We start from the raw sequence: 72089 nt of genomic DNA, 5'->3' as shown, positions 1-72089 counted from the left end.
AGGTATCTTCTAACTTTGATTTTAAAATTTTTTGATCAACTAAATCAAACAAAGATCTATACAAAAATAGATCTACGAGGAGCATATAATTTGGTCTATATCAAGAAGAGAGATGAATGAACGACTTCTTTTTGAACTAAGTATGGACATTTGAATATAATGTCATGCTCTGAAAGACATATGGTATAAGCCAATAATTACATGTATAAATAGGTAGAAGTAAGTAAAAGTAGATAAAAGTAAGTTAATTCTATAATATTTGCTATGAAAGCTTCCTAGAAGCTTCATAGATGTTGCTTTGACTTTATAGGTACCTTTAATTGATTTTTTGGATTAGAAACGTGGTCAATAAGTTGGCCATGTACCACACATGTTGTTAGCTTCAAGACCAAGTAAATTATGTGCCCACACGTAGAAAAACTTTCCTCGCAAAGTCAAGGCATATGTCTTACAAAGTCAACACATATTCAAGGTCCTATAGAACATCGCCACGTAGCCCCTAGTTAGATAGTATATATAGAGACAAGAGTGAAGCATTCTTGCTTTCTTGCTTTCAGTCTAGTTTCAAAGATCTCTAGTTTTCTTGGCTTTTAGCAATAGCCATTCTAGTTTCTTTTTTAATATACATATCAAGTTATTTCTATTTTGTCATCTTTCTTTAACAGAAGTCTCACTTGTTCATTTATTTTTATCATGTTCTTGTCCTTAATAGATTGACAAGAGTATACTTATAATATCAGAGTTTTGTCTAATCTTGATTAAGAGTGGATTACTCCTTTCTCTTGATAAAACATAAGCATATTAGAAGTTGCAGATTACCCTCTTCTAAATTGATATTATCCTTAGTATTTTTTTTGTTCTCAAGTCTTCAATTCTATTTTTCTTAAGCAATATTAGACATCTTCTCTTTTCTAAGTATTATCATGGCAGAACTTGCTGAAATGAAGAGTGCAATGGCACAAATACAAGAGTAATTGCGAAAATTAATGCTTGCGATGTATCAACTCAATTAACGACCACAAGGAGCAATAAGATTGGCAGGAAGTGAAGATATAGAAATAATTAGAACTGCTTCAATATCTGCTCCAAATCATATCTCTTTTCCTATAGAAGAATACCTTTTCAGAGTTAGAGAACCTAGAATTACCCTACCCGAGAAGTTTGATGGCATTAGATGAAAGTTTAGATGATTTATCAATTAAGTAAAACTTGTGATTGAACTTCAATTCCAAAGCTATCTAATTCTAAGATTGCAAGTTAGATTCATTGATACGCTTCTTTCAAGTTCAGCATTATCATGGTTTTTATCTTTTCTTGAACAAGGAGTTCCAATATTAGATAATATAGAGGCTTTCTTGATGGAGTTTCGATCCATTTATAGAGAACATGATGCAATTCATGTTGCAATCAATAAGATCCATACTTTGCGACAAGGTAATCGATCAATAACATTGTATGCTTCACAATTTTGACAACTTGCAACTAATATCGAGTGGGATGATGCTGCACTTATTAGCCAATTTTTCTACAGATTACAATATGAGGTAAAAAAATTAATATACAACTTACTTGATCCTCAAACATTGAGTCAAGTAATTGACTTTGTTGTGAAGTGCGACAATCGTCTTCTTGAATTTTGATCTGAGAACTGTACAAATGGACCTCAACGTTACTATAACTCAATGGCAACACCAACATCTCTTCAACACATACATTCAAAACTAGAGGATATGCAAATTGATGTGGTATGTTTCAGACATCTTATTGAGCAAGAAAAAACTTGTCGTCGTCGAGAAGAATTGTGCTTATACTATGGAGAACTTAAGCACATTCCTCAACATTACCCAAAGAAGCGATATAACCATAAAATGAAGAGTACGGCGATCAAAGAAGATAGCATGTCGAAAAACAAATTTGTCTAGCTACAATATGAACCGTGCGGCTGGAGCCTTGTACAATGCCTAGTGAAGGTCCTATCCTCTCCTTAGAACTCTCTCCATGTTTTATGATAAATATTATTCTAGGACCTAAACATCACAAAGCCTCTGCGTTACTAGATTCAGGAGCCTCAGCATGTTTTTTAGATGAAGAATTTGCTAAAAGATATAGCATATTTTTAGTGAAGAAACTAAACCTGTTCATGTAGAAGTCATAGATGGTCGTCCATTGTCTTCAGGAGATGTCACTCATGAAATCCTTCTTATAGAAATAGCAACTAATGGTCATAGTAGCTTTGTAATATTTAATATCATTAGATCTCTTTCAAATCTAGTCATTTTTGGTTTATCATGGCTAGAAAAATATAACCCTAAAATAGATTGGACTTTTCGTAGTCTTGACTTTTTTAAAAGTATAACTAAGAGTATAAATAATCAAATAAAAAGTCATAAGTCTAGTATAATTAATCCTATATTTGTAGGTCTAAGAGCTTTCTTGTATGCTACAAAAGAAGAATCACCTTGTGTCATTTATGCCACACCTGTTTCCATTGGTAGAAAGACTTCAAGTAGCATTCTAAGCTAATATTAAGATTTTTAAGATGTATTTGAGAAAAAGAATGTACAAACTCTTCTAGAATATCATTCCTATGACTGCTCAATTGACCTTCAAGAACAAGCACAACCGCCATTTGGACCAATCTACAATTTATCTCAAAATGAGTTTGTTGAATTTAAGGAGTATATTGAAGAAAATTTGGCCAAGAATTTCTTACTCCATTCCAAATCTCCAGCAAGAGCTCTAATTTTATTTGTAAAGAAAAAAGACGGATCATTGCGGATGTATGTCGATTATCCAGGACTCAACAAAATCACTATAAAAAATAGATACTTGCTACTTTTGATATCTGATGCCTTGATCAATTGAATCAAATTAAGATCTATACAAAAATAGATCTACGAGGAGCATACAATCTAGTACGCATCAAAGAAGGAGATGAATGGAAGATTGCATTTCGAACATGGTATGCATATATCGAATACAACGTCATACCTTTTGGACTTATAAATACACTGGTAACATTCCAACATCTAATAAATGATGTCTTTCGAGAGTTTTTAGATGATTTTGTTGTCTGTTACCTAGAATATATCTTAATCTATTCTAAGAACATAGAAGAATATGAACTTCATGTTTGTCATGTATTACAAAAACTAGAAGATGCAGGACTCTATGCCAAGATAGAAAAGTGTATATTTCACACTACTCAAGTCGACTTCTTAGGATATATGATTTTAAATGATGTACTTATGATGGATCCGAAGAAAGTTCAAACTATTATGGATTGGAAGATCTCAAAAATAATAAGAGATTTCTAATATTTTTTGGGATTTGCCAACTACTATCGAAACTTCATCAAAGATTTCTCTCAAGTTGCAGCTCTACTTACACATTTGACTTGTAAAGACAAACTTCAATGGAATCAAAAAGTAGAAGTAGCATTTGAAGCTTACAAAACAGCCTTTGTTTTAGCACCAATCTTGTATCGTGTCTATTTTTTTAAGTCATTTTTTATGGAAATAAACACATCAGACTTTGCTTTAGGTATTTTATTGTCATAAATGGCAACAGTTGATAAACTTCATCCAATAGCTTTTCATTCCTAAAAATTTTCAACTGCCGAGATCAATTACGAGATCCACGACAAAGTCGTGATCAATTATGAGATCCATGAAATTCTTGCAATCGTGGATTCATTTCAAGAATGGCTCCATTATCTAGAAGATGCTTCTAACCTAGTCATAGTGTATAAGGATCACAAGAACTTTGAATATTTTATGTCAACACATGTTTTGAATTGTCACTAAGCCCATTGGAGTATGTCTTTGTCAAGATTTGAATTCAAGATCACTTATCGACTATGAAAACAATAAGATTTATCAGATGCACTCTCTATACGATCTTACCTTGTACCAAAGAAAGGAGATGCTACTTTCGATCAACCACAGACAGTTCTCTTGAAGCCAAAGCATTTTCATCTTCATGCAATGAAATCAATACTAATTGTTGATTCAACTTTGATTAAGCAAGTTCAGTCAAGTATGTCTTCTGATCCTCGTATTTGTGATTTTAAGAAAAATCCTTCAAAGTCTCACGATACTTCCAAGTTTGAATTCAAGAAGAATCTACCATAGTTTGAGGAATGCCTATATGTTCTAGAAGGTGAAGCTCGATTATGTATTCTTCAAGCTCGTCATGACTTTCTAGCAACAAAACATTTTGGATACAATAAAACTTTGGAAATCATATCCAGGGACTTTTGGTGGCCTCAAATGTAGAAAGCAGTCAAAGATTTTGTACAAACTTGTGATGTTTGTTCAAGATCAAAAATTCCTTGTCATCAACTTTATAGACTTCTTCAACCATTACCTATTCCAAAACAACCATGGTCTTCTGTTTCTATAGATTTCATCACAGATCTTCTAATCTCAGGTTCTTATGACTTTATATTTGTGATAGTAGATCGTCTTACGAAGATGGCACATTTTGTACCATGTACAAAATCTATCACAGGTGAAGAAATAGCTAAGCTCTTTCTTGACAATATCTATCGCTATTATGAATTATCCAAGGATATTATATAAGATATGAGAACTCAATTTGTATCAAAATTTTGGCGGACTCTTTTCAAGATTCTAAAAGTGGATATAAAGCTATCTTTGACATTCCATTCTCAAGCTGATGGATAAATGGAGTGTATTAATCAAGTTTTGGAGCAGTATTTAAGATGTACGATTAACTACCAACAAGATGATTGGACAATTCTTTTGCCATTGGAAGAGTTTACTTACATTAATACGATACATTCTTCTACAAAACAAACACCTTTCTTTGCCAATTATGGTTATCATCCATGACTTAATACTTTTGACTTTTCAAAAGTTGATATTTTTGACATGAAGATTTGGCAATTCATTTATCAGAGCTACATGCAACGATGAAGGCACAATTAAAAGAAGCTCAAGAACAACAAAAGGTCAATGCGGATGTCTATCGAAAGAAACAACCACCATTCTACATTGGTGTTAAGATATAGTTACTACGTTGCAATATCAAGACCACTCATCCTTGTGACAAATTGGACAATGAAGGCTTAGACCATTTTCTATTTATGCACAAATCAACCCAATTGCATATTGTTTACATCTATCTGAGTCAATGAAAATCCATCCAGTATTCTATGTGTTTCTTTTTGAACTATACAAGACAATGGACATATCAAGAAGAAGACAAGCTCTACTTCATTCCATAGAAGTGGACAATAATGAAGAGTTTGAAGTGGAAGAAGTCTTAGATTTAAAGTGGCGTTGAAATAAATTAGAATATCTTGTCCACTGGCGTGGATATGATATTAATAAATGCACATAGGAGCTAATAAAGAATCTTATAAATGCAGCAAAGATGGTAGAGGCTTTTCATTGACGACATCTATCAAAATTAAGATGAAAATCTTCCTTATAAAAGAAATAAGATCTAAGCAAGATAATATTCTACTTTCAATCCTTGTTTGTAACTTCTTTGTAGTTGTGACGCTAAGGAGATGGAGAACCAACAACCAGCAAATTCGACTCAAGAGCTTTTGTTTGCTAACATATTAGACAAGATATTACGATTGTTACAACCTTCAAGACAATGCAATCGAAATGAAGATCTTCAAGAATGACATATTTTTCCTCAAATAGATGGCGAGATACAACGCGTTTGGTACTATGACCTTGGAAGGGACTCCCAATGTTTGGTGATTTTACTAGAGGTAGGAACAACTCTTGTTGGCATTCAAAATATTTTATTCAAAGGAAGTTATGAAGGCCTCAACAACAATCAAATAACTAGGTGGTCTTCCCGCCCTGATATAGGACACTATCTATAGTTGAGAGGCCCTATCAATCATCTTTAAAGAGAACCAAGATCAGAGTTTGTAGCAAATACAATTTGTCGCATCATAGATTTCTTCAATATATGATGACCACTCCTTGCGGAACTTGTTCCTAGAAGGGGGGATAATGTCACGGACATACGCATGTAAGCTTGTAATTACATGTATAAATAAATAGGGATAAATAAAAGTAGATGAAAATAAGTTAATTCTATAATATTTACTATGAAAGCTTTCTAGAAGCTTTATAGATACTGCTTTGACTTTATAGGTATTTTTAATTGATTTTTTGGAGTAGAAACGTGGTCAACAAGTTGGCCATGTGCAACACGTGTTGTTAGCTTCAAGATCAAGCTAACTATGTTGCCAACACGTAGAAAAAACTTGCCTTGTAAGTCAAGGCATATGTCCTATAAAATCAACACATATTTGAGGTCCTATATAACATTGCCTCGTAGTCCCTAGTTAGATAGTATATATAGAGAGAAGAGTGAAGCTTTCTTCACTCTTGTTAATTCCTTTCTTGCTTCCAATCTACTTTCATGGATCTCTAGTTTTCTTGGCTTTTGGCAATAGCCATTTTAGTTTCTTTCTTAATATACATATTAAGTTATTTCTATTTTGTCATCTTTCTTTGAGAGAAGTTTCACTTATTTATTTTTTTTTTATCATGTTCTTGTCCTTGACACATGCCTATTAGACTCACAAATGCACTAGCTGTTTTTTAATATTTAATGAATGATGTCTTTTGTAAGTTTCTTGATGATTTTATTGTCTGTTATTTGAATGGCATTTTAATCTATTCTAAGAATACAAAGGAGAATGAATTTCATGTTCATCGTGTGTTACAAAAACTATGAGATGCAAGATTATATGCAAAGATGGAAAAGTGTGTATTTTATATTATTCAAGTTTATTTTTTTAGATACATCATTTCTAATGAAAGCCTTATGATGGATCCAAAGAAGGTCCAAACTTTCATAGATTGAAAGATCTTTAGAACAATAAGAGATGTGCAATGCTTTTTGGACTTTGCCAATTATTATCAATTTTTTATCAAGAACTTTTTTAAATTGCATCTCTACTTACACGTTGTCATGTTGTAATATGACTATATGGTGAAAAATGATAATATGGATCTTATTATAGAAGAGCCAAGTTAAAAAATAACGTAGAAAAATATGGATAAAAGATAGGAAGATAGTAAAACTTTTAGTGGTAGTACTGCATTTTTTAAAAGTGACTTCTACTTATTTTGTAGGGCCAAAAATAAGGCAAAATAAGATAGATTGAAAAAATAAATGATATAAGTGTCTTTAAGATGAAGTTAAGAGTGAATTCTAATAAAAATAGTGGAATTTGATAGCAGACTAGATAGAATTTCTATAAGCATTATTTTTTTGTGATTTGGATTCGTAATGACTTTGTAAGAACTTTACAAAGTCAGGTTTGTTTTAGATTGACTTGGATTTTGTGAATTAAAATAGTGTTGACATTTTGGACGATTTCAAGAGTTTTGTAATAGATCTACAAGTGAAATTTTGTGGATTAATGGTTATAGCTGTATTGAATATGTATTATAAATTTTAGCTTGATCTAAGAATTGAATCGAGGGTTATTGAGGTTTAAGTGGGTCAAAGTCTTAGAAAGTAGAATTTTAAGTCTAGTAAGGGTTTTTAAGATTTCTTGCAATGTACTAATTGGATTGGAGTGAAATTTATATATAAGGATAGTAGACTTTTTTTTCTATGTATATAAAAAATTTTGAAGTCAATTGAATGGTAAAAAGAAGAGATATTGGCTCTAAGAGATTAGCATCAAGGTCGGAAAAAGAGGCCAGCCAATATCCAAGTATGTTTTTGAGATTATCATCTATTTGGTAATTCCAATCCTTTTGAATTTTTTTTGCTTGTTGTCAACTTAATTATTAAGAAGTGTGCAAATTTTGAATTAAGATCAATGGTTCATTCATTAGTTATTGAGGCTTAAATCTATTGTAAGAATTACTAGGATTTAGTTTAGGGTTTAAAATTTGGTTAGTGTTTGGTTTAGAATTTAGGATTTGATTAGGATTTGATTTAGGATTAAGATTTGATTTAGGATTTAAGATTTAATTAGGATTTAATTTAAGATTAGAATCTGGCTAAGATTTGGTTTAGGATTTAAGATTAAGTTTAAGATTTAGGATTTATGGTTTGGTTTAGGATTTAGGATTTGATCAGAGTTTAAGATTTGATTAGGATTTGATTTAGGATCTAAGAATTAATTAAGGTTTGATTTAGGATTTAGAATTTGATTAGGATTTGATTTAGGATTTAAGATTTTATTAAGATTTATTTAGGGTTTAAGATTTAGTTAGTTTTTGCCCTAAAGTTTGAATAAAGCCCAATAGAATTTTAACTTGGATTAAATTAAGATTGAATTAAGATGTATTTGAGATATATTTGTGATCATTTAAATATTTCTTTAAGATTTCTTATTTTTTTTTGTAATTCCTTTGAAGTTTCTTTGAATTTGATTAAAGCTTGTTTAGCATTGTTATGGTCTAATTAGAATTTAATTAGAGTTCTATTAGAGTTAGGATTTTTTTATTGTAATTTCTATTCTACCTTCCACAACTAGGTGCCCGGAGCATTTTCAAGAAAGACTTCACATATTACGATAACATTTGAGTTGTAAAGACAAGCTTGAGTGGAATAAAGAAGTCAAAGCATTTTTTGTTGCTTTAAAAGAGGAATTTACTTCTGCATCAACTTTGCATTGCATCAATTTTTTAAGGCATTTTTTATAGAAACAAATGCATCAAACTTTGCCTTAAATATAGTATTATCACAAATAGGAACAGATGACAAACTCCATCCAATAGCTTTTTATTTTCAAAAAAATTCAACAATCGAGATTAGTTATGAGATCTACGATAAAGAACTTCTTGTAATTGTGGATTTATTTCAAGAATGGCATCATTATCTAAAAGGCGATTTAAAACAAGTTGTAGTATATACAAATTATAAGAACCTCAAGTATTTCATATCAGTATATGTTTTGAATTTTTGCCAAGCTTATTAGAGCATGTTATTATTAAGATTTGATTCTAAGATCACATATTGATCTAAAAACAATAAAATTTATCATATACTCTTTTTAAATGTTCTTATCTTGCACCAAAAGAAGGAAACATATCTTTTGATGAATAAAGAATAATCTTCTTGAAGCTAGAGCATTTCCATCTTCAAGCAATGAAATCAACATTGACTACTGATTCGACCTTTGTCAAACAAATTCAATCAAGTATGTCCTGTCATCCTCTTATTCATGATATCAAGAATCTTTCTTCTAAGTTTCATGATGTTTCAAAGTTTGAATTCAAAAATAACCTATTTTATTTTGAACAACATCTATATATTCTAGTAGAGGAAGTACGTTTACGTGTTCTTCAAGCATGTCATGACTTTCTAGTAACATGACATTTTAAATACAATAAGACTTTAGAACTTATATTTATAGATTTTTGGTGGCTATAAATGTAAAAGGCAGTAAAAGACTTTGTCCAGTGGCATGACATTTGTTCACGATTAAAAACTCCTTGTCATTGACCCTATGGACTTTTTCAACCATTGCCTATACTCGAACAACTATTGTCTTCCATTTTTATGGATTTTATTATAGATCTTTTAAGTTCAAGTTCATATGATTCTATATTCGAAACTGTAGATTGCTTCACCAAAATAGCACATTTTTTAATATATACAAAATCTATTTCAAGTTAAAAAATAACTAAGCTTTTTATTCATAATATCTATCGTTATCAAGGATTATCAAAAGATATTATATTTGATAGGGAGACTCAATTCATATAAAAATTTTTAAAAATTCTATTCAAGATTTTAAAAGTAGATATAAAGTGCTCTTTGGCTTTTCATCCTCAAAATGATATAAAATAGAATGGGTGAATCAAGTTCTAAAATAGTATTTGAAGTGTACTATCCACTTTCATCAAGATGATTGAATAATTCTTTTTCTATTAGCAAATTTTGAATACAATAAATGAATATACTTTTTTATTCAACCAACACCTTTTTTTGCCAATTATGGTTATCATCCATGACTTGATACTTTTGATTTTTCAAAAGTTGATAATCTTTTGACAAAAGATTTAGCAAATTGTTTGTCAGAGCTACATGTAACAATAAAGATACAATTAAAGGAAGCTCAAGAACAACAAAAGACGTATATGGATGCCTATTGCAAAGAACAACTACAATTCTATGTGGATGATAAGATATGTTACTTTGTTGTAATATCAAGACTACTGGTCCTTATAATAAGTTTGACTATTGTAAGCTAGGATCTTTTTCTATTTGTAAATAAATCAATCATGTTACTTATTGATTACATCTATCAATGTCTATGAAGATCTATCCCGTATTTTACATGTCTTTTTTTGAGTCATATATGACAATGAATATTTCAAGAAGAAGACAAATACCACCTTTTCTTATAAAAATGGATAATAATCAAGAATTCCAGTCAAAAAAAGTCTTAGATTCAAGGCAGCGCCAAAATAGGTTAGAATATCTTGTTCATCAGTATGGATATGATATTAATGAATACACATTGAAGCTAAAAAAAAATCTTATAAATGCAACAAAGAAGGTTGAAGCCTTTCATCAATGACATCCATCAAAACCAAGATAAAGAATTGTAAAGATCTATGAAAGATGATAACTACTCTTCATGAAATTTATTCCTAAAAAGAGGGATAATGTCATGGACATATAAATTTATTCCAATAGTTATTTATATGATTAGATAGAAATAGGTAAATATAGATTAATTTTATAAAGTCTTCTAAAGTAATTTTTTAGAAGTTTCACAGACACAATTTTGATTTTACATGTATTTGTACGTTAGCAACCTGGCCACTAAGTTTATTATGTGTTGGTAGCTTATAGAACAAGTTAATACTATATAATAATTTGAAGAATAAGCTATTTATGGAGTGTAAACATAGATAACTTACCTTGTAAGTTAAGACATGTGGCTAGCAAAGTCAACACATGTTGGAGGTCCTATAGAATATCATAACATAGCTCGTAATTAGAGAGTATATATGAATGCAAGAATAAAGCCTTCTTTACTCTTTTCAATGCCTTTAAAGTCTTTAGACTTGTTTCAAGACTTTCTAGTCTTCTTATTTTTGACAATAGCCATTCTAGTTCAATATTACATCATCTTTGAGTGACTTTCTAGTTTTCTTCAGTGATACAAGAGTGTGTTGAGGATTTTCTTTCTTCAAGATTCATATCTTTGATAGCAATCATATATTTTCTTTTATATAGAGTTGAGGTTATTTCTTGTAAAAAGTATTTGTGTTAATCCTATATTTTTTTAGCTTTTCTTACTTATGCTTGTAATGTTTATATAGTTATAATAAATTATTTACCAAATCTTTTGCTACAAAATTATCAACTATTAAGAATTCAAAACTATCAAGTTTTGGATGATAATCAAAATTAATATAAAAATAATTTTTTTAAATAAAAGAATGTATTGGGTTGTTATGAATAAACTTTGTTAAAAGCAAAAAAATTATTCAATCACCTTAATAGTAGTTGATGGTACATCTCAAATACTTTTTCTTAACTTGATTCACTTGATTTGTTTGTCCATCCATTTGAAGATGAAAAGCCTAAAAATAATTTGATACTCATCTTTAATATATTAAATAGAGGTCTCCAAAACCTTGATAAAAATTAAGTCCATTTTAATAATATAATATTCTTTGATAATTAATGATAGCAATAAATATTATTAAAAAAAATTTAGCTATATCTTAACATGTGATATATTTTATATATAATAAAAAATATAATATCTTAGTAAAATAATCTATTATTATAAAATCATTATTCTATTATCACTATTATTATTATTATAGTATCATATGTATTTAAAATTAAAAGATTTGTAATAAATCAATTGAAATAAAAGACCATGTTTATTTTAATAAATATGGTAGTTAAAAAATTTCATAAGATAAATAATAAGGAGTTTTTGATTTTGAACAAACATCATTTAATTATATATATATATATATATATATATATATATATATATATATATATTTGAAGCTACTAATAATCTCTTGATATTAATTTTAAAATATTTTTACAAGCAAAATATCTTACAATTAAAAAATTGTAATGAGCTTAAAGAATATGTAGTCATATTTCATCTTTTCAAATATATAAGCATCTCTTAAAATAAAATAAAAATATTTCTTGCATTCAAATTTAGAAGTATTATAAAATTTAGAAGAATTTTTTAATATCATTCATAAGAAAATGTAATAACATACTTGATTAAACTTATTTAAGTAAAGTTGAATCAACAATCAATGTTTATTCTATGGCTTAAAGATGAAACTATTTTTATTTTTAAAGAATAACTTGTTATCAATTAAAAAGTATATTTCTTTCTTTTAATGCAAGATAAGACTACCTAAAAAGAGTGTCTAGTAAATCTTATTATTTTCCTAGTTAATATGTAATCTGAAATTCAAATCTTAACAAAGACATGCTTTAACAAATTTGGCAACAATTCAAAATACATGCTAACATAGAATACTTGAATTCTTATAATTTATAAAAAAATTAATAAATTAAAATTACCTTATAGATAATAGTATTATTTTTGATATAAATCTATAATGGCAAGAATTTCTTTGTTTTTATTATATAATTGATCTTGGCTATTGAAAATTATCTTAAATATAAAATTATTGAGTGAATTTTGTCATTTTTTTCTATTCGCAATAATATAGCATCTAAAGCAAAGTCTAATGCATCTTTTTTGTAAAAAAGCCTTAAAAAATTTGATGTAATAAAAATTTATTATCAAAATATAATATATCTTTAAAGCTTTAAATTTTTCTTTAAATTTTTTATTTGACTAAAATTTTTCTTTATAAGTCAAACTTATAAATATAGCTATAAAATAAGAAAAATATTTAATAAAAAATAATAAAAAATTAAAAAAAATAAAAAATATTAGATATCTTTTATTGTTTTTAAAATCTTCCAATCCATGTTAGATTGAACTTTATTAGGATCCATCATAAGACCATCAATTGAAATGCTATATCCTAAAAAATTAACTTGAATTGTATGGAATATATATTTTTTTATTTTAACATATAATCTTGCATCTTTAAGTATTAGAAATATACATCAAATATAAAATATATACTAAATTATAATCTTAAAGTAGATTTAAATGTCATCTAAATAACAAACAAAAAAGTCATCAAAAAATATTCAAATTATATTATTTATTATATATTAGAAGGCAATTAGTGTATTTGTGAATCCAAAAGGCATGACATTACATTTGAAATTTTCATACTTCATTTAAAACACATTCTTCTATTCATCTCTTTATTTAACTTATACAAAGTTTTCTATTCATTGTATATCTATTCATATATAGATTTTGGATTGATTCAATTGATCAAGAAGTCTTACTATCAAAGGTAGAAAATAACTATTTTTTTTAGTGATCTTCTTAAATTCTTAATAATCCACATATATTGGCAATGAATTGTCTTTTGTTTTTTCAAATAAGATAGAAGCTCCTAATAGAGATTGTGAATGATATATGACGTTTTAAACTAAGTATTAATCAATATATTTTTTGAATGTAGCTAACTTATTTTGTAAAAAGTTACTAATTCGTCCAAATGGCAATTGAGCTTTTTTTTAAAGATTAATTGAATAATCATAAGAGCAATGTTTTCAAAAAATATTTGCATTCTTCTTTTCAAAAAACATCTTGATATTCCTTATACTAGATTAGAATATCATTTAATACTTACTACCATTTGAAATGAATGTGGCATAAATAGCGAAATAATTATTTTTGTTTTTGCAGTATGCATAAAAGCTCTTAGACTTATAAATAAGAATTTAATTATATTAGACTTATGATTTTTTATTTGATAATTAAAAGTTCAATTTATGATATAAAAAAGTTTAAGATCACAAAAAATCTTATATATTTGAATATTATACTTCTCTAACCACCATAATTCTAAAGTATTTGAATTAAAGGGAGATCTAATAACATTAAATATTACTAAGCTACTATACCTATTAGTTGTTATATCTCCATGAATAGTTTCATAAATAACATTTTTAGAAGACAACAAACAACCACCTATGACTTCTACATGTACAAGATTAATTTTCTTGATTAAAGCTATTTTTATTTTTTAACAATTTTTTTCTATAAAAATAAATTAACTCTCCTTAATATAACAAGATAGATGCTATACAATATTTTAGTTCTAAAAAAAATTATTTCAAATCAAGATGAGAGATTTGAGAAGAAAATAGAAGCTTTATCAAATATTATACAATATTTTAGTTGCTTAGTAAATAATTTAAAATATACTATATTAATTTATATAGGTTCTAATTTTAGTGAATAAGTTTTTAAAAAGATAGGAATTTTTGTCATAACTTGACTTATTTCTCTTCAATCAAATCTTTGTTTTTAATCTCTTTCAAAAAGCAAATTGTTGCATGCAATGGCTAGAGTAATAAATTGTTTGAATGGATGTGCTTTTAATATTTTCAGCAATGAATTTTTGATATTATCTTTTAATTTATATTAAAATTGATTGTTAAGAGTTTCATTATTCTAATAAATGTTGTAAGTAAGATTTTGGAATTTACTAGCATATATAATAATTCATTATGATCTTTGTTGTAAATATAAGAATTTTGTTTATATTACCATTTTTTAATTGCTTTCTCTAAATGTATTTGTAAATACTTTTAAGAATGAATTTAGATCATATAAGAATCATGAATCTTTTTTATTAAAAATAAAAAAAATGATACTTCTATATAAATTCACTCATAAATCTAACTTAAGTAAATCTATTAGGATATTAAAAAGAATATAATATTAGATAAAGCTTGATTTATTGTAAAAATCTTTAAATTTTTTATCTTATTCTAATAAACTTCTCTATTATACTAAATCTTGTTTTCCTTATACTTGTAGTAGTAAGAATTTTTTGAATCATTAATGAGGTTGTTCTATTTATTTCTTTCAATTGCATAATTTTTTGGTATAAATATTAAACTCTATTGTTGACTTCTTATGTAGGTATATGAATAGTACCTCTATGGTTGACATTGGTAATACTTAAAAAATTTAGTCTAAGAATGTTGAAAATCTTGTAAAGATTTATAATAGTTTCAAATCTATTTTTATTTTTTTCATGTATAGCATCCATAATTTTTTCTATCATTTCTATAAAAAAAATTAATAAATCCATAAGTCAAATTAAAAATAATAAATTTCAATCTCTAATATCAAATAAAAATTTCCACAAATATGGATAGTACATTCTTTTTTAGAAAAGAATCAATGTTAAAAAATAAAAAATATTAATTTAAAAGTAGATAGTTTACAATACTTAAAGTACAACAGAAGAAGTGATGTAATCTATTCACTTCTAAATCAAAATAAGAATATTGAATTAATACTCTTTTAAAAATTTTAAGAACATGAATTATAAATAATATAAATTTCAATAAACTCTTGTTCTACTAAAAAAATAGATCTTTATTTAAAAATAGTATAATATTAAAAATAAAATAGCTATTATTAAAAAAATAAGACTAAAAATTCTTAAAATAAGACTAAGAATAAAAAAAGGCATTGACAAAAATAAGAAATGTTTCACTCTGACATCCATATATGCTATCTATTTAGGAGATATATTGCAATGTTATATAGAATCTTTGATACATATCAAATTTACAAGACACTTGTCTAATTTGCAATCAATTTTTCTACATGTGTGCTATATAGCCAACTTGTACCACAAGTCACCTACATGTGCAATGCATTGTCAACTTGTTGGTCAAGTTTTCAACCTATTCATCACCCATAAATACGTATAAAGTCAAATCAATATCTATGAAGCATTTAAGAAGCTTCTTCATAAGATATCATCAAATCTACTTACTTCTATTTAACTCTTTTAATCTAGGTAAATATATTTATTTTTGACAAAAAATCTTGCAAAGCATTTAAATTTAGATTGAATTTTTTTAACAAAAATAACTTTATTTTCAAGCTAATGGTTTCTACAAACTTCAATTCTAATAATTAGATGTTAATTTATATAGAAGTGAGGTGGTCTTTTCTATATATCACATACTTGGTGGCATTCCTAAAATTTAAGGAGAATCGATTCTAGTTTTGGAAGATGACATAAAATTCAATTGATATCAATATGAATGTTGATCTTTCCCTTCTATATATTAACTGCCATGCCTTTATGCCATATAGGTCATATAAACATAATTTCTTTATATAAATTAGGATTAGATCAAATCTCATCCAATTAAAAGAAAAAATTTAATTTAATAATGAATTGCATACGTGTACCATTAAATTAGTAGAGGAGACATTTCTTTGAAGTAACTTTGTATCAAGTTTTATAGAATATGTCATGAATTCTTTACCAATGATCCATGAATAAAATAAAAGATCAAAGTTTAATTCACTTATTAGATAGTAGAATAAATCAATGTTAAATAATTATTTTTTACTTATTTTGTAAAAAGTGGTTATTTTGATAAATATCTTTTAACTTTTTTTAAAAAATATAGTCAATTTGAATATGTTATTTGATTGCATCTAATTCAAGAAACTTTTTAAATATTTTATAAAAAAATATTTTTTTCATTGTAGAACTTTAAAATATATTAGTATTAAAAAAATAAAATATCCATATAATTTTACATAATGATATTAAAAATATTTTTATTATTAAATAAATTTAAATTTAAATCAATATCCTTTATAATCTTACTAGAATATGAATTCTTTAGAAAATCAAGTGTGAATTTGATTTCCTTTGGAAAAACTTTGAATCTCTTTCACCACATCTATAACTTTTAATGATATTTAAAGCATGTTTTTTCTTATAAATTTTTACAAACTTTATTTTATATATAATTCTTTATAATATACTTGAGATAATTTCTAATATAAAAAATTCATAGAAAAACGTTGATTTTATAATATTATCTTTCTTTTCTTTTAAATCTAGAATATATTCAAATTTCTATAATAAAAAATATTTGCTAGAAAGCACATTTGCCAAATCAAGATAAATATCTTCTTTAGCTGAAGAAATATGTATATATATATATATATATATATATATATATCGATATAATTTAACAATCTTGTTTGCTCTTCTCAAATCCTTATTCAACAAATATGCTAATGATAGACTAATATAAAAATAACAATAAGGGAGAATACATCAAAAATTATTTGCATAAAAAGCCCTTAGAAAGCAACAATTAATCATTAATTGCAACATGTAACACCTTGCTTGATGAATGAAGAATGAATATAGAAAAATTATATAAGACAATAGATATTACAAATATATAAGTTATACATTTAAACCTCAAACATATAGTCCCTCCCTTTCATCTACCAACCCATCATCTTAGCACCATTTGATTCACAAAGGAAACCCTAATCATCCAAGCCCTTAAAAACAAAGGAAGTAAGTAATGGAGCAAGTAAAATTGATAAAAAAAAATTCCCCTCCACAGCACAATTCTGCTCCGTTGCTACTCCCACATCCCACATACATGGACAAGATTTGACAGAGCTCAAAAATGAGGTCTAGCGGTGTGAGCACCTTGTAATCCGTGGCCTCCAATGCGCTACCATGAGCTACACCCAGCGATCTCAACACCAAATTCTCGACACCATCACGGACTTTCAGGTGGCAATCAAATGGCAAGAACCTTTGACAACAACACTCCTATGAACTGCAGCAAAGGTGATGCATGACCCTCCTTCACCTTCACTTAAACCCTCTCTTAACCTTGCACACAGATTTTGTGCGTCAAAAAAAAAAAACAAAACAAAACAAAACAAAAAACAAAACATGTGGCCAGGCTTGCAGATCATATTATACAACATGTATATTTTTAGTACGAATTAACAACTTGAGAGCCATTTAATATATATATTTTTAATTTCTTTTGTGATTGTTCTCAAAATGTAAAATACGAAATTGCTCTCAATCGTCTATGATAATAAACTATTCTATTAAATCATTATATTTCAAAAACAAAATTTCACTATTGAGTTATTGATAAACCAAAAAATAAAATTTAAAATAGATTAGAAGAGGACTTGCAAGCCAAAAAACAGCTTCAAGTTTGCCGGGGGAATCATAACATGAACAAATAAGAACAACCAACATAAATATATATGATCAATATCTTGAAAAAAATAATATTATCCTATATTATAGGCAAGTTAGTCACGTTAGGACATCACAGAAGATAAATTGGTGGGTGAAAACGTTCCGGAAAAGTAAATGATTAATTCTAAGGAAATCTGTTCATTACATTATATATTTTTTCTTGCAACCGCGCGTTAAACTTCAGAGAAATCCACTAAACGAAATATTTCCTATAAATCGCCCATCATTGAGTAACCATGTCTATTCTGTCAACAAAATTAACCATTTAGGATAAGGTATCAGAAGATCCAGAGGCTGAGGACTGTCCACAGCAGCTCAGAGCTCTCGGCCTCACAATTCAGATAAAAGTATTCCGTGTCCAGATCCCAAGTGTTCATAACCTGTAATGGTGGAGCTTGCCAGAGCCGAATCCGACTCACTCACCACAAAACAGCCACCATCAAGATTCCCCAAATCAGAAGCACACAAATTGACAAAAATGATAAAAGCAATAAAAAAAAGAAAAAATAGAACAGAGAAATGCGAAAGCCAAGAAATCAAATCGGAACACAAACTACTATCTTTAGCTGCAAGTCCAAATCGTTCTCACTGTAATCAATGTAATCCAAAAGCATCCATATTCCATCACGAGAGAGAGTTCAGTCGACGGAAAAGCGACTGGCCGCAACCTCGGAGGGCCTCAAGCAGGGATGGGATCGCGGCCAATTGCGTCAGCACGGCTGAGGGGCTCACTATGGTCCGCCCCTGCTTTCGACTGACCAGTGGCCTGGAAAACAAGATCGGAGTTGTGGTGAGGATCGCATGCAGGTGTTTCGATGGGACGAGCCGGTGACCTGGAACGTTCCAGACCGTGGCGGGGGCCACACCTCCACTCGCTCGGAGCATAAATACTCCCAGCCCCTCATCGCCCGGCATCCAGAATCATTCCAGCGAGTTGTCATACGGCTTACCAGTGCTTGCAGGCAACCCTTTGGGCATCGCTTGGTCACTTGTGTCTACCACCTCCAGCTCGTTAACGATGGCGACCAGCGTCACAGCCTTGCAATCGGCGTCCGTGGCCCAGGTACACACCGCTAGCTCAGTAGCTTTATCGAGCTAGTCAAGTAATGCGGATCGCGGTGCTGGATACGGAATTGTGAGGCTTGGCGAGGGTGGGTGGGCGGAGCTCGACTGCTGTGAGGGGTGGCGACATTGAGGGTGTGCGGTCGTGGGGCTAAGAGCAGTGCAAATTTAGGTCGGCAGGGTGTGCAGTGTGAGTAGCTCATGGAACGGAGGCGTAGATGTGCGGGTGGTCATGGGACTGGCGTGTGGACGGGCAGAACGGATTAGCTGATTATTGCGGGCGTAGGTTTAGGGGGTGGCGCATCTTAGAGTGGATGTGCAGTCATGAGCTCCACGTCTGACCTGTGTGAGCAGCAGACTGTGAGGGCGCAGCCGCCGTTCCCAGTGGGCTGCGGCTGGTTCGGAGAGGCTTTTGTGACGGAATGTGGCACCGGTTGCGTTGCGATTGTGTGAGGGAGTTGACGTGGTGGGTGTCTTTGCGGTTGGTGTCAGGTGAACTCCGGCGTTGCCCCCTCGACGGTGGGGAAGAGCGCCGTGCCGAGTTCAGCATTCCTGGGGTGCAAGAGTAAGGTGCCCGCCAGCGCGGCCTTGGGATTGGCCAAGGGCAAGAGCCGCGTGGTGGCGGAAGCCGAGTCCAGCAAGAAGGTCGACAGGTGGGCCGGGTTGGGCACTGATATCTCCGATGATCAGCAAGACATTCAGCGCGGGAAGGGCCTGGTGGACGCTCTCTTCCAGGGCCCCCAGGGCATGGGCACCCAGAACGCCGTCTTGAGCTCGTGGGACTACATTAGCCAGGGCCAGAGGACGTGAGTGCTCTTCTGCCATGAATTGTTTGAATTTGGTCGCGTCCATCGTCTGAGAGTCGGTAGGCCTGGCCATGGTGAATTGTGGTATGAGCCCGCAAGCCCTTCTGGGGCCAGCCGGGTTGCACGGTTGTTGAGAATAGCAGAATTGGAGCGAAGGAGCGTAGGGGTGTGGTAGTAATTCTCGTCTCGGAACTTGGGGATGTGGTAGAATCCGTGGCAGCGAGGAGATGGTGGAGTGGGGCCACGGTGGGGATGGGAGGGGATGATGTTGTGCGCTCAGGCACTGAGGGTTTGAGTTGAAATGGGGTGGCATGGTCTGCAGGTACTCCATGGATAACATCAAGGATGGTTTGTACATCGCACCCGCATTCATGGACAAGTTGGTGATTCACATCGCCAAGAACTTCATGGACTTGCCAGGCATCAAGGTTCCTCTGATCCTTGGTATCTGGGGAGGCAAGGGACAAGGGAAGTCGTTTCAGTGCGAGCTGGTCATGTCAAAGCTCGGAATCAAGTAAGTGACAATGTGTTGAGCGTGATTTCACTGTAGCGCTTCGGAGGTGGCGAGCCTCAGTTGAATAGTGGATGGCTAGTGGGCGCGTCAGGGGGATCGTGCAGAGACCCACGCGCTCGTGGAGGGTATCCGAGTACTGAACAATGGGAGGTGAGGAAGTCGTTACTGATCGATGTGCGATTGTTGCGTGTGCAGCCCCATCGTGATGAGTGCCGGAGAGTTGGAGTCTGGAAACGCCGGAGAGCCGGCCAAGCTCATTAGGCAGAGGTACAGGGAGGCTGCTGACATCATCAAGAAGGGCAAGATGTGCGCCCTGTTCATCAACGATCTCGACGCCGGCGCGGGGCGCATGGGAGGCACTACCCAGTACACCGTGAACAACCAGATGGTGAACGCCACACTCATGAACATCGCCGATAATCCCACCAATGTGCAGTTGCCTGGTGTCTACAACAAGGAGACCATACCCCGTGTGCCAATCATTGTGACGGGTAACGACTTCTCCACGCTGTACGCTCCCCTGATCCGTGATGGACGTATGGAGAAGTTCTACTGGGCGCCCACCCGTGAGGACCGTATCGGAGTGTGCAAGGGTATCTTCAGGCTGGACAACGTGCACGACGACGACGTGGTGAAGCTGGTGGACAAGTTCCCCGGGCAGTCTATCGGTGCGTTACGTAGCACAAGTCGTGACAGTGATTTGTGACTTGGATTGTGGGCGACTTCCCCTCGTCGTTTCTGTCCCTGCGATTTGTGGTCAGTCGGTGGCTGCGCAGAGAGGTAGATGTGGTGCAGAGCATGCAACCGAGTTGGCTCGGCTGTTGAGATGTGGGAGTGGAATGTGTCTGACTGGGTGGGGGAATCGGTGGTGCAGATTTCTTCGGCGCCCTGAGGGCCCGCGTGTACGATGATGAGGTGAGGAAGTGGATCGGGAAGGTGGGAATCGAGAACATCGGCAGGAACCTGGTGAACTCCAAAGATGGGCCCCCAACTTTCCAGAAGCCAGCGATGACCATCGAGAAGCTGATGGAGTATGGAGACATGCTGGTCCAGGAGCAGCAGAACGTAAAACGTGTGCAACTCGCCGAAGAGTACCTGTCGTCCGACGCCCTGGGAGACGCAAACGCCGACGCCATTAAGCAGGGGACCTTCTACGGTGAGTGAACAGGGTGGTCGGAGACGATGCTTGGAATACTTTGTGTGACTCGATCGTGCTCGGCACCAGTGCGCGAGTCCTTGCAGTGTGATTCCTTAAGTGAGGTTTGCGAGCTTGAAGCAGTGACAGCTGACCAGAAATTACGGTACCTTGTACAGGAGGGAACGCAGCGCAGCACATGGATCTCAAGGTTCCGGAAGGATGCACCGACCCGAACGCAGAGAATTTCGACCCCACTGCTCGCAGTGACGATGGCACATGCGTGTATGACTTCAAGAACCTGTAGAGGTTTCTAGTTCCATGAGGGGCGTGGGTCTGGGTTAGCGATGGTGTTTGTGGAGTGCGTTAATGATGATCGTGGCGCATGAATCGTCCAACGTAGCGAGGTGTAGTAGTTCGTCAGGCCAAGCCAAACAATTTGCCGAATTTCTGACGGTGGTCAGCGCCGAGTTGATGCACCCTTGTGGTGCGTTTGTATGATACACTTTGATTAACGAGTATGAATCTGGGAATTAGAACTTGTGTTCGGTCTTCTAGCGCACTGCGTGGTTAATGTGATGGTGGAGTGAATACGCATGTAGATTGGACGTCATTATTCTCAATTCTACGTAATGACGTGGGCGAGTGTAGAAGAGTGTGGGGAAGAATGCAGAGAAGCGATGGTGTGTGAAAGGATTTAGAAAACATTTTAGAATTAGTGAAGCAATACATAATAAATGACATTCTCAAATCATAAATAAATTACCATAAATTAAACGTTCAAAATATAGGCAAAAACTGAAAATATGCAAGTTTATATTTCTAGTTTCCAAATTACATTGTATTTTTATAACAAATTTAAAATTATTGGTTATATTAATTTTAAATTATATTCAACATTAAAATTAATAAATTAATTTACATTTTTATTAATTATAAATATATGATTTTAGTAAACAATAAGCTGTTAATTTAGATGTAGAAAAAACTACGTTTATGAAAAATATAACAGAGTATAAAAAAAAAAGATAAATATTCCTAAACACGTATTTTAAAATAATTGACATATATTGTGGATAATTTTCTTCCAATAAAACCTTATTGAAAATACAATGTATCTAAATTATCGTATATAAAAAGATAAATAAATTTTAAGAGAAAATTTTAAGTTATTAATCGATCATGTAACTAAAATTTTTCTTTGATAATATCAAGCTTGTTATGTTTAAAAAGATAGTTAGTATTAATAAGTGTAATGGATGATAGCTAACACATAAATAGTTTGCATTTATAACACAAAAAATTCATAAAAAATAAAAAATTAAGGATCTTTATTATTTGTAATTTAATAATAACTTTCTTAATATTGATAGTTATCATGTTTGTAAATTTAAACTAAAGAATTTCTGTATTGTGAAAAATAAATAAATAAAATTTAAAGTAAATTTTTATGTGAAAATATAAATATATATATATATATATATATATATATATATATATATAATTTTTAGTATATAAAAATTCAAAAAATCTCTACCATAAGACTTTTACTAATTTTTTATGATATTATCAATGTAAAGAATATAAGTATTTGTATGTTGAAGAGATAGTTATTGTTTAAGACTAAATTAATAAATAATTATGAATTTAATGATTAAAAAATATTTATTAAAAAACCTTAAAACAAATTTAAATAAAAAGATAAAAATTATAAAATATAAATGATTATATTAATGAACAAGGTATACATAAAAGTAAACAAATTCTAAGTTTTTAAAATATTTAAATGTGATAATTTTCTAAAAAATATCTATTTATCAAAACTAATTATTTAATTATTAAAATATAATAAAAATCTCAATTTTCTAATTTGTGGTTTTTAAGAGTTTTTTTTATTTATTTAAGAAATAAATATTTTATTTTTTTTATATTCACATCCTCAATCAAAGTCGTTAATTACTAATAAGAAATTAAAATATACAATCTTATGAGTATGTAATAAATAATTATTTTTTGTTAAATTTTATTTATTAACAAATATAAGTATTAATACATGAGTAGATAAAGCAAGGCTATGTAGTTACAAAGGCTAAGTAGTCACTAAGGTGGAAGCAGGCACTCCAAATTACAAAGCTTTAATAAGGTTGATTTCTATTAAGGAGATTCTACACTCATGCAGAAAGCTAACAAGTTATTCAACATCATCTCCTAATGTAAGTATGATGGAGCTAATCTCAATAATTATAATAATGATTTTAGAAAAAAATAGATCCTTTATCTACATCCTATCAAAGGTAGAATTAAGCTCACACCTCTTAGATATTATTCTACTACCTTAACCACCACTACAACTCCACAAGCCTTAATCTACCACATTATATTCTACACTTAGAAAGAAGAAGTTATATAAATGTAGTCTAACATCTTTCTCTTTGGATCCTTGTTACTATTAATCTAAGCACTTTTTTATTACAAAAAAATAAGAAACTTAATTAAAAATTAATAAAAAAAACATGTCTACTAGATTTCATTCTAATCCACGAGTCTATCTATTAGTTACATTCTAAAAACTAATATGTTAATTAATGCCATTGAATGTGGAGTTTAAATACTCCTTCATATAAAAAAATAAATTCCACTCTATTCAAAAGATTTTACTTACTACTAAAACATATATCAAAAAATTAATACTTTATAATAATTATTTGATTTTTAACTACTATATTAATTTATAATAAAATAATATTATCTCAATTAAACAATAACTTCTTATAATTGATAATTTTTTCTATAAGTGATTATCTAATGAAGGAAGAGCACTATATATATATATATATATATATATATATATATATTTAAAATAAATAAATTATATTAAAAAATAAAATATGATTGTCATATTGATATGTTTTGAATCATCTCAAACACTTTATATATGATAGATATATAGATACAATATTTTAATATATAAAAAAATATTCTTCATTTAATATTAAAATTTTAAAAGAAAACCAAGTTATGAATTTTATCTCAAAAAAATTATAATATTATCCAAATTTTTATTGAATATTTTTAATAACAACCATATTACTTTAGTTTTTGGAAAGTTTTAAATTGAGCTAACTCGAAAATATCTTGTATTAATTGGTAAAATTGATTATGTCTTTAAAAAAGAAAATTTACCTATTAATACCGATATAATGACAAAGAAATAGATTTTTAAAATTGTATAATTCTAAAACATCATATTCTATATAAAAATTTGTGGTTGTACATAAATAAAAATTAAATATTATAAGTTTTACTAATAATAAAAATATCTAAAATTTATTCTATAAAATATTGTAATATATATTATTTGATTTCATTCAAAAAAGTTATTAATAATAGTACAAGGAAGTAATTGTTTTAACCATTATTCTTTGTGTTGGTATATAATAAATTTGGTTTCAATGAATTTTTGTGTGTGTATATATATATATATATATATATTTGTATTGGTGTAAAAGAATCTGAAAAATAATTTTTACTTTTAAAATAAAAAATAAAATATTTACTAAATCTTTAAAAATTTTACAAGAAGTTAGAGTTTTCTATAATTTTATAGAATCTAAAAATTATAATTCTTTTTCAAATTTTAAGAATAATATAATTTCTTTTATATTAATTAAAAATTGTATAAAAACACAACATGAAATTTTATTTTATTTTATTTTATTTTATTTTTATATAATTTTTTATAAATATAAAATAAATTCTCACATAATTTAATTCCGTATGTATTTTTTAATTTCAATGTATTCTTTTTTTTCTTTTTTCTTTTTATTTTTTTCCTCCTTCAATTTCATCAAATAAAATCTATACATATCTTAAGTCTATTTATGTACAATTTAATTAGATTTGTTTTAAAATTAAGTCTCTTTGCATCAAATCTCTTTTGTTTGTCTTCTTTGACAATGATGAGACCTTAAATATATATATATATATATATATATATACATAGATTTTACAAACCCAATTCACTTTAGCAACCTCTAAATTCTTAGAAAACTTATGAATCTTCACAATAATCAATTTTTTAGTCAATAACATTATAAAATTATTAAGAGATAACAGTGCTACATTTATTTGTGTATTTCAAAACTCTTATTTTCTGAAATAAGATTTAAAACACACATACACTTATGAGCAATTGAATTTCAAATGTAACTTGCTTTGGCAAAATATCTTTGGACTTGTGTATTTAGGATAAATGTCTTTCTTGAATTCTCATCAATATTTGGGCAGAGAATTCTACCCTTGCTTGTTGCCCCCACTTGCTAAGTTTGGAGACAACCAGCAAATACAATACATTACTGTAAGTACTTAATTTGAAATTTTGTGGCTGTTATTAAACAGTAGATAGGATGGTTTAGGTTGTAAGACCAAGATCTCTATGTACAAAGTATAAAGCTCAAATCCAAGTATAGACACGGGCAAAATCTGGAAAAAAATAAATGGTTTATATTGCTTGTTTCAAATCCAAATATATCCACCTGTATGCATCACATTCGGGACTCCACCCTCATCTCCCTTTTAGGATTAAGAACGCAAGATAAGCAAACACCCTAAAAGTTCTCACAAGTATCAAAACTCTTAATTTAATGAACATCTCTTCACCTTCCTTCCTTAACAATTGAAGGGTAATTTCGGCGTATCAATTAAGTAGACATGCATGCCTTTGTGGAAGGAAACTGTTGCATTGCAAAAGCACCAAATCTTCTCCAACCATTGCGAGATTCTGAGAAAGAAGACCACTCATTCATGCAATATCTCCGAGCATAGCGTGAGGGAGACGGAAAAGCAAACATTGCTCACAGTTGATGAGACATCCACCACCAGAACAGTCACATACAAAGCTAATGTCGGCTCCTCTAGACTTATAGAGACTTTCAGTCAATTTTTGTCGGCGATGCAAGAGCTTCTCATGTGCAACGGTGAAGCGTGGAGTCAACTTATCAAAGGGATTCTTTTAGAGCATTTGGAATCAGCTTTTGTTAGACTTGTGGTATCGCGTGTTGCTTCACCCCCAACGTAAAGTCCATGACTTTATGTTCGGAAGCTGTTGCCGACACTTGCTGTTTGTACAGCGACAGCAAGTGTACAGACAGCAAGCTACTCAATCTGCAGTAATCGGGTCAATCTACTCGTTTTCTTTGCCCTTTTAGACCCTAAGACTACTTTTGTGCGGTGTAGTTGCGATCGTTTCCAGGTATTGCTTCACGGTGTTTCATGCATTGCCTAGTGGGTAGTGATCTAACGAGCAGTATTTCATCAGAACTTGAAATGAATTATGTAATGGATGGGGCCGTTCTGGAAGGAGTCGGTCAAGTGATCAGGAACTGCTCCGCCTATGCTGCTATCCTTGGCACGTTCGTTTACCTTAAGAATATCAGAGTGAGAAGACATAGACCTGGGTTGAGGCTGCAGTATGTGGAAGGGTTGGAGGTCGTTGCTAGATTCTCAAATTGTGCTCTGCAGGTGGGTTCACAATTTGAGAATCTAGCAACGAAGTGGGTTCACAAGAGGTGTGGCTCATTCCAGGACAATCACTACCACGCGAATCGCATAAATGTTTCCCGCAACTGATTCATACCAAGGCCGCTGCTACCTCTCTACTGCTTCAAGTAGCATTGCCTGTACTGTTTACTTCAAGCGCTAGGGATTTGCTTTTCACGGGTGAAGCGAGCGTGGTTATCTCGCCTTCCGTCGATTACATGAAGTTTTTCAAGGTGTCGGTAGATATTAACATTTTGCTGCGCGATTTCATTCCAAGAAGTGACTCTCTCTGTTGGGATCAGGATAAACCCTTCAGAGATGTTGCGAAACATTTGCTTGATAGACAGGGCCCTGTAGTGGGAGTTTCCTTGATACTCTACGGCTACAGTAAAGCTGATCATTTATTCATCGACGAAGTGCGAAACTCTTTATTGGAATCATTGAAATCACAAGGGTTAGACATGGACGTAGGCTTCATGGACGATATGCAAGGGATGGAAGATGAAGCTGCATTGGTATGTCAACTCTTGATTTATGCAGAGACGTCCACGGGATGCATTCTTGGAGCCAGTTCGAGGTCAGGAGATCATCACGAACTTGCTAAAACCGGAGAGTTTACGTTCGCTGCAGTGTCCGATTTGGGGAAGCAGTTGGAAGATGGAGATTGCACTGATGAGTATCTGCAGGACCAGCTCATCATCTTCATGGCCTTGGCGGATGGTGTTTCCGAAATTGTGACTGGACCCGTTACTGACCACACTAAGCATGCACTTCATTACGCCCAGATCATGATAGACGCTAAATTTGAAGTGACGCCTCAAGATGGTGGCAAAAATTTGATAGGATATGTAGGGATTGGTCACTAGACAAGGAATCACAAAAGTAGTCCCTTGGAAATATCTTCGAGGTCAGGCCTAAAAATTGGAGGAGCAGAGCAAACTTCTGAGGACAGTGGTAGTCCAACGAGCGTTTTCGGATTCGCTGTATCTGAACTCAAAGCATCATAGTTGCAAAAGAGTACCATTCCCAGCACTGATTCAGTCACAGATTGCTCCTGATATGGAGAAAACGAAGGCAAATTCGGCAACAATTGGAGAAACGCAGGTCACAGATTTGTAAACTCCGCTTTCTGCACTACGAACATTCCATCTTCGAACAGGTCTTGTCCTTATAAGATAGTTTAGTTCTGATTGCAGAAAGTAATTCTACAAGAGAATATCTTGCGACAGTGAAAGTTTTGCCTCCTCCGCCTCTAAGCCTAAGGAGAATTCTATGTACACAACGTTCGGCTTCAGACGAGTGGCTATCACTCTCAGTGGCCAAACTACGTCAAAATTCGAAGTTGGAGGCATTTCGAAGTATCCCAAAATCACAATCTTGTGCAATGCTCCTGTCAATTCAGCAGATCCTACCATGTTTGACTTCGAAAAGATTAAATTGCAAACAATCTGCTTCGTCAAAGAAAACTTTTTGTGGATGGTGTCGGTGACAGTCTGGGTCAAACCCAAGGAAACAAAGCAAGACACCACTGCATGCAGACAAGGGCCATTACAAAACCAGTCTTCTAAATAAGCAAAAAAATGGGGTCATGTTTCCGAGTATTGCTCTGAAATGATGTTGTGGCATTCGCAAATTCTGTTGCAGATATCTTTCTTCACTCTTGGTTGAAGCCTGCTCCAAAGTCTTCCTAAACACTCTATTTTGGGAAGAGGGTGCTACCACCCATTTCCTGGCTGCCCAAATTGTTATGCCCTATTTACATTCAAAGAAACATGTGGGTCCTAATACGGACAGCTTATTCTATTATGGATGTGCACTGTGGGAATCATTCACTCATCTTCAAGGAATAAGTCTATGAATCCATGGAAAAGCATGAATTGTATTTTTTGAGACGATCTTTGGAGGAACAAACAGACAAGACAACTAATCTAGACAAGAGCATGGCTGGATGCTGCCTTTAGAAATTAGGAATTATATCAAGAACGTCCACACATTAATAAAAAAAATAAAAACAAATAAATCATAGAACAATTGATAAAATGTTCTACAAATTAGATAGAAAAAAAATTCTTTGGCATTTGTGTATCAAGTAAAGTAGTCTAATTTCACATACACTATCTAAGACCTAATTTTGTTAGTTGAAAAGGTAGTAACGTTAAAGAGACATTCTTTAACTTACCTTCAAGAAAGAATATTAGAACTTTGGATGTCTCGTTCATGTTGTTTTGTTTTCATTCAACAAGTAGACCATTGTCATGATGTAATATGGCTAATAAATGAAAGAGAGGCAAAAAAATTATATTATAAAAGATCTTATTTTAAAAAATTGTAGCAAATTATCATAAAAATATAGTTAATAGTCAAAAAGATAGTAAAACTAAAAAATATTAATATTGCATTTATGCAAAATGGGCTTCTATTTACTTTGTAGGGCCATAAATAAAGCAAAACAAAGTAGATTAGAAAATTAAATGATATAGGCATGTGTAAGACAAAGTTAAGAGTAGATTTTAACAAAATTTACTTCAAGAAGCTAAGAATTGATATCTAGAGAGGACTGGTTGTCAACTTGGATTGAAATGAGACCCTAAGGCACAAAATTATGCACCTATGGTGTCTCTAGGGTTATTTTGTTAAGAATTGGTTCTATGTCATTTGAATTAATATTGAGATTTTGAAGGATTTTCAAAGTTAGTAATATTCTTGGTAGGATTAGGATTTGAGAAATAAAAATATGTTTACAAATTTGATGGTTTCTTAAAATCTTTGATTTGAATACAAGTAAAATTTGGACAATGTCTTAGTATGATAGTTATAAATATGTATGCAAATTTTGAAATCAATCGAATGGTTTGATTGAAGTATATGAGGATTTTTATGGATTGAGATCTCAGAAATTAGAGTTTTAGGGTCAAAGGGTGTTTCTAAGATCTTCAACAATTTTTCAATTGGATTGAAGTGAATTTTTTTTACATAGATACTAGACTTGATTTTTAACATTTGAATGAAATTTGAGATTAATTCAACAGTTCAAGAAGGAGATATTGGCACTAGAAGTTCAACATTGAGGTTGGAGTAGGAAGCCACCTAATACTTAATTGGATTGGCTTGCATTTCTCTCAATTGGTAAGTGTGATCAATTTCATTTTTTTTTTTTTCTTTGTGCTTGTTTCTAACTAAGATATTAAGAAGTGTGCAAATTTTGAGTTGATATCAATAGTTTGATTATTAATTATTGAGGTTCTATTTTGCTATAGGATTTATTAAGAGTTTATTTAAGATCTAGGGTTTAATTAGGATTTGATTTAGGATTTGTCTATGGTTTGGTTAGGACTTAGTATTTGATCTAAGATTTTATTAGGATTAGAGTTTTGATAGGGTTTTAATTAGGATTTGATCTAGAATTTGATTAAGATTAAATTAAGGTTTCAATTAGGATTATATTAGGATTCTATTTTTAGTATTTTTAAAGGATTCTTTGTTGTTTCTTTAAATTTTTTATTTCTAGTATTTCTTTAAGATTATTGTTATTTCTTTAAAAGTTTATTTTATATTTTTTTAAGATTTCTTGTTATTTTTCTTTGAAATTAAATCATGACTTCTTTGTGTTTCTTTTGTAACTTCTTTTCAATTTATTTTAATAGGTTAAAGTTTGATTGGATTTATTAGAGATTATTTAAAGTTTATTTAAGGCTCTATCAAACTTGGTAGAATTTTTGTTGCATTTTTACTTACCTTCCACAGTTAGATGCTCAATACATTCTCAAGCAAGAATACACGTAATACAACACCATATTTGTATTAAAGTAATTATACAAATTTTTGATACTTCTTGCAAAGTATTAAGGTTGGTTTGAGGCCAATGAAGTCTTAAAGAAACAGTCTGTGAAGATTTCACACTAACAAGAAAAGCCAATCTTAAAACTCCAACAAGAAGATTAGACATAGGTTTTAAAAAATGTTAGATGTAAAATATAAATAAATAAATATCAAGCTCAAAAATTGCAGATTATAAGTACTCATATTAAAATTATTTTGGTTTTTTTTCTTTTTTTCATAAAAAAATAAATAGTTTAAAGAGCTGATTTTTTGTTGTCAGGGTTGTGAGTTGTGAGAGATTATTTAAACTATTTTATTTGAGCCAATTATTGTTATAATAGTTTATTGTTATAATCCGTTTTTTATTTTTTATCTTTATTCTTTAAGGTTAACTTTTTATAATTATTATGATATTGGTAACAAAGGTATTTTTTTAAGTATTGATATTATATATAATATTTTTTTATTTAATACAATGCATAAAATTTTCGACATTAGTATTATGAATGTTATACTTTAGTATAAATTTTATTAACTTATAGAATTAATGGTAGTAATTTTATAATAATTTGTATATAAAAATAATAATGTATGTTTTATTCTTTGATATTTTATTCTATACATGTAATAATACTTCAACTTTATTTATTAAATTCAAGATAATAGTCATATCAAAAGTTAAATTCTAAAAATAAATAAATATAATATTAGAATGGTCCTATATATATATATATATATATATATATATATTACTTATATAGTATGATATTTATTTTATTATTAATTGTAATAATTGTTATAAAGTTCTATTTAAAAAATCTAAAACCATACAAATAACTCAGCATTAAGTGTTTATGTTTCTTTTTTAATAGTTATTATCTTACAATGTCAAAATATAAACAAAAAATCATGTGCGTTCTTTTTGCATAAAATTATAAATTTTAGATTTTAAAAGAAAAGTTAATTGTCAATTATATCTTATATCTTTTCTAGTGTTTATCATAATTTCTGGAAATGCAACTATCAATCTTTATTCTTTTTTAAGTTCAAATATTTTAAAAAATGAAAATAAAAATAATAGTATGTTCAAATGGATTTAAGAATGAAATAAAATATGAATTATTAAAAGAGGTTGAAGGTTTCTATGATTTTTTAATAAAAAATTAAATTTGCAATGTATTCACATAATTTTAACTATAAATACAGTATTATATTTTGAAAAGATCTTAAAGTTAAATTTTATAACTATAGCTTTGTGTGTGTGTATATATATATATATATATATATGTATACGTATAAATAAATATTAAGGATGAAATATATAATTTAAGTGGAAACATTTATTTTATATATATAAATTTTAAAATGATAATAAAAATATACTATATATATATATATATATATATATATATTTAGGATTATCTATCTCAATCTTTTATTAAAGCTAATTTTAAAAATAGGTAATTTAAGAGAAATACATACGTTTAGAATAAATTTTATAAATATATTATAGAATTTAATATTTTCTTATAAACAGAAATAAAGAATTACACACCATCTCTAAAAAATGATTACTTTGCAACTTAGATTTCTTTAGATACATCAAATAAAAAATTCTCAATCTAAATAAACAAAAAAATAATATAATACTAATAACTGTGAATTAAGTTATGAAATAATTGCTAAAATATATTAAATATTAGATGTTAAAAGATATCTAATGCAATTATAAGTTTAAATTATGTAAAGTCAAGGAATAAAAATACTACAAAAATTATTTAGCAATTATTTCAAAATTATTAAAACTAGAAAAGAGTTTGATTTTTCAAGTTTATTTATAAACAACTAATAAAATTAATTGTATAACAAAATACAGAGTTTAGAAGTGAAGCCATTTAAATTATTATGTACCAATTTTAATGTGTATCAAGTTAAAATTCTATATATGGATTACATTTTTGGTTAATGTTTATTTCTAATAAAGGTTATATATGTATAATTCTAGCATCTTTACTATTAAAAGCATCTTTGTATACAACTTATTAAAAATGTTGTAAAACACTTGAACCATTTGGATTTTTTAGATCAATTGTTGGTCACACAACTAATTATATTAGAAAGGAGTGATCTGCTTGCTACTTGAAGTCTTTTTTTATATTATTCCAAAAGTTAATCCAAGTATTAATATGAAAATCTACTCAAAAGATTACACTTTGGCATAGCTTGTCAAACATGCCAAATTTCACTACTCTAACAATAATAATAATATATTATTATAAAAAAAAAATTAAATTTTAAAAAAAAAAATGCAACAGATGTATTATTGTAAACTCATGATTGCACAAAAAATTGTATCCAAGCAATGTAACAATACAAGATAAAAACCCTTAGTATGACTTCATGGAGATGCTTTAAGTTGAATGCATACTTTTCGCACAAATGTATTTGTTGGACGTGTCACCTTTATTAGGTTCTGAGTGCTTGACCGAGAATGAATTAGTTAATAGCTCCGATCATTTCCTTTCAATTTTCAGAAACATTCAGGTCGGAGCAGAAATTGCTAAAATCGTTTTCTTGGGTGTAATCGTCTAGTCATGCAACTGCTTCCGAGCACTGTAGAGGATTCAGCAATTACTCGACATGTCTTGCAGCCAATCAAAGACTTTTCTTTGCCCAATCAGAGTTTTGAAAGAGTTTCACCCAAGGTTTGGATATGAACCTCGCAGTACTCGATGAAGGCGCGGTGAGAAACTTCTCACTCCACCATGATCCCCAATATGTTAAGCATTCCAACTGAATCATCCACCTCCACTTAGCTAAGACGCTTGTTCAGTTCCATGATCTGTGTCTACTTCAGGTTGCCCCAGTCTTCGATCTCAGGGGTGCAGAGGTTGTTGCTAGAGCCGGACATGGCGCTGTAATATGGACACTTATCATCCCCCACCTCGTCATTAATCAGACCTCCTACAACGACGCTTGCAATAGCTGGCCCCGCCAACACTCTCTGGCATCCTGGATCAGAGTAAGCTCCATCCCCGTATTTCTCATCCTTTGAGCTTTCACTGCAGCCTCCAGGAGCAGCAGGATTGCCAGACTGTTTCATCGAGGGGCCAGCTTCCACCATGGAGAGGCCGGTAAGATGCCGAGCAATCTCAGCTGAGCGTGGAATTTCTGTAAAGGGCAGCAGAGCTTCAGGAGGGATAAGTACCTTATGGGCTTTCCTGCTGCGCAACTTCTTGTGTGAGCAGACCTTGGGAATCTGGAAAATATCATCTCCCTTCTTCGACAAAATCTCTTGATGATTCTTGCCTTGTGATTTGTGTGTGACAATGTGTTCAATAGATGGTGTTCCTGTGCCATCGTCGTCATTCTGGTCTAAATTTGCAGGGACGTCACCGTCCTCAGGGTGTGTCAAAAACTCCTTAGAAAGCTCTTCAGTTGAAGGCTTTTCGTGTCGAGTGAGACTAGACGCGTGCATTCGAACTGGGGAGTCAGCAGCGACAACCTGAGAGACAACCTCCGAGTTGATCTCAACGGTGCATTCAGAATGATGATGTCCCTCAAACTGTGGCAAAATCCCGTTGTTCCATGACTTTTCAACTCTGGAGCCATTGCACTCCTGCATCTTCATCTGGACGTGTTTGATGCTAGGTATTTGAGGTGCTTTGCGCACAGATAGTGTTGGCGAGGCGTTGGAGGTGCCCGTCCCTGCTGCTACAGCTTGAGCGAATGCTATCTGCTCGTTTGTAACATGTCCAGCTGTTCGGCTGCCCCGCCTCCGCCTGCGCTGGAAAAATGCTGCTGCAAATGCTCTTCGAATCACCGCCACCTGCAATTACACGATATTCTTACCACTTGACAACGTTTCCACATACGACCGGTTAACAGGCACGTGAAAATCAAGTTGACCCTGCAGTTCTTAGCTCAACCCATCACAAGACTTTCAAGATGGTAATTGTTGTGACCTGGGCAGCTGACTCGTCACGCTCAACTTGCAAAGCTGCCAGCGACCTCCGCAAGTCCTGGCATTGCTGTTGGTATCTGCATGTCACAGGCCAGCATCTATCTGAGATGATGCAAGACCTAGTTGGATTTCTATAGATTCAACCTCATTCCAGAATGAACCGAGATTAGATTAGGCGGACAACGAAATTGACAAAGATTTTGATGAAAAAGAGTGGAGTAGCTGCATACGTGAGGGGCCGAACGTAGAAGCACAAAGTGATCGTGTCCTCATCTGGCAGGATATAGCCTTCCTTCTCCAGAAGATCGATCCTAAAAAACTGATAGTAGCCCCAACACGCTCCCGCCTGATACACACAGCAGGGCATTGTCAGGTGCGGCTCCATATTGTTGACTGAGTTGACGAGTGATTTACGAAGGATTAAGATGTGCTTTCAGAAAGGATAACCAGAGTGTGGGACTGACCTCAAAGTCAGAGGAGAATTTTCGAACGATGCGCTGGTTGGGACGAGTGCGGTGAAGGAGCTCTATGCCATACTCGTACGTGGCTGGTTCATTTCCTCCATCTACCATCTGGTGCACGAGTGAACCAAGTCAAGTTCACTGCCGAACGATCAGACTCCAACAGGTGAAACCTCACGGGATAACTACAGATGTTCCTCATAACACAATCCCAACCCTTCATCGTTTGTATAATGATGTAAACTCGAAGTAATTTACAAAGTTCCGTCCATAAAAGTTCTCATTAACGAAACACAATAGAGTCGTCAAAAACATTGCATATAATAGTATCCAAACCTTTACCTCTAGGAAAACAGAGAGATGAGTGCCCTGAGAAGCTCCACTGCCATTAGGATAAACCTGCGACAAAAGTACTGACTTTAGTCGCCGAATTCTACAAGATGCCTTTGATAAAAAGCTCCTGAATGGAGAAAATTTTGAAATGCTTTACACATTAAATTACGTAATCTGAAAATAAAATATTTACCAAGTGATCGTTCTTATTTATGATATTTGTTATTATGTTAGTATGTTATTTAATTTATCTAATAATATAAATTGCAAATTAACCAAACACACACACACACACACACACACACACACACATTACCTTTAACCTCCATATAACACCTGAACCACAGATAGGCTGCAAACGCGTTCACAAACAAACACAAAACTTTTTAGGCAGGATAGAGTATCTATTGGCTAAGCCATAGCTGTTCAGAAGGCGTAAACTCTCTAAATTTGAAGCCTTCTGTGAAAGCTATACCCTCAAGTGGCAGTAACAACATTGCGGACGTTACAATAAACATGAAATAAGAAATTCAACTCACAGGATCATGCAAAACCTTGGCAGGAGAAGTAGAGAAGAATGATCATACCTCGCTGTACACAACGTCCCTGCTCGACAGTGCTTCAGCGGAATTAAGAGTGCAACCAGTGGTGAAAACAGTAGGTCTGGTTTGAGTGAGATCTTCCTTGTAGTTATTCAAAATGAGCTCTCCATACTCGTACGAAGGAATAACCTGCAGAACCTAATTGTTAGATTCTCTCAAATCAATGTAAATTGCAGACTCTTGTAATGCCCCACAAAAAACAAAATTTAACAAAAGAATATACAAGTAGTATGAAGTTAATGAATGATGTATTTAGGGATACCTCTGAAATAAATTCAGGCGGAATTGGTGTGCGCGAAATATCTGAAAAATTGCGAGTTCGAATGTCCTGAAAAGCCAGAGCCCCACAAAAGTTCAACTAATGAATATCTTAGTCTGTAATGAATATCACATTGAATCATACGAGTTAATTAATCGTTACTCAACGATGATTTTTGCTGCAAATCGTGTAGTGATCTAAACGAAGGAAAATGGTGATGGATGGTAAAAGGCCAACCTGTAGCATGCGGCTCATGTTAGGTTCTTGCGCTATGAGATCACTCTTCGGAATGCTGTTCAGCTGCTGATCTAACTCGTGCAATACTGTGTCCAAAAGCTCCATCTGCGTCACAAACATACAGACCAGCTCTATCATTGCTCATTAGCTAAGGAAAGAGCGAAAATATTCCGCAGCTAATTCACTGAATGCACATATTGTTGAACGAGGCCTACAATTACACAAAATCTCAAAATTATGATATTCTAAGACTTCTGAACTCTTGGCTACGTACGAGTAATTCATTGAAATAAAAGAATTTGGAATCGTAGAGTGTGTGCTTACTTCTTGAGTCATGGAGCCTTTTTGTGCGAGTAATGCCAGTAACTTGCATTTGAGCTGCTCTTCAAGCCGAGACTGCATCTTATCCAACAACCATCAGTATTTTCTGACATCACTTAAAGCACACCCTGGAAGAAACACCCACAAATTATGCAGTTGTGTGGAACAAGAGAAGGTAGGAGACACCACCTGCATCCTTTTAAATGCCATTTGAAGCTCTGCTGCGGACTCATCCTTCGACTGCCATTGTAAGGAAGAACATTCACGGTTCAGGACTAAGTAATCACCACTGTTTGATATGAATGAAAGACGTTTTATGATGCAACATTAATAGAAATCTACGAAGGTTGATTAGTTTGTGCACCTTGAGCACAGTCTCGATGTTTTTCTCCACTGATGCTACCAGAGCGCAGAGCTCCTTTCGGCGCCTGCGTAAACCAGCAGCTTCCATGCGAATCTTCTTCTTGTGACGCCCATAGGCCACACTCAGCTTCTCAAACGTGTGATTTCGATGATCCTGTATAGAAAGATGAATGAGTGATCTAATTGTTTACCATGAAGCCGGCAATAACTAAGAAGAACCCTTAAATTAGCCCATGTTAGTCCCGGGGCAAAGCACAGATCTCAAATGTTAAGCTTAAGACGTGAAATGTACCTCAATCAGGACTGCACAATCTGAGCACACAGCCACTGAACAAGTCGTGCAAAAGTAGAGAAGGGGACTGTCATGAGTCGGACAGTACTGCTGTTGTTCACCAATCCCACACACTCAAGTACGTTCAATAAAATACCACCAAAACCAATACATGCTAGTACACAAATAAATTACGAATAACATGCACATGAAAAAGAAAGACTGCGCTTCTATTTCCTAAATATTTGAAAACTTTATATATATATATATATATATATATATAAACTGAAACATGTAACATGATTAAATCTCAAGCACATGGAGTTGGGCAATAATACAGCAAGAGATCGGACTCACCTTTACCATTGGACTGTCACCTAGCTTTCCTTGAATCTTCTCAACTTCCTGCAGTACATCATAGAAATATTGCTCTCAAGTCTCCGCAAGAGTAAAAATCGGAGTTAAGCAAGAAAAGAGATTAGTTGACTATCGCATATTCACGGTGCACGATATGCTGTTTAGCCAACGATAGGATCAGGTGGAATGATTTTTACCAAAGAAATCTCGGAGATGAATCGACAGCTCACAAGTTGTGTGACAAGGAGAGGTGCACGGCAGTGTGGGCACTCCGATTTCTGATCTGTGAGCCATCTCTGCAAATAGAATGCTCCTTGATATTAGCTTTACCTAATATTATTTTATAAACTATGGCAACAACAATTTTCATTCTGGAGACTATAGAATCACCTGTAGAAGGTGGAGAATGGCACCACTGACCTTAATACACGGCTGGCACACCAGCTTGGAACAACACGGACATAGCTGGGCATCGACAACCTAAAAGGACAAGAGGAAAGAAGAAAACAATTGGTGAGCAGACAGATCTATAATGAAGAGTCAGGAATTCTGTTTAAAATTCATTGAAATTAGTCAAACTCTGAATTTTCGTACTAGAAACATCGTGTTCAGAAAATTGCTTAAAATAAATCTTGTTCTGCATTGAATTCACAATAGAATGACGAAAGGCAAGCATTGAAACTCTAAACCAATTCAGCGAAATTCGAATGAAGCACTTGCCAGACATTTAGAGGTGCGAGAGATGGATCCACACCTTTCCAAGACAGATGAAGCATCGAAATATTTCTGCCAACGTCGACGATGAGTCATTTACGTTGTCAGCAAAGGCAGGTGTGGAACCATGACATGCCACAAAATCTATTGCTCTCTGGTTTCCCACTTCCTCGACCTCATTATCAGAGGCCTGTAAGGAAACTGCTTCAATGACTTCAGTTGAAAGCCCTGTTGCTTGTATGTAGTCAACGGTATCTTCAGGCTCAGTCGCCTGGGCAAATACAGCTAGCTGCTCATTCTGGGGTAGAATCATGTGCTGTGACACAGCAGTAGAGAAAGGGTCATGCACAGGTGTAGATTCAACTAACAGAAGCCTCTGCGCATCTGTCTGCAACCCAAAATGACAAGTCAAGTTGCACTCAGCTATTAGAAGGAATAGTGACAGCCCTTGCACAACTAATTTATTAGGTCAGTCTCTGATCAAGATTTTGGAAAGACCGCACTCAAGTGGAACACGAATCAGTTCTCCAGAAATTGAATCAACCCCCCCTTCAAGTCGGAACTGTCACACTATGGAAGCTTCGCAGGTTAAGCTCTCACTTAGGTCTAGCTCTCTCTCTCTCTCTCTCTCTCTCTCTCCAAAGATATATATAAATATATTGCTCTCTCTCGCCATCGCCATCGCCATGTTTAGGGCTGGCGTAAAAACTAGATTAAAACTGCATAACTTGGGGGAGAGAGAATAATAATTGCAATCTGAAATGGAAAGCTCAATCGGCTTGCGATACTGCAAGCCGAAGTCAAAGTGTACAGCCGTTCTGGTTCTGAAATTCGAAAGACTTTCGCTGCAAGAGCCATGAACGACTTCAGCTAACTCAAGTTTACATTGAGCTCGCTCACTCAGCGGGGAGTTTCGAAAGGTCTGCCCACCCCTGATGATGCAAATTAAATTGCATCGCACAAGAAAAAGAGAGAAGTTTTGCAGTCACGAAAAGGTCTTCGTTAAATGAAATAGACTCATAAATCTATTTGGCAATGGTGTTGTACCTGCACAGGTTCACTGATGTTGTTGCCTCGAGAATAGTGATGGCTGCTGCTATTTCGAGCGCCATGGGGTCGATGTCGGAGCCTTCCACGGCTACCAAACAAGAACGACCCGCAATCTGTGCAGTCGTAGTCCAGAGTGTGGCTCGGCGACACGGTGATGACAGGACCAGGAACGAGGCGGGTGCAAGTGTTAATACTGCTGCTGGAGCTAGAGCTTCTGCTCCCGCTACTTCCTCTTTGAATAGCAGCTGCAGCCATTGCCACAATGCCAACCTTACGAGGACAAGGTGCGACAGATGGGCACCTCTAAACGAATACGGACATCCTGATTACCGACTGCTCAACGAAATCTTGCACGCTTCCATGTTTAAACAAAGAGTCACCAAAACGCATTCTTCTGAGTTTACGGGAATGAGGGAATGAAGACAGGTATGAAGACTAGCTACTTCCTCAGCTGTTGTGGCGGATTGGCGGTAATCCGAACCAGGCTACAGCTGTGAAGACAACGTGAATGGCAACGCAATCAATCAAGAACACCCTATGTGACCTCTACTCACTCTTTCAGAATGCTACTTCAGCCCGTGGACTTCCTTTCTAACTTGCTACAACTGGGGTCCCCGAAGGCGAGGCTCGCGTAGGGAAAAAGTCCAGGCATTGTCGCATTGTGAATGATACTCTCCCTATAACCCTTACGCTCACAAGTTGCTGGCAATATCCAAAGACCATTCGCAACTACCAATTCAGTGGTGTCAATCAACCAACTCAAGATTCACTCTGTTAACTTCAACACTTGGCGTCAACCCGAAAGGACCCACTCAGCAGGCACCTAGGAACGTGCACAAATTCAGTAGTTAGCTACTCTAACAATCAATAGAATACGCACATGACTCAAGTCCCGTGACCGAAATGTAGTATGTAGCAGGACGAAGGTACACTACTGTTGCGAGCAGCTGACCACGCAGCTTGTTCACTTTTCTACAAAACAGAGCGCACCCGAAGCTGACTCCATCGTAGTGGCATCAATCAGCACTGCTGCCAGGACAGAACCAAAACCGCCCCATTGCTTGATCATCGTTCCAGGTTCCGATGCCGACGAAAATAAATACTGGTCGCCAAGGATTAGTACCGCCGGTGGTTTGCCATGTCGCCCATTGGGCAGCAACCACTCCGCAGCGTAGAATTTCAGCGCAAGGACAATATTGTCTGATTTCGAAGTAATAACCAACCAACTCTCCGGCGAATCCATCAACCTCCTGCTTTACCGCGACAACTCATTAATACAGAAACTTGCGTCGAGGAACCGACACCTCACCAATCACCAACTCTCTCCCAAAAGTCGATCACATTATTTTACTCAAATTGTGGGATTTACTGCCGCAAACAGCTCTCAAGGATACATCTTAATCGCGTTTAATCAGCAATCACAAACCGGATACGGACAACTACATAATCCAAATATGTCGAATCCTCAAGCCTGGTCCAAGTTTCCAGCAACGACCGAACCTTTCAGAGAAATTCTGGGAGCAACGTCCGTGAAGAACCGACCGTGTCCTACCCCTCGACAGAAATGGAAACATTCAAATTTGAATAGCTCGGTAAAAAAAGAAAAGTTCAAAACTATCGGCAGTAAACTCAGCGGTAACAGTTGACATGCAAACTGTAAGTTGCAATAGCGGGGGACGGGGCGGGGATCTTAGACTGCTCCGCTCGCAATTCTCCGGCACATCGTCAAGCAGAATCCAAATCCAAACAACGAGATGTTAATCCCTCGATTAATGCTAATCATGTGTCTCATAACCCCATCCGGCGAGGGAAAATGTCAGAAGCCCCTTTGAATGCTCCAGCTCTCGTTGACGGCACCCGGTCATAAACGACTGATTCTAAGCAGCTCTGACTTCTGAGGAAAAAGCAGTAACGCTCTCTCTCTCCACGCTCTGCACTTCATTCATCCCAAGACATGATCCTGTCGTCGCCACACAGGTCATCCCGTTCATGACAAGTCTGTTTTGTCATTCTCCCCCCTCCTGGTGCATGCCATCATAACTCCGCATCGCGATTCGTCTCTTTTCATGAGGGTATCAAGTAATTTGTCAACCCACCAGGGGTTTGGTGATGATCATGCTCAGAGCCCACATGCGCTGCGACTTTACCGTATGTGAGAGAGAGAGAGAGAGAGAGAGCTTGATAGACCGAGAAAGCCACGAAAAAAAACAAACAAAAACAAAAGGGTACGCTCCAAAAGGTGGTCGCAAAGAAGGAATCTAATGCAAAACCGTCTTCTGTATTCACGTCTGCTTACTGGGTCCTCTCCGAAAATGTTTCCCAGAGCGCGCCTCTGAAATTGCAAAGGCAAAAAAACATAATCAACCAAATAAAACGAAGGAACAAGAAAATCAATTCACGTAGAGATGAAAAAAACTTATCAAGGTGAGAGAGGGGGGGAGGAGAATTTAATAAAAGGATTAAGTTGTTGTTATTGTTGAAGTTGTGTCCCAGTCAAAATGGTACTGGAGAGACTTGATGAGCGTCAGAAGCGCACAATTGGGTCCCTGGTGCTCACCTACAGGGCGATCGAGCGAGACAGACACACACACACACTCCAGGCTGCATAGCATTGCATTGTATTGCAATGCAATGCAGTAATGATATCATGCCTTTGCCCAAACCCTAATTCACTTTCTTATTGTTTCCACTTCAAGTTTCTATTGCCCCCACTTCAAGTTTCTATTGCCCCCAATTCAAGTTTAGGTGAACCCTAATCTGGGTTTTGGTTGACCCTCATTAAAGTTTCGGTTAATCCTGATATTAAGTTTTCGGTTGACCGTAATTCAAGTTTTAATTAGTTGGCCAGCTGAAGGTGAACCCATGATATGGCAACTTACTAGTGGGCACTGTAAGCATTGTACTGTATTCTCTACTGTTTTAGAAGATGAACACATGAATGGGTCCTCATGTGAATATTGTTGCATTATGATCATAAAATTATCATTTAATTAAACTCATCTAGACATGGAGTTTGGTAAAGGTTTTTAGTGTGTGTGTGTGAATATATATATATATATATATATATATATTTATTTATTTATTTATCATTGTGTAAAGTGTGTTTCATGGATTGCGAGTTTTCCAAAATTGAAGTGATAGGTTTTGGAATTAGCAAGCATTCAAGGAGTAGAACTGAATGGTTTGTTTATTATTCTCATTGCTAACTACAAAGAAAATATTTATAATTTTTTTTATAAAATCTTTCAAACAAATTGATCTAGTAATCACAGGTTTTGAGTATCCAGTGAATGTTCTGAGTATTTTGATCTTATGTAGTCAAAAAATTATTTTTTAATATTCAAAAGACTACAAATGTTTAAAATTGTAACTATGTTTCATGTGTACTTAGAAACTCAAATTAATACATTCTTCACCACACATAAACTTCTTTTCAAAATACATTTGTTATGTTTGATGTCATATAATGTATTATCCATTTTCAATAACCCACGTCCATTGGTTGCCAATGCTTGATAGTGTCGATTCATTACACCATAATATATCTAAATAAATCAAGCAGTGAAATAATATTTGAATTTTAACACATCATAGATAACACAGAGTATTTCACAACCAAAGTAACATCATCCTAAGTTTAAGCTTATTTCGATTGCTTAATTTGAAGAAATCTATAGAGTTCCAGAATTTTAAACAATTTTATTTCGAGTTCTTAATTTGAAGAAATTTCGATTATGTTAGTATAAAACAACAAGTACTTGAAGTAATAATATGCAAAAATAGTTATGCAATGTTCTCATCCCTTGAGAATTGTGGAGGAACAACAATCCCCGGTTTGGAAAAACAAATTGACTGAACAAAAAATCGAAGTCTTACAAAACTCTATCAAGTACACACATGTTGATATTATTTGCTATGTATTCAAAGAAGTATTGAGGTAGTTTTGAAACACAGACAAGTTTTTCATCCATGAAAATTTTAACCATAAGTTTTTTTTAATTGTGATGTATGTTTTGTAAGGAATAACCCTGTTCAAGCTAATATGATTTGCTTATGTATAGTTAAGTTCTTATTCATGATGCTTGTATCCACAATTAAAATTTATTAGATGGTCTGTTACATTTAAGATAATGCCATGTCCAATCCATTAGATTCTTTTAATAAAGGATAGTTCAAGCCACTCATACCGTCAGAAACAGCCATAATGATGATGATTATTATTATTCCTAAGTATTTAAAATTTTGAAACTAATACGTCTAAAAAGGTGTGTACGTGTGTGTGTATGTATATATAGAGAGAGAGAATGTATTTTAAGATTGATTAGATATATATGCAACCATCATGATTCTTTCACTATTGGTTCCAGTGAAAGAAAGTCTCCAGTAAAAAACATATTAACAAATTCATGTTTTTAAAAACAAGTCGACTATGGTATTAAAAACGTAATAGATAAACAAAAGATCGAATACCATGACAAGTAATAAGACGATCCCAACTAAAAAACAAAGAAAAAAGAAGAAGAAGAAGAAGAAGAAGAAGACAAATAAATAAACCGTCAAATAAAATTGAAATTGACGTAGTTTGTTAATTCTCTTTCTAGAACAAGATTTTATTTCTGAAGATATTTCAATAAATTGTTTCTTAGGAAAACTTCCTATAATAAAATTATTTATTCATTTATTTATTTATTGAATTTTTGTAAAAATAGGATTCTTTAATAAAGAATGTTGAATTAAAAACAACAAAAACAACAATAAATCATCTACCGAATAGCTTCAAGTAGAGCCTAACATCCACACAAAAACAAGTAAACGGAAAATGCAAATCATAATTCATAAATGTACAAAGGACCTAATTCATCACAACTCCAGTTTTTAAAACTCTTTATCATCATTTTATTTTCTCACGAACGTGCATCATATTTGGAAGACCCAATAACAGCAATAACGATAACGAGAATGCATCCCTTAACTATACAAGTGAATCGCTTGTTAACTCCTGTGAGTGGATGCGGGGTGGGGCGGAGTTTCCGATGCCATATTTTTTATTTTTTAGTTTTGTGTCTTAATAGTAGTAGTCCAAGGACTGCTCCCCAGCGGAAGCCATGCGCAAAAAGCAGCACAGCACCGAAGCCCAAGCTCTGGAGAAGCGTGGGAGTTGGGGGTGGGCATGCGATCTGTGGCAGCAGCTCCGCCTCCCCCCTCCGCTGCTGCCTGCATCGATTTGCGGGGCAAGAGCTGGCTGCGCATGGGCTGTGTGCAACTGTGCACACGCACCCCTAATCTAGTTTCGAAAAACTGGAAACCCTGAAAACAGTTGCCTAAAAAGGAGCTTCGATTTGAATCACCGGCGAGCTATCTCTCCCAAACCCTAATCTCTCACCACTGCAAGCAAACAAGTCTAGCTGCGAGAGCGATCCAATCACACAGAGCGATGTTCTCACATCTGCTGACGAAATGGGTACAGTTGTGGTGAGCAACGGGTTAGGATTCGTCTAAACCTTAAGCCCACAAGTGACTTCAGTCGTCGATGTATGTTGGGACACTGCGCACAAAGAGGTGGATGGTTCTGGTATGGGCTTGGAGCTCACTCCTGTGTTCTGAAACACTGCAAGTCTGTCGGCCATCTCCGTGAGGGAGAAGTTTAATCACACACGGGTTGGTGTCAGCATCGCAGAGATCCCTTTGCTGTTTCCTGCCGCGTACCCCCGCCAGAGCTCGCAGAGCAGAGTAGTAGTAATTTTTGCTTTATTTTTTGTTTTTGTTTTTGTTTTTTCGTTTTAAGTTTGTATCCCAAGGTTGGGTCCATCGAGCTGATCGCCGTCGGGAAGCTCATGTTCCGAGATCGGACGCATCCGGAGCAGAGCCAGATAGAAGTCAGTCGCCATATCCTAGACATTCTTCTTCTCTCACTGTTGCCACCCCCGTTGCCTGTTCACACTCACTCCACGCTTGCCCACGCTTTGACACGTATGTGTGTAGATTCACTCACGTATAATGTATGTATGTATGTATGTAGTCATATATATTATATATTGATCGTGCATGCTTTTGGTAAGCTTTACATTGCCAAAATGTAACCCACGTGATGAAATTATGTCACAAGAAAATTTACTCCAACTTCAATTGTTATTAAGTCTTAAATAGATAGAGAGGAATGTTAAATAAACCCATGCTTTTACTAAATCAACCCACCCTTAACCCACCCTTGATGAAGAATATGGTAGTCATGATGAATGTGGTTGGTTTTCATTTTTTTTGGATGCAATAGTGGAGAAATGAATCTAGAGGTTTTTTCTTTTCTTTTCTTTTCTTTTTCTTTTCAGGATGGTTAGGATGGGTGGGTCAATTTAGTAAAAGTTTGGGTCTATTTAACATTCCCCTATAAATATATACATATAAAGAGAAATAAAAAATATTGCAACAAATTTCTTAAATATGTATATAATGTGTAAATATATTTGTGTTATATATATATATATATATATATATATATGTGTGTAAATTGAGCCATTTAAGTCTTAATCAGCCCACCACATGATTTACAACAAAAATGCATTTGTTACCTCCACCAAAACAATGCCTCGTTGGTGGGAGGACGTCCAAACTTTTTTGCTTGAGTTAACCCACTAGTCACAGACTGAAAATCCCTTCATTGCAATGCTATTGGGACTGGGCAAGGGTAGCCTTGGGGTGATAGTGGCTGAGCCAACATCTTGTTCAATTTGTACCCTTGACTCACAAAGAATCTTTATGGTTTGAAATAACAAAATTCTAGTAGAGGTAATAACGAAAATAGAATATTATATATGTAATACACGGCATAGATTTTATTCCAAAAAATAATAATGAAATGACAATGTTGTTTTATGCCTAGTTAAATTAATTTTGTAATAACTTCATTTGATAATGCTTTCAACCTCCACAAAAAATAAAATTAGATCATTTGACATAATAAATGTTGATAATTTGTTGTATGTCACGAAACACATTAATATCATTTTTTAAAATTGTTGAATTATTCAATCTCAAAAGTACTATATTTCATTTTTAGAGTCTTCAACAACCTCAAACTATTAGATGGAGAACAAAAGCTCAATTAAAATGTATAAATGAATAAATAATAGAACAAATAGAATATATTGCCTCGACCACCATCACCACCACCTCGAAAAAGTAAACAGAAAAGACAGCGAAAAAGTTAAAACGACGGGAGACAAGTGAAGCTTTTCCGTTCTAAAGAAACAGCTTGGAAGGCTTAGCGGGGTGGCGGTTATACAGTGGACAGGTGGGGAATCACACCAGCCTTTAAGTCGCGGGCAGGAAGTTATATCTTCCCACGGGCTACCCACGTTTGTCCTGCGATGAAGAGAAGTAATAAAGCAACAAAAAAGGGTTCAAAATAGTGAGTAAATTCACTACAATAGAGATCCTACTTGAAAGGAAGTTTTTACAATGCTTGAGTACCGCCGTTCAGATGAGCTCACAACTCAGGACTTCATTTATTTGCCGGTGACTCGATTACCGGGGAGGGCCAGACGGCATATAGGATTCTGAACAAGTCTAAACTCACCCTAAGAAAGCAAACTCGGAAAAGGCAAAATGGATCTCGCACAGAATAAGCTTTCTCTATGCTTCACTTTTTATAACAGCTTTTCTTTTACTTTTTCGGTCATGGACATGAAGACTTCGTTTTCGGACGTGGGGTACAGATATGACAAGTGGATTTGCTTTGAAATGGTCCAAAGTTTTAAAAATACTTGACCGTATGACATCTGCATTAACCATTCATCCCCTTCTTCAATGCGCTCTTTTTAAATTTTTATTCCTTTTCTTTCTGATTTTGTCAACATGAAGTCCACCCTTCGCCCATCTGTCTTCTTTGATATTCGGATCACAAATACTGATCCAGTATTCTACACATGGTTTCCAAAGAATACATAGTAAAAACAAAATACCAAAACAAATCTATTTAAAAAGAGCCATTTGTTGAGCCAAAACTGCAAAATAGAAGCCTAAGAATGGTGGAGGCAGAACCAGCCCTAAATAGCCACCCCTCTCTCGGATCAAGAGGATGGGTGCTGGAACATAAGGAATATTCTCTTTTTTTATGCAAATGGGAAAGGAAAGATTATAAATAAATAAATAAAAGAAGGGAAATAGCTATGGTGATTGTAAATTAACGAATCCTGTCTTGTTGATTTTGGATGTTGGATTTCGGAGAGGGTAATAATTTTTATTCACACAGGTATGGGAAATTTGATTTTTGAGTGCAGGCTTTGTAAAGATGTTTGGGAGAAATTCATGGTATAATACGGTTGTGGAGATAAATGTATGGTTTTGCATAAATTATACAATAATTTAACATGTGTACTTTTCTTCTTGTTTGTTTGTTTGTTTGTTTGTTTGTTGTCGTTGTTGGGTTGATAGCATGAGAGGGCAAGTGAGCATTGAATACTAGTATTTACCACAAGGATTATTTATATATATATCTGGTAAAAATTGATGCCTAAGCAGCTGGAAGAAGTTTTCTAAAACAACTCTAGCATGTCCTTTAAGTCTTTAAGCATAAAATATAAAATAAAATATTCTTATACGTACTTTTTATACTTTGATTATCAAAGTTGAAAAATAATTTAATTGAAATTATATTAAGTATGATTTTAGGGAACAAAAAAAAAATTATATCTGTAGGATAATATTTAAGATATATATATATATATATATATATTTTTGTAAACAGGAAGAAATGTTAAGTACGATCCATAACCTAAACACTCATTGAAAGCACAACTCACTTATTTTCATATATTTATCTTATTCATTATTATACTAATGACAAATTGATGTATTCATCCTACACCCAATTTTACAAAATGTCGGATTGAAATAACCAATGTAATGGTTTCGTGGACAAATCTTAGACTAGTTTATAACTACACATACACTTAAAATGAGGAAACCCTTTGTTTACTTACTTATTTATTTATTTTTAATTTATTATTTCATATTCAAGACTTCTATGGCGACGAAGAGCCATAACCCTAATCACACACCCTAATAATAAAATCCACAATCACATACTTCCACATGCTAAATAGTAGCCACACCAACAACGTTCTTTGTCCCTCTTTTTACTCTTTCTAAAACAAACCCCGTTCCATATGGACGTTCCCTTCCACGTTTCCGGAGACCGCACCTTCTACGAAGCTTCTCATCTCTCCAACAAATTCAATGGCTGGATTTAGCTGATATTTGAAGACTGGAAATTTTAGTTAGGAAAACAGCAAATTTTCCAGTTTTATTGTTGCCATTTTTAAAAAACGGGGGTAACCCATTCGTTGTTTTGTTGTGGTTTGGAATGGGTTAGAGTAGAATCTAGTGAAGGGTCGGAGACTCCACTGAAACAAACACGGCCAACCCCGTTCCAAGGCAGGCAGGCAGGCACCCAGATTCAGCAGTAGTAAGGGTTGGAATTCGAAGCATGGGACTAAGTAGAGGACTGGGAGGCTAATCATCCACGCAGTAGTGTTGTGTTGTGGAGGGGAGGAAGGATGGACAGGGAATCCAAGAGCTTCGGCCCAGCGTGGTGGAGGGAGGATAAGCACAGCGGAGGATTCATGGTGGTACTATAACCGCCCCCGGGTCTCGACTCCCGCACCAAAAGCTAAATGCTGGACACGGCCCTGCAGATGAGAGAGAGAGAGAGAGAGAGCGAGAGAGCTTCCACAATTCTGCACCTCGGGAGAAAACAAACCACAGCCAGCTAAGTTAACGACCCAACTTGGGTCGATTTTTACCTGGTCAAGTCTCGAGGAGGCAGGGGACCTGGCTAATGGCTGCGTCAGCGCAGCCACCACCGACGAGATTGATGAGAGAGAGGGCGAGAGAGAGACGCTGTTCTGCGCTCCTGCGCTGAGGTAATTGCATGCACATGTGAGGAATAATAAACACGCCATTTCGGAAGAATGACGACGGAGTGTGGATCTACAAACGGGAGTTATGTGAGGGTATAAATTGTTATATTATTAAACACAGATGTTTTCATTTATTACAAACTGATGAGAAGATTTATTGCTTGGATTCAGTGAAAAAACAGACAGACAGAAAGAAAGAAAGAAAATCGTCTATTAAGGAGTCTTTATTATGAGAGAGAGAGAGAGAGAGAAAGAGGTTTGCAATTTTCAAAGTTGGTGAATAGTTGTAATTGGTGAATAATTGTATGCTTAGGAAAATCAACTGAAAAGTTGTGAGAGGAAAAGACGAGGTTGGTTTCGTTTTTGTTTGTGTGTTAGTTTGTTTTGTTTTGTTTTGTTTTTAATTATTTTTCTACATGGCATTAACAATGTCTTGTCATAATGTTTTTGTCAAGCTGTCTTTAAATTGTTGTTTTTATAGAAATTCAAGAAGTATCAGAATAAAAATTAAAAGTGCACATAAAATATGAAACTTATATATCTTTTTTTTATTTATAAAAAAACTCTAAATCAAGATTTAATATATTATTAATTAATTTAAAATTAAATTTAAATAAATAATTTTTTTTGTTTATACTTTAAACTATCAATAAATGCAAAGGCTTCTAAAAGATAGTTTTATTTATTTAATTTTTTCTTTCTTAACTATAAAAGAGACATTCATAAGATTTTTGGATCACAACCTTTTAAAGTGTGCTTTAAGGTATACAACATTTCAAAACATTTTAGTCAAGATATACAAAGAATAGCTAATCATATTGCATTTACTTGCAGTCTAAATTTTTGTATCTTTTTCAAATCATAAATTATCAACTAGTACTAATATTATATAATTTTATATTTATTAAGGGTTTGATACTTTTCATGTAATCTATGATGATTTTAATAATTATTGCTTAAATCAAGATATTTTTTATAATATTTTAAAAATATTTTTAAAATTTATTTTAATTTAAATAAAGACTTTTAACCATAAGAAAAATGATTCTTTGTCTAAAATACTCATTTAATTAGATGTAGATGACAATTTTATATATCTCTATGTCAAAGAAGTAACTACATATTATTAGATATCTTAACTTTTCTTATAAGATCTTCAAATAAAACCAATATTACTTGATTCTTAATATCCATTCTTAATTGTTTTTATTGATTTTTTTTGTTCATTAGTTGAATATTTTGTACAAAGATTAAAAAAGGTCAAGATATATTTTATCATGAAGTATTGCAACCAAGACATTTCGCCTTGTCCATTTAATCTTTAAAATAAAATTTGTAATTATTTTTTATAACATTTTAATTTTTTTCTTCTTTCTAAAATAAATGATAAATAACTTCTACCAATGAAGTTACAATTTTCTTTGTTAATTTAATGTTATATCTTGAACATAGTATCTTATTTGTAATTATTTTCTAATACCAATTGTGATATATATATATATATATATATATATATATTGTTAGAGCCATACCCCACATTACCATTCCATGATTGATTCCATCCATCCATGTCTTTGTTTTTTGTTCCATGTCCTCTATCTTCCATTCCCAACCCTCGTGCCTTATTCCCTATTTCAACCCTTGTTCCATGTCCCCCAAAATTAATCATCACAAGGTTTTGGGGTGTGGCTTTAACAACATTGGAATGTGGCTTTAATAACTCCTTATATATAATCATGTATTTTATTTAGCAAAAAATTTAATTTATCATAAAGATCTAATATAATATATTTTTTTAGCTAATCTAATTTCTAATGGTGGTTTAAAAAAATATTATTTAATCAAAATTGATTCTATAGTAAATCTAATCTTTGACTTTAAATATTTAAATATTATTTATTTCTTTAGTATCTATTTCTTTTATAGAAGAAAATTCTTTCTTATTATCTTTTGATACAGCTTAATATTAATAGAATTTAATATTCATGGAGTTTAATAGTAATGGAGTTTAAATGTTTATTCTTTGTCATAAGTTGTTAGAGATTTTATTAATGACAATTGTATAAATTAAAATTTTATTTTTATTTTTATTTTAAAAAAATATTTATAGTTGTGTTTGTAGCTTTGAAATAGTAATCCTTATAGTATTTAGCTATAAGATATTTGTCTTTATTGATAGTTAAGAAATATTTCATATGTAGAAATACCACATTTAAAGTTTTACAACAAGAAATCTTTTAGCCAAAGAAAAAACCTATTTGTAATTCTTCTTGAACAAGACTTTGGTAGAATAAAAATAGTTAATTTGTTTTTAAAAATTAACATCTTCTTTTAACATAAATTCTTCAAATAGTTCCATATTTCTTTTAAAAGATTTATATTATTAAATTGCTTCATAGAACACAAAATCCAATATTGTGCTAGTTGTAAAAGACATACAATCTAAATAATGGCAATTTTTATTAATTTTTTACTAATCCTAATTAAATTCTACATTCAAATCAAAACTTCCAAATAGATTATAAATATTGAGTTATTATTGCAAAATACCCTAATATTTATTTTCTAATAAAATCCAATTAAAAATAGAAATGGATGTACATCTACTTAACTTGACAAAAAAAGTTAAAAGTTTTGGTGAATTCTATATGACACTTACATTAATTAAAGAATAACTTCATATCATGTATTTTATTACAACCATGATTGGAATGAGATTGGGTATATTCTAAAATAAGGTGATTTTTTAAGCAACTTTGAAGAAATTGTATGATGCATGATTTGATTGTTCAAAATTTGATGAACTCTAGGTAAGATAAGAGACCTATTTACTTCAAGCTGTTTTTTGATTTAATTTACTTTGGTGCAAAGCACAACATGTGGTTGCCGTATTTTTCAGAGGGGCCACATTACGTGGTTCAAAAGTAAAAACTTTCAAAACAGAAAAGAAAATAAATTGAGTGCTTGGATAAAAACATATGGTTGGGCATGATACTATTGAATGAATTTTAAAAACAAACATGTGTGACCTGAAACCTCTAACTTGACGAAAGTGTGTCGCACAATGAATGCACTTGTTCACGTGAAGTAAAGAATACTATGTTCAGATGATCTAAGAGAAGCATATTCGGCAGGAGTATGAGCACCAAGAGTATTCCATGGCAAGACAGGCTTCATAACTCTTTCAACTACACTTAACTGTCATTGGCGTGGTATTTCACAAGGTAACTTGGCAATAGAGATAACTTGGGCGACAACAAGCCAACATGCTAATTTCATCAAGGTTGTTATTTAACTCGATCACAAAAATGATTCATACATCAAAAAGATGCCAGAAGCTTCAGGTTTCCACAAAACTGCCGCTTAACAAGCATAAAAATGGCCTATTGCCCGTGTGGGATTTCATCACGGTATTCTAAATCAATGGAGTCATAGACTGTATTGCAGACAGCGAAACCATAAAACCGTCAGGCATGATTATGTGTCGAAGCAACAAATGTGGGGATATCAGTTGGACACTACATGAAAATACATTCAGTATAATAGTTTTTTAATAAACTTCGCAACTCATTAGCACGCACTTCACGAAGATCCATCTTCAAAACACAACAGCTTGCGCGAAAGAGCCATCACCTTGCACTTGAAAGTTGATGTGATGCGGTGCAGGCACACCCATCTAAAAATGATGCCTAAGAGGTGATCGGCAGGGAGGAAATGTGATAATACAATAAAACGAACTGGTCGACTGGGGTACTTCAAGTTTCGTAATCAGTCCCAGGAATATCGTGAATTGGACGTCCTTTCTCGTTTCGAGCCATGATACGTCTTGCCATAGCGACTTGCTTCCCAAGGGCGAAAACGAATACCTTCCCTGTGCCTCCCGCACCTCGGGCAGTCCTCCCGACTCGTCTTACGTACTCACTTGGATCACGAGGAAAGTCGAAAAGTATCACATGCTCTACGTCGAAGGAGTCCAATCCCCTAGATGCTCTGATGCACAATTAGGCCAATATTTTCATCATTACAAGCATGTCAGCTTTCCAGGAACAACCTAAACGCTACTGATAGGTTGCCAGACTTTTCTGACCTTAACATGCTAATGATCATCTAAACACACAGTAGTTCAAGCTAATAGACAACTACAACCCCACTACCTAACTGGCCAAGAAAGGCACACAGTTACTTAGTTTCATAATCAGTAGGACATGGCAGACGTGTAAACGAGTAATGCAACGTAAACTGAAAGAATAGTTCCTACTTCAAACGACCACTTAAAAACTGAACGCCAAGAAACTACACTTGAACCCTTTAGCCGTTTGAGCCTATGAACTGAACAAGCCTAGGCAACCCTGAAGGAAATATTCACCAAGTACCTGTCAGTGCAAACAAGAAATAGACTCTTGCTAGGTTGTGATTCCAGAAACTGCTGCATGCTTTCAAGCCTCGCCTCTTGCGAAAGGGCTGCATGGTATGGAAGCACCGTGAGCTTGGTGCCATTGCGGTCATGCCGGTAGAGGGCATTCTCTACGTCTCTGCATGTCTCAATCTGCATACGGGAACAAGAGCGTAATCGTAAGTTCCAGCTTTGAAGGAACCATAAGCCCATTGCAAAGACTGTGGGAACTCCTTTGAACATACTTGAATACGGAGTGCAACGAGGACACCTTGCGACGGCTTTGAAGTACTTCATAAATGCCCTAAATGGCAAGCTTTACCTTGTTGCAGAAGATTATGGTTTTTGAGACGGGTCTTTGATCTACTAGTTGCAAGAGCGCTGCTTTCTTGCTTAAGAAGGCCTTTTCAGGTGTCTTCTCTTCTCCATCCGCTTGACTACAATCCACTAGCACCTGCTTCCTCACAAATGAAATCTCATAAGAAACATGAAAATTAAAATTAAAGAATGCTAACGAAACGCCCTTATTAAGAAGACAAATATTCAAATAGAGACTAAGTATGTACAGATGGACTACATGCTGTTGGCCACAGGCTGAAACATTACATGACAGATAAATGGTGACATGCGTAAGAAGTGATAACCTCCTGAAGGCCAACAGCTGTACGATGCAAAGTTGGTCCCATCAATGGGATGGCATCGGGGTATCTTGTGAGAAGGCTATCATGAATATCGAGAGGAAGAGTCGCTGTCACATGCACATACTGCACACGCCGTGATGCTGCTTGCTCCAATGTTTGCAGAACTGCTGTAAACTCTTGGTCATCATACAGAATGTCTACTTCGTCCAACACTACGCTGCATCACGAGAGTCCGTCCGGCTGTCAATACTGCTCACGAGGGATAGAAAATATAGCCATTCTTCACATATAAAAGGAAAAACGAAAGTGGACGCTCCAACCCGACAATTTTCTTATAGAAAAAAATCATCACAGCGCGATGAAAACCAGATGAAAACAGCACATTAATCGCAAATGGTAGAGCAAAAGATGCACACTCAAATGGGTGGAGACATACGTTGTAAGATTGTCCAGCTTGAGGGAACCCTTTTCGAGGTGTTGAAGGAAACGGCCAGGAGTAGCAATCACTACGTCAGCTCCTTGTGCCAGGCTTTCTACTTGAGTCTTCCATTTGAATCCACCTGTCAGGACGAGGGACCTGAAGGGGGCTCCGCCTCTTGAAAACGCTCGGCAAACATTGAGTATCTGTAACAGCCAGTATCACGGTAAGCTGTCAAAGTCTCTTTATGAGAGCAGCCATGTTTGTAGTTATAACATTTTTCTAAACTTTCAAAGACTGAGCAAACTGGAGGTCCTCATTTGGTGACATATCTTGCAAGGGCTGGAAGCACTGCACTGTGTTCTCAACGAGACTAAAACCACGATCATTCTTCACTAAAAACAAATGCCATTGATATCTCCAGTAGCCACATTTCAGTGGAAACTGACGTGCAAAACTATTTACTTCGAGACCATTGCATAGACGATGACTTGCTTCAATGAAGATATCCTAGAAGCTACAAAACCATGATAACTCCCAACCTGAACTGCAAGCTCACTGGTAGGCGCCAACACGAGGACCCTAGGCTTCTTATTCAGCTGCTTCGAGCCACCTTTTTCCTCCTCTGCACGCAACTTCTGAACGAGTGGGGCTAAGTACGCAAGGGTTTTTCCTGATCCTGTTTGATCGGCAACAATGCAGCTCTGTCCGTCCAATATTGGCTTGAATGCCATGGCCTGCACCGTGTCGCTAAAGTCAGCTTTTCAAACACTAGGTACTCCAGTTAAGTAGCTACCATGGAATCATTTCGAGACGCTTGCATGCTCAGCCAATGCATTGGCAAACTGGGTGCAGGTTGATTAAGTTGGTACATGACTAATGACTACTGCAAACCCATAACCAGAAATCAAAAGTGATGCAAGCGCCAGAGTAGGACCCCTTCACATTTCACTTAATTCCATGTTCTGACTGCTGCCTTCGCCGCCCCGCAAGTCTCAGGGTTCCCAATTCCACTCACCTGTATTGCAGACGGTTTCCTTATTTGAAGCACCGATAGAGCACCTATCACCTCCTCCGAAGCACCCAACCCCTTCAACGATTTCGTACTGAAGAACTCTGCAGCCAAGCTCGAATCATAGTTGCTCCGTGCCTTCAAATCCCTGAACCCCCGTGGTTTCACCACCGTCACGTTACTCGACTCCTCCTCACTTCTCCCACCCGCTTGTGCCCTGCTCATCTCTTTGTTTCTCGCAACTTTTTCCACGTCCTCGTTCACAGTTTTACTTGCCAGCTTCCGCTGCGTTTGCAACCTCAGCTCATCCAACAGACTGGACCGCACGGGGACGGACTCACCGGATTTCCGGTCTGCAACTCTTCTACTTTCGTACTCGTCATCACCATCATCGTCAACATCTATGATCCCAGGGTTCATACCCCCTTGCACCCACTCCTCCTCCCTCACAACTTTCTTTACGTCCTTCCAAACACTTCGTTGACTCCTCTCGTTTGTGGACTCGCTCTCAAAGCTTGCCTCGCTCACCTCGTCTGATGAGACCCCACCCTTGCCAACCAACCCTGCTGGTGGCCAACCCAGCGATTCACCATTTCCTGCAAAAAGACCAACATCGTCCGTGTTCATCCACACAACATGACCTCTTCATCTTACACACGTTCTCTGCCACTGATCAACTATATCCAACAAACTCACCACTCTTGAAACTACATTCTTGTCTAGACTGCACGGAAACAGCTCTCTCATTGCCCAACGGGATGAATCATGGTCACATATATCACCTCCGGCGGAAGAACTACTCTCGTCACCACGGACGCTGACGTCCTCATCAGATGCTTCAGAAGGAGACGAGTCACTCGAGCCTGCAGAGAAAAGGGTTCCGACTGGTGGCCATTGCTGATCAGCATCCTCTTCAGAATGTACACTGTCCACAGAACTGAACTCAGACAAGGAACTTCTTTGAGACTTTCTTCCAGCTCCGTTGCTGCTACTTGGAACAGTACTGTCGTAACCATCTTCCGTCTTCCCAGTTACAAGCTGACCAGCAAGGGGCCAAGATTGATCAACGTCGCTGCTCAAAACTTGGCTGTTGTTGACGCCGTTCATTGGGAGTTGGTGAGATTTATTACCCACAGCTCCATCAAGAGAAGTCACCGAATGTCGCCCAGAGTGCGATCCCTCTGAACTTTCAGACACCACACTGTCCTTCTGCTTGTAATCTCGACCAAATACCCTGATTCTCGCAGATCTCACAGGTTTAACCACTTCAGGTTCTTCAACCAAGTTCGCAGTAAGCTCATTACCGAATTCGTCGTCCTCCTCATCGTCGTCGTCATCGTCATAATCTGATTCATAAACATCGTCCTCCACATCGTCGTCGTCATCCTCGTCAGCGTAAGCCCCTGAAATATATTGAACTGTTTACTAAAAGCAGAAGTGCAATCCAAAATCAAATTCGAGTCACGCTCGTTGAACTGCACAACCTTGAGGTTTACCAATTCTTGCGCAAACATACTACATGAGAGGCTCATGAGATCGTAGGCACCATTCTTAAACCCTATACCCAATATCCCAGCATCTCTCCACTATACTCTGCTTCCACCAAACCAGCACCCACGTCAAAATATTACTGGGATTTTGCTCACTTGTGTAATGTCTATATCTGACACCGCTACCACATTGCAGGCACAATCAGACGAGTTCCACACCGTCGCAAAGTGGTACACAATTCCCAAACGCTAAACCCTATAATGCCCAACACAACAACCATACCTCCTTGCCGCACGCCTTTGATACTGAAAGCACCAGAGGGACCATCCATGGAGGCCTCCATAGCCTTGTACCAGCTCTCCTCCGACACATCTCCTGCAGCCACTATGGTGGTAGGCTTCCATTTCAAGTCTTCCTGTCGTGGCATGCAATCTTCGTCCTCAATCCCCCACACCACAACTTTCTCCCCCGTCTCCTCATCCACCACCTCAAATGCATCGCGGTGCATCCTCTTGTCAGCTGCCTCGCGGAGCGCATCATATCTTCCACCTCGTCTACCGCTGCCTCTCGCACTGCTATGCCCTGAGCCCCTGTACCCTCGCCCACTTCCCGCAGAACCCTTCCTTCTGTCACTGTAAGAAGAATTCTGGTCGCCATATCTCGCACTACCCCTACCTCTGTAACCACGTCCTGCGCCTCGACCTCGCCCCCGCCCCCTACCAAAGCTCTCTACCCCGTCTCCCCCACTCTCCTTAAAATCATACTCACGTCCATACGTCCCGTCTTCCTTTCTTCCATTATCTCTCGACACAGTACCCGGGCCTTTTCGTTGTGGACCCCAATTCCTGTCTCCTCTACCTCTCCCACTGGCACTCTGCGCAACAATTTGTCGCCGACTCGAAACACCCGTCTCCTTGTCCTGCTCCACAGCCTTCCACATAATCCCACCACCATTCCAAATTCCACAACCCCTCAAATTCCTGGCGCTTCCCGTCTCGCGACGCGGGCATCCTCCCACGACACCCACATGGTACACAAGCGACCTCGCGCATGCCATGGATTGCATTGCAACTCCCAACCCTTGGAAAGTCCTCTCTCGCAAGGGAGACTAACGAATTCGGGATTAAGCCATGGACTGGCCACGCCACCAAATTGAGTCCTTCCGAACACAGAGCCGCGAGCCAAAACCCAAACCCAGAGGCAAACCCAACAGCAGCTGTGGCAGATTCCAGCAGTAGGGAATTCTCAAGAGTGTCAATGCCAAGCGTGACGGGATTGAGGCAAAGATCGTCCCGAAGGCGATTCCATGCCGTTGGTAGTGGGAGATTGACGGCTGAGGCTGAGTGATAGGATAAGATGATGAGCAGTTGCTGTCGAAGGCCACCTACACCAGAAAACAAACGAACTAAAAAAACTCCCCCCCCCCGCCAATCCACTAGCTTGTTAGTTTGTTTGTTTATTAGCTGGAATTATAATTTGTACGAGGGTGCTGCATTTCTTGTGCATGATTCTTATTTAAATGAGTTGATTTAGCAAAAGGTAGGTTGACTTAACAATTTTCTATATACATATATACCTATATTTACACTTGTGGAATATTATAGACTGTCAAGGACAAAGACTCGATGAGGGAAATTATACACAAAAAGGCTATCTCGATATAATAAGTCAAAATATAAACAAGTATGTATATTAAAAGGAAACTGGAATGGCTATTGCCACAAGACAAGAAACTAAAGACTCTTGAACCTGGACTAGAAGCAAGAAAGGAGTTGACAAGAGTGAAGAAGCCTTCACTCTTGTCTCTATATATACTATCTAACTAGGGGCTACGTGGCGACGTTCTATAGGACCTCCAATATGTGTTGACTTTGTAGGACACATGCCTTGACTTACAAGGCAAGTTTTTCTACGTGTGGGCCACATAGTTAGCTTGATCTTCAAGCTAACAACATGTGTGGCACATGGCCAACTTGTTGACCACGTTTCTAATCCAAAAAGTCAATTAAAGACACCTATGAAGTCAAAGCAGCATCTAGGGAGTTTCTAGGAAGCTTCCATATTAAATATTATAGAATTAACTTACTTTTATCTACTTTTACTTACTTCTACCTATTTCTATATGTAATTATTAGGTTACATGATTATGGCCGTGACATTACCCCCCCTTCTAGAGACGAGTTCCACGAGGAGCGGTCATCATATGTTGAGGAAATCTATGATGCGACGAATTGTATTCGCCACATACTCTGATCTCTGTTCTCTTCGAAGATGATTGATAGGGCCTCTCAACCATCGGTAGTGTCCCATACCAGGGCGAGAAGACCACCCAGTTATTTGATCATTGTTGAGGCCTTCGTAACTTCCTTCGAATAGAATATTTGGAACACCATCAGGAGTTGTTCCTACCTGTAGCAAAATCACCAAACATCGGGAGTCCCTTCCCAAATCGTGATACCAAACGCGTTGTATCTCACCATCTATTCGAGGAAGAACATGTCGTTCTTGAAGAACTTCATCTCAATTGCGTCGTCTTGAAGGTTGTGACAATCGTAATGTCTCGTCGGGCAGGTCAGCAAACGAAGGTTCTTAAGTTGAATCCGCTGGTTGTTGGCTCTCCATCTAATTAGCGTCACAAATGCAAAGAAGTTACAAACAAGGATAGGAAATTGAATGTTATCTTGCCTCAATCTTGTCTCTTTTATAAGAGAGATTTTCATCTTGGTTTTGATGGATGTCGTTGATGAAAAACTTTGACTTTAGCTGATGCATTTGCTAGATTCCTGGATGGCTTCCATGTGCGTTCACTAATATCATATCCGCGCCAATGAACAAGATATTCCAGCTTATTTCGGCGCCGCCTTGAGTCTAATATCTCTTCCACCTCAAATTCTTCATTATTATCTACTTCTATAGGAGGCGGTGGCATTTGTCTTCTTCCTTGTATATCCACTGTCTTATATGGTTCAAGAAGAGACACGTGGAATACAAGATGGATCCTCATTGACTCCGGTAGATGTAACCGATATGCAACTGGGTTGATCTGTTCAGAAACAGAAAAGGGGCCAAGCCTACGATAGTCCAACTTGTCACAAGGTCGAGTAGTCTTGATATTGCGACGAAGTAGCCATACCTTATCACCTACGTTGAGTTGTGGTTGCTCCTTACGATATAGATTTGCGTTTATCTTTTGTTGTTCTTGAGCTTCCTTCAATTGCGTCTTCATTATTACATGTAACTCTGACAACCGATTTGCCATATCTTCTGCTGCAGGATTATCAACTTTTGAAAAATCAAAAGTATCAAGTCGTGGATGATAGCCATAATTGGCAAAGAAAGGTGTTTGTTGCGTGGAAGAATGTACCGTATTATTATAAGCAAACTCTGCCAATGGCAGAAGGGTTGTCCAATCATCTTGTTGGTAGTTGATAGTACACCTTAAATATTGCTCCAAGACTTGGTTTACGCGCTCTGTTTGTCCATCAGTTTGAGGATGGAAAGCCGAAGATAGCTTTATGTCCACTTTTAAAATCTTGAAAAGGGTCCTCCAAAATCTTAACACAAATTGAGTTCCCCTATCTGATATGATATCTTTAGGTAATCCATGATAGCGATAGATATTATCAATGAAAAGCTTAGCTGTTTCTTCACCTGTGATAGATTTTGTACATGGCACAAAATGTGCCATCTTGGTGAAACGATCTACTATCACAAATATAGAATCATAAGATCTTGAGCTTGGAAGATCTGTGATGAAATCCATAGAAACAGAAGACCATGGTTGCTCTGGTATAGGTAATGGCTGAAGAAGTCCGTAAGGTCGATGACGAGGAATTTTTGATCTTGAACAAATATCACATGATTGTACAAAGTCTTTGACTGACTTCCACATTTGTGGCCACCAAAAATCTCTTGATATGAGTTCCAAAGTCTTATTATATCCAAAGTGCCATGCTGTTGGAAAGTCATGACGTGCTTGAAGAACACGTAAACGTGCTTCTCCTTCTAGAACATATAGGCGTCCTTCAAAATATAATAGATTATTCTTGAACTCGAACTTAGAAGGATCATGAGACTTGGAAGAATTATTCTCGATATCATGAACAAGAGGGTCTGAGGACATACTGGACTAGATTTGCTTGAGAAAAGTTGAATCAACAGTCAATGTTGATTTCATTGCTCGGAGATGAAATTGCTCCGGTTTCAAGAGGACCGTTCTTTGTTACTCAAAAGCTGCATCTCCTTCTTTTGGTGCAAAATAAGAACGTCTAGATAGGGCATCGGACAAACCTTGTTGTTTTCCTGGTCGATAAGTGATAATGAACTCGAATCTTGACAAAGACATACTCCAATGAGCTTGACGACGATTCAATACGCGTGCTGACATGAAATACTCGAGGTTCTTGTAATCTGTATACACAGTGACTAGACTAGAAGCACCTTCTAGATAATGACGCCATTCTTGAAAGGAATCCACGATCGCAAGAAGTTCTTTATTGTGGATCTCATAATTGATCTCGGCTACTGAGAATTTTTTTGAATGAAAAGCTATCGGATGAAGTTTGTCATCTGATCCCATTTGTGATAAAACTGCACCCAAGGCAAAATCTGATGCATCTGTTTCCATAAAAAATGCCTTGGAAAAGTCAACACAATATAAGACTGGTGCAGAGACAAACGATGTCTTTAAGACTTCAAATGCTACTTCCGCTTCTTGATTCCATTGGAATTTATCTTTACTAGTCAAGCGTGTAAGTGGAGCTGCAACTCGTGAGAAATCTTTGATGAAGATGCGATAGTAATTGGCAAATCCCAAGAAACATTGGACATCTCTTACTGTCCTTGGAATCTTCTAATCCATGATTGTTTGGACTTTCTTAGAATCCATCATGAGACCATCATTTGAAATGATGTATCCTAAAAAGTCAACTTGAGTAGTGTGAAATACACACTTTTCCATCTTGGCGTACAATCCTGCATCTCTAAGTTTTTGTAATACTTGACGAACATGTATTTCATATTCTTCGACGTTCTTAGAATAGATCAGGATATCGTCTAGGTAGCAGACGACAAAATTGTCTAAGAATTCACGAAATACATCATTCATGAGATGTTGAAAAGCAGCTGGTGCATTCGTGAGTCCAAAGGGCATGACATTATATTCGAAATGTCTATACCTGGTTCGAAACGCAGTCTTCTATTCATCTCCTTCTTTGATCCGTACTAGATTATATGCTCCTCTTAGATCTATTTTTGTATAGATCTTAGCTTGATTCAACTGATCAAGGAGTCCTGATATCAAAGGTAATGGATACCTATTCTTGATTGTGATCTTGTTGAGTCCTCGATAATCAACACACATTCGTAAAGATCCATCTTTTTTCTTTACGAATAGAATTGGAGCTCCTGTTGGAGATTTTGAATGGCGTATGAAATTCTTCGCTAAATTCTCATCAATATATGTCTTGAGTTCAGCCATCTCATCTTGCGATAAACTATAAATTGGTCCAAATGGTGGCTGAGTTCCTTCCTTGAGGTCTATTGAACAATCATATGGGCGATGCTCAGGAAGAATATCTGCATTCTTTTTCTCAAAAACATCTTGATACACCTGATATTGACTTGGAATGCCACTTAAAGTCTTTACGTTTTCAGAAATAGGTGCAGCATAAATAACAAAAGTTGATCCTTCTTTTGCTGCGTGTATAAATGCTTTTGCACCTATCAGTACGGGTTTTACTATACTAGACTTATAATTTTTTACTTGGTTGGTAGAACTATTAATAACGCTCTGGGAAAAGTCAAGTTTACACAAATTCCAATCTATTCGAGGGTTATATTTTTTTAGCCATGATAAACCTAAAATAACTGGATTGGACGGGGATTTAATTATGTTAAAAGCTATGTAGCTATCATGACCGTCTATTGTTACTTTTATAGGATGAGTTTCATGAGTGACATCTCCAGAAGATAAGGGACGACCATCTATGACTTCTACATGTACTGGTTTAGGTTTCTGTACAAAAGGTATTTTACGACTTTTAACAAATTGTTCATCTAAAAAACATGCTAAGGCTCCCGAATCTAATAAAGCAGAGGCTTTGTAATTCTTAGGTCCTAAATATAAGACTATTATAAAACAAGGAGAGGGTTCTGAGGAGAGGATAAGACCTTCATTAGGAATTGTACAAGGTTCCAGCTGCATGGTCCATATTGTAGCTGGACAAATCCATTTTTTGACATGTTGTTTTCTTTGATCGTGGTACCCCTCATTTTATAGTTGCGTCGTTTCTTTGGACAATGTTGAGCAGTGTGCTTAGGTTCTCCGCAATATAAACATAATCCTTCTTGACGACGACGAATCTTTTCTTGCTCAGTTAGGGGTTTAAAACGTACCACGTCAATTTGCATGTCTTTTACTTCCGAATGTACGTTTGGCAAAGATGTTGATGTTGCCATTGAGTAATAACGTTGAGGTTCCCGTGAATGATTCTCGGATCGAAATTCGAAAAGTCGATTATTACATTTTACCGCAAAATCGATTGCTTGACTCAAAGTTTGAGAATCAGGTAAGTTGAGCATCAATTTCTTTACTTCGTATTGCAATCCATAAAGAAATTGATTGATGAGTGCAGCATCATCCCACTTGATGTCAATTGCAAGTTGTCGAAATTGTGAAGCATACACTATTACAGAGCGATTTCTTTGTTGCAGAATTCGGATCTTATTTGTTGCAACACGAGTTGCATCGTGTTCACCATACATAGATCGAAACTCTGCCAAAAAAGCTTCCAAATTGTCCAATATTGGATTTCGTTGTTCAAGAAAAGACGAAAACCATGATAATGCAGAACCAAAAAGTAGAGTGCCAATAAATCTGACTTGTGATCCTGAAGTTGGATAGCTTTGCGGTTGAAGTTTAATTGCCAATTGTACTTGATTGATGAACCCTCGAAACTTAGATCTCGTACCATCAAATTTCTCGGGTAAGGCAATTCTTGGTTCTCTAGTGCTTACAGGGTGTTGTACAATTGGAGAAGGAACGTGATTTGTTGTAGATGTTGAAGCAGCTCCGATCATCTCTATATCCCCACTTTTTGCTATTCTTGTTCTTTCATGTGTTGGTGAATTGAGTTGATGCATCGCAAGCATTAACTCCCTCATTTGCTCTTGCATTTGTACCATTGCACTCTTCATTTCAACAAGCTCTGCCATAATGACACTAAGAAGAATTTTTTTTTTTTGATACTGCTCAAGACAAAAGAAAAGAAAGACTTAATAACAAAGAAGATACTAAGAACAATATCAGTTTAGAAGTGGGTAATCCACAAACTTCTAATATGCTTATGTCTTGTCAAGAGAAAGGAGTAATCCACTCTCACTCAAGAAAAACAAAGCTCTGATATTGTAAGTGTACTCTTGTCAATCTGTCAAGGACAAAGACTTGATGAGGGAAATTATACACAAAAGGCTATCTCGATATAATAAGTCAAAATATAAACAAGTATGTATATTAAAAGGAAACTGGAATGGCTATTGCCACAAGACAAGAAACTAAAGACTCTTGAACTTGGACTAGAAGCAAGAAAGGAGTTGACAAGAGTGAAGAAGCCTTCACTCTTGTCTCTATATATACTATCTAACTAGGGGCTACGTGGCGACGTTCTATAGGACCTCCAATATGTGTTGACTTTGTAGGACACATGCCTTGACTTACAAGGCAAGTTTTTCTACGTGTGGGCCACATAGTTAGCTTGATCTTCAAGCTAACAACATGTGTGGCACATGGCCAACTTGTTGACCACGTTTCTAATCCAAAAAGTCAATTAAAGACACCTATGAAGTCAAAGCAGCATCTAGGGAGTTTCTAGGAAGCTTCCATATTAAATATTATAGAATTAACTTACTTTTATCTACTTTTACTTACTTCTACCTATTTCTATATGTAATTATTAGCTTACATGCTTATGGCCGTGACATAGACATCTACTCTATAGGCCCTAAACTTTGTTGGTCACAAACTTACAATGTCCTAGAAGAAGTGTATAAGTTACATGTTTGAGATTTTTTTTGATCTTATAGATTTAGCATAGAGAAAGAAGATTATGCAAACATCATTCTTGTATTATGATGTAATACAAGAAAAGTGATTGTAACATTGTTGACCTACATTTATGCTTTATAATATAAAATATGTTGAATATTATGCCAAACAATGTCTTTTTTATTGTGGAATTTTTACAATTCACTTTACCACTATATATCTTTCTTGTTTAACAAACTAAAACAAAGAGGTGCTTATAAATAAGATTAAATTGATTAAATATAAATTTTTATTGTTTGTATTTTTGATTATCAAGACCAATTATATTATTATCTTAGATGAATGATTAATTATTAGAATTTTTCGAATTTTTATGGTGCAATGCAAATATTATAATATCTAATGATTATATCTATAATTCCATTATAATCATGTATAGGCATGTCTTTTGTCAAGAATTATTTTTTATCAAATTAAAAATAAGAATCCTTGAATTTATGAAAGAATATATTTAAGGTCTAAGAATTTGAACATTCTTTCAATTCTTTTTTAATTCAATAAATATAGTTATATAATTATAGGAAGATTTTTGAATAATAAAAAAAATCCTATTCTTAATATTTTTTTTTTTCAAAAAAATTCTTGATAAAATTGATGGAATTAGCAACTACTAATAAAATTAATAGACAATTCTTGAAAAGATTAGCTATTAAGGATATGAATTTCAAAGAACTAAAAGATCAATAAATTCTTGTATTACTCAAAAAGACTAAAAAATTACTTAAAGATGATATAATATTAAACTAAAATAGCTATTGCCAAAGACAAGAAGATTAGAATGTCTTGAAATGAAACTCAAGACTAAAAAGGCATTGACAAGAGTGTAAAAGGCTTCATTCTTGCCTCTATATATACTATCTAACTAGGAGCTAAGTGACAACATTCTATAGGGCCTCCAACACTTGTTCAATTTATGAGACATGTATCTTAAGTTATAAGATAATTTTTTTATATATATATCACATCATTTGCTTGTATTACAAGCTATCCATACATATAATATATGGCTAAATTTTTGTTAAAGACATGAACCTCATAGAAATAAAATGTCAATATATTCTTGTGACACTCAAAAAGACTAGAAAATTACTCAAAGATGATATAATATTAAACTAGAATGGCTATTGGTAAAGACAAGAAGACTAGAAAGTTTTGAAACAAGACTAAAGACTAGAAAGATGTTGACAAGAGTGAAGAAGGCTTCAATCTTACATCTATATATATTCTTAAATAAGAGCTACATAGCGATGTTCTAAAGAACCTTCAAAATGTGTTGACTTTGGAAGACACATATCTTAACTTATAAGATAAGTTTTTTATATATGCACTATATAATTAGCTTATTCTGCAAGCTACCAACATCTGATTAACTTGTTAATCAAGTTTCTAACCTACCAATCAACTACAAATACATATAAAGTCAAAATAATATCTATAAAGCTTCTAGGAAGCTTTTCTAAAAAATATTATGAAATAACTCTACTTTTATCTATTTCTATTTAATCATAGAAAAAAATATAAGAGTAAATATGTATGTCCGTGATATTACTTTTTTTTCTATGAATGAGTTCTATAAAGAGTGGTCATCATATGTTGAGAAAATCAAAGATGCAACAAATTATATTTGTCACATACTTTGATCTTTATTCTCTTCAAAGATGGTTGATCAGCCATTGATAGTATTCCATATCAAGGGAAAGAGGGACTATCATGTTATTTGATTGTTATTGAAGCCTTTATAACTCTTTTTAAATAAAAAATTTGGAACACCATCAATAGTTGTTCCTACCTCTAATAAAATCATCAAACATTCAGATTTTTTTTTAAAGTTGTAATACCAAACATATTGTATCTTGCCTTCTTTTTGAAGAAGGACATATTGTTCTTGAAGATCTTTATGTTAATTATGTCATCTTGAAGGTTGTGACAATTATAATGTCTCATTTGATAAGTTAGCAAGTCATAGTTGTTGAGTTGAATTTGCTTATTATTGATTTTTTATTTTTTTAATATTACAAATATACAAAAGTTATAAATAAGAATAGAAGATAGAATGCTTTTTTTCTTTAGATCTTGTTTCTTTTATAGCAAAGATTTGTTATTCTTCATCTTGATTTTGATGGATATTATTGACAAAAGAAATTCAATCTTTTTTATTGTATTTACAAGATTCTTTAATAGCTCCAATGTGCATTCAATAATATCATATCCAAGCCAATGAACAAGATATTCTAATCTATTTTAGAATTGCCTTGAATTTAAGACTTCTTTTACATCAAATTCCTAATTATTATCCATTTTTATAAGAAGAAGTTGTATTTGTCTTCTTTCTAAGATATTTACTATCTTATATGGCTTAAAAAGAGACATATAGAATATGGAATAGATCTTCATAAACTTTAATAGATATAGTCAATAAGCAATAAGATTGACTTGTTTATAAATAAAAAAAGGTTTAAGCCTATAATAGTCCAACTTGTTAGAAAGATAAGTAGTCTTAATATTATGACAAAGTAGCCATATCTTGTTATCTATAGTGAATTAAGGTTGTTCCTTATGATAGGCATCTGCATTGATCTTTTATTATTTTTTGAACTTCCTTTAACTGTGCCTTTATTGTTGCATATATCTTTGATAAATAATTTACCAAATCTTCTACCATAAAATTATCAACTTTTGAAAAGTCAAAAGTATCAAATTATAGATGATAATCATAATTGGTAAAAAAAATATTTATTGAATAAAAGAATATATCAAATTATTATATGCAAACTTTGCTAATGGAAAAAAAATCGTCGAATCATCTTAATGATAGTTGATAATACATCTCAAATATTATCCACAACTTGATTCATCCATTCTATTTGTCCATCAATTTGAGGATGAAAAGCCAAAAAAAGCTTTATATCCACTTTTAAAATCTTGATAAAAATTGAGTCTTCCTATTCAGTATAATATTTTTGGATAATCCATGATAGCAATACATACTGTCAAAAAAAAACTTAGATGTTTCTTTCCTTGTGATATATTTTGTATATGATACAAAATCAGCCATCTTAATAAAATAATCTATAATTATAAATATAAAATCATATAAACTTCAAATTAGAAGATCCATGATAAAATCTATAGAAATAGAAGACCATAGTTGTTTTAAAATATATAATAGCTTGAAAAGTCCATAACATCAATGACAAAGAATTTTTAAACTTAAACAAATATCACATGATTGTACAAAGTTTTTAACTACTTTTCACATTTGAAGCTACCAAAAATCTCTTGATATTAACTCTAAAGTTTCATTGCATCCAAAATGTCTAATTATTGGAAAGTCATGACAAGCTTGAAGAATACATAATTATATTTTATATTTTAGAATATATAATTATATCCTAAAATAAAATACATTATTTTAAAACTCAAACTTGGAAGTATCATGAGACTTAAAAGAATTATTCTTAATAATATGAAAAAAAAGATTAGAGGACATATTTGATTGAATTTAATTAAAAAAGATTGAATAAAAAATTAATATTGATTTTATTGCTCAAAGATGAATTTGCCTTAGTTTCAAGAAGATCATTCTTTGTTGATCAAAAGCTACATTTTCTTCTTTTGATTTAAGATAAGGATGTCTAAAAAGGGTGGTTAAAAAACCTTATTATTTTTTAAGTTGATAAATAATCTTGAAATCAAATCTTGATCAAGACATACTCTAACAAGCTTAGCAAAAATTCAAAATATATGTTGATATAAAATAATTAAAATTTTTCCAATTTTGTCACCTCAACATTTAAGGCCTCAATTTTAGCCATCAATCACTCCAATTCACATATGTATTGGTCACTCAATATCACTTTTTCTTGTGCCAATAACTCTGCCTTTTTTCATTGTGCTTGTAATTGGCATTTGACTTTCGTCTATTCCAAATCCCATATGCAATGATTTTGGAGCAATTCTTCCCGTTGACCTTCTACGATCTATAAGATGTATTTTTTTTTTATTATTTAAGCTTTCTATTTCTGTTAAAACCTCTATTCCAATGTCAACTTGGACTCTATATTCTCTTAGATGATTCGTTCTTTCTTTGCAATTCTTTGATTTTGCTCAAATATCACCTTTTTGCTTGTTTTCAATTCCTGTTTGATACTGCCTTCTACATCCAATGCTTGTATCATGCAATATATTTGTAAAATATACTTCAAGTAAACATTCTTAAGGTGTGCACCTTTTGGTAGTCGGCCTTGTAAAAATGCCAACTGATTAATATCTAACAAAATCGAAACTTCATTTTCCTCCTCCACCACCAAACAAATTGGAGCCAATTCTGATGCAACTTTTAGAATTGCCTCCTGTGCCAATGTACAACTAGATTTTCCAATTTCATGTACTACATCCTCTGAATTGGCAGGCAGTGCTAATAAATTTTGTTCACCTTATTGAGGCATTAGCAAGGCTAAATTTTTTTCTACTATTAGCATTCCTTGACTCAATGTAAATACAATCATAGCATATACATAGTTGGAATAGAGCAATGCTGTAAACTTTCTTATTTTACACTTGGTTCTTACTTTGATACGAATACGGGTTGCTACATAAGCTGCCCAATTGAATACCATTTCGTTAAACATTCTTATTACTACAATTAATAACTATCTTGACATATATGTGTTGTGTTGATACAAGCCTAAATACCTCAATACAAAGTGCAATCATTCCATGAGTTTTGATATAATTTCTTCAATCGTTTGCTAATCTTAGTTCTTCTCAAACGATGACATTCCACCTTTGAAAAAATCTCTTGGACTGAAATCACTTGAATCAAGCGCCTCCACCGCAAGCTCTCCAATTAGAAGATACAACACCTTTTTTAGGATCTTTTCATCAATACGAATTATGCACCCTTGGACTATGCTCGATCCATCATCTAGTTCATAGTTTGTGATGTATTCTTCGATTAATGCTACATTAATTGATGGCAAGTTATCTGACCTTTGCAAGAAATGAAACATTTGCGCATTTTAAAAATCTCATATTATTCTTGGCGTCTAGTAGATCTCCAATTTTATAGGCTCCATATTGGTAACAATTACTATGGATAGTGGTCCCAAATTATATTTAGCTTTCACATTTCGGCCACTTTTCTCTTTATCCATAGCTCTCTTTGCACTTTCAATTGCCATGACGCACATTCTTCCAAGCTCTAACTGTCAATGCTACTCTCTAGTATTCCTAAAATATAAGAAATTACAACACAGAAAAACAACAACAAAATGCGACACTAGAGAATGACCTTAAATGGGTGCCCCACTCCTATTTTTTTACTTAGTGGTGATAACGATAATATGTTATCCATACTTTTTTTTTCTCTTATTGTCCCATCTAATCTACTGTTAATTACATCTCTAACTATTCTTTTAACTGCCTCTATATCTTAGTTCACTTATATCAATAATTAATCCTAAAGAAAAATTGAAATATGTCTCAAGTTGTAAGTATAATACAACCGTTATTAGTTTCCATTATTACGTGTACTGAATTGATGGCCCATAAAATCTTCCAATTAGATTGGTTTATTAAAAAATCTTTCAATTATCTAATATAAACTATGCTATCAGACTTGAATTTTTTTTGAAAAATTATTAAAACGACTATCATAAAGTAAGATCAAATCATTGGACATAAAACTCTTAGGTTACAGTTTACTATCGTAGTAACTCTTCCATCATTTCTGCGTAGCTCCTATTGTTAAAAGAACAATAGCTCAAATTTCATCCAATTCTTTCAATTTTTCCAACCGATATTGTACAAACTCTTTATCATTGAGTCATTCATCCACTACGATCCATAAACTTTAGACTTCCAGTTCGATAGGTAAGATCGCTTCTTACCTGTAAAGCAATTTGAATGGAGTAGAATTGGTTGTCACTTTATAAGCTATATAATATGCCCATAAGGTTGCAAATAATTTGGTATCCCAATCCATGCCCACTCTCGAAATAGTCTTAATTAAGATCTTGCATAAAATATCATTGGTCTTTTTTGTTTGCACATTAGTTTTAGGATGATATGGAATTGTTTTCTTATGCTTGATCTCATACATGTCCATCAAA

General features: G+C 34.4%; 4 protein-coding genes across 6 annotated transcripts; 2 read left to right on the top strand and 2 right to left on the bottom strand.

Annotated features, from left to right (window-relative positions):
- The first annotated feature begins 19119 nt into the window (after nt 1–19119).
- On the top strand, nt 19120–22254 carry LOC112290569 (ribulose bisphosphate carboxylase/oxygenase activase, chloroplastic). Its single transcript, XM_024536956.3, has 6 exons — nt 19120–19257; nt 19749–20062; nt 20385–20576; nt 20772–21244; nt 21451–21732; nt 21891–22254. Exons 1-6 carry the CDS (start codon nt 19213–19215, stop codon nt 22016–22018), a joined length of 1434 nt encoding a protein of 477 aa, XP_024392724.1. The 5' UTR covers nt 19120–19212; the 3' UTR covers nt 22019–22254.
- A 4794-nt stretch (nt 22255–27048) lies between these two features.
- LOC112290400 (uncharacterized) lies at nt 27049–28115 on the top strand. The gene is made up of 2 exons (XM_024536592.1): nt 27049–27231; nt 27351–28115. Exons 1-2 carry the CDS (start codon nt 27049–27051, stop codon nt 28113–28115), a joined length of 948 nt encoding a protein of 315 aa, XP_024392360.1.
- A 5346-nt stretch (nt 28116–33461) lies between these two features.
- Nucleotides 33462–40824, bottom strand: LOC112290177 (uncharacterized). 3 transcript variants are annotated; one of them, XM_024536199.3, is made up of 18 exons: nt 39998–40824; nt 38991–39338; nt 38657–38716; nt 38434–38532; nt 38237–38284; nt 37901–37990; nt 37610–37762; nt 37435–37485; nt 37249–37320; nt 36925–37029; nt 36691–36756; nt 36414–36557; nt 36143–36178; nt 35836–35892; nt 35497–35604; nt 35263–35378; nt 35034–35109; nt 33462–34897 (listed from the first exon to the last, which is right to left on the bottom strand). In XM_024536199.3, the coding sequence occupies exons 1-18, from the start codon at nt 40253–40255 to the stop codon at nt 33917–33919; spliced, it is 2868 nt and encodes a 955-aa protein (XP_024391967.1). In that variant the 5' UTR covers nt 40256–40824; the 3' UTR covers nt 33462–33916. The 3 variants fall into 3 exon arrangements, with proteins under 3 accessions (XP_024391967.1, XP_024391968.1, XP_024391969.1); XM_024536200.3 differs by having other exon boundaries at nt 37901–37987; XM_024536201.3 differs by having other exon boundaries at nt 38991–39266.
- A 12363-nt stretch (nt 40825–53187) lies between these two features.
- On the bottom strand, nt 53188–59115 carry LOC112290642 (uncharacterized). Its single transcript, XM_024537144.3, has 9 exons — nt 58155–59115; nt 57164–57784; nt 56388–56977; nt 55912–56106; nt 55388–55575; nt 54955–55168; nt 54633–54764; nt 54291–54463; nt 53188–53907 (listed from the first exon to the last, which is right to left on the bottom strand). The coding sequence occupies exons 1-9, from the start codon at nt 58936–58938 to the stop codon at nt 53673–53675; spliced, it is 3132 nt and encodes a 1043-aa protein (XP_024392912.1). The 5' UTR covers nt 58939–59115; the 3' UTR covers nt 53188–53672.
- Nucleotides 59116–72089: the final 12974 nt, after the last annotated feature.

Source organism: Physcomitrium patens, chromosome 13 (assembly GCF_059467195.1).
Source record: "Physcomitrium patens ecotype Gransden chromosome 13, ASM5946719v1, whole genome shotgun sequence".
Classification (NCBI taxonomy): Eukaryota; Viridiplantae; Streptophyta; class Bryopsida; order Funariales; family Funariaceae; genus Physcomitrium; species Physcomitrium patens.
Note: the sequence above shows the minus strand (reverse complement) of the source record. Positions and strands in the feature narration are given on the sequence as shown.

Coding starts and splice junctions, on each gene's coding strand:
- LOC112290400 (XM_024536592.1), top strand. CDS start 27,049: ATGGATGGGGCCGTTCTGGAAGGAGTCGGTCAAGTGATCAGGAACTGC. Junction 27,232..27,350: donor TCTCAAATTGTGCTCTGCAG/GTGGGTTCACAA, acceptor ATTCATACCAAG/GCCGCTGCTACCTCTCTACT.
- LOC112290569 (XM_024536956.3), top strand. CDS start 19,213: ATGGCGACCAGCGTCACAGCCTTGCAATCGGCGTCCGTGGCCCAG. Junction 20,063..20,384: donor ATTAGCCAGGGCCAGAGGAC/GTGAGTGCTCTT, acceptor CATGGTCTGCAG/GTACTCCATGGATAACATCA. Junction 21,733..21,890: donor TAAGCAGGGGACCTTCTACG/GTGAGTGAACAG, acceptor TACCTTGTACAG/GAGGGAACGCAGCGCAGCAC.
- LOC112290177 (XM_024536199.3), bottom strand. CDS start 40,255: ATGGCTGCAGCTGCTATTCAAAGAGGAAGTAGCGGGAGCAGAAGCTCT. Junction 37,763..37,900: donor ATTGTGCAGTCCTGATTGAG/GTACATTTCACG, acceptor CTTTCTATACAG/GATCATCGAAATCACACGTT. Junction 34,898..35,033: donor GTGACGAGTCAGCTGCCCAG/GTCACAACAATT, acceptor GTGTAATTGCAG/GTGGCGGTGATTCGAAGAGC.
- LOC112290642 (XM_024537144.3), bottom strand. CDS start 58,938: ATGCAATCCATGGCATGCGCGAGGTCGCTTGTGTACCATGTGGGTGTC. Junction 56,978..57,163: donor GAGTAGTTCTTCCGCCGGAG/GTGATATATGTG, acceptor GTCTTTTTGCAG/GAAATGGTGAATCGCTGGGT. Junction 55,169..55,387: donor AAGCTGGACAATCTTACAAC/GTATGTCTCCAC, acceptor CTCGTGATGCAG/CGTAGTGTTGGACGAAGTAG.